The sequence below is a fragment of the Balaenoptera acutorostrata genome, chromosome 4 (assembly GCF_949987535.1).
Source record: "Balaenoptera acutorostrata chromosome 4, mBalAcu1.1, whole genome shotgun sequence".
Taxonomy (NCBI): domain Eukaryota; kingdom Metazoa; phylum Chordata; class Mammalia; order Artiodactyla; family Balaenopteridae; genus Balaenoptera; species Balaenoptera acutorostrata.
The window spans coordinates 95456510-95528598 of NC_080067.1; the positions used below are offsets into that span (position 1 = coordinate 95456510).

At 36.0% G+C, this 72089-nt stretch overlaps 1 protein-coding gene across 1 annotated transcript; it reads right to left on the reverse strand.

Moving 5' to 3' along the window:
• Positions 1–19037: 19037 nt before the first annotated feature.
• Positions 19038–53947, reverse strand: LOC103020725 (T-cell receptor-associated transmembrane adapter 1). Its single transcript, XM_007187130.1, has 6 exons — positions 53861–53947; positions 41721–41831; positions 33973–34009; positions 27482–27543; positions 24943–25031; positions 19038–19517 (listed from the first exon to the last, which is right to left on the reverse strand). The coding sequence occupies exons 1-6, from the start codon at positions 53865–53867 to the stop codon at positions 19263–19265; spliced, it is 561 nt and encodes a 186-aa protein (XP_007187192.1). The 5' UTR covers positions 53868–53947; the 3' UTR covers positions 19038–19262.
• Positions 53948–72089: the final 18142 nt, after the last annotated feature.

Here is a 72089-nt window from a genome sequence, read left to right on the forward strand (position 1 = left end):
TGGTTTCTTTAGTTCCAAGTATGGGATGTATGAGACAAAAAGAAAACCCAAGAAACTCACTTCTTTGTTGTTTCTTGGGACTCTTAAGTCCCTAGCTGGTCTGCTTCTTCTCTCAACCTCTCAAGTCTTCTTATGTTTGTCACATATATAATGCTCAGGGGTTTTAGTTGTATTCAGTGGGAGAAATAGGAAAATTATGTACATTCCATGTTTCTGGAAGCAGAAGTCAATTTTTTTCAATTAATGTATTTTCATCCAACAAATGCTCTCTTCTTGAGTTTGATAAATAAACGAATCTAAAAAACTCAGAAAGGAACATGGACACTCTCAAAATATATACCCAGAATCCAAACACTCTTCATCACTGCTACCATTTTGGCTCAAACCATCATCATCTCCCATATGAATTATTGCAATTATTTCATGATTGCTCTCCCCTTGACTGCCTACTATCTAAATTTGATACAGCAGCCAGAGAGACTCTGTTAAAACATAGTCTAATCACTGTGCCCCAAATCTTTCAAGGGCTCCCTGTCACCAAAGCCAAAATGCATACAGTGGCCTATAAGGTCCCATACATTCTCCCCTCCCACCTGCATTTACCTCTGTTGACTCCTTTCCTCCTATTTTCCCCTCACTCACCCTGATGCTGCCACAGTGGCCTGCATGCTATTCTGCTCGTATGTTGAACGTAGTCCCACCTCAGAACCATTGCAGTTACTGTTTAGTTCATGTGGAAAATTCTTGCCCCAGCTATCCTCATGGGTAGCTCTTTCACCTCCTGCAGATCATTGCTCAAACCTTCTTAGGCCTTTCTTGATTACCATATTTGAAACTGTAACTACCCATCACTCCCTCTGTCCACCATGTCCCTCTTCTTGCTTTATTTTCCCCACAATAATTTTCCTTCTAATAGATCATACAGTTTACTAATTTATTTTGTGTATTCTCTACCTCTCCCCATTAAAATATAAGCCCCACGAGGGACATGCTGTCTCGTCTGCTGTTTCACTGTGGTGTTGTCCACATCAAGAACAGTGCCTAGCATATACTAAGTGCTTGATAAATATCTGTTGAATGAATAAATGACCTATGCGTCCAAGTTTCAGTGAGACAGAAATATCTTCATGACACAGCAATAGCTCTAGTGGTCTGATGGATGGCAGCTCTGGTGATACAAACTGAATTCTAGTAAAGCTGCTTTTAGGAGCACTTAACACAGATCCTTGTTCTAGAGTTATGCCACTATATTTTTCAGATATTTTTTCTCCCTCTGCTTCTTACTGTCTTTCTTATTCTAGACCCACTACAAATTATGGTTTTTTTCAGTAATCTCCAGCCTAAAAAAATAACAATATTGAATCTGATTGGTCCAGTGAATTGTCATCACTCCTTGGCTTGAAAAAGATCCATATAACAGATCATATTATAGTCCAGTGACCAGGGACTACCCTTGGGTCAGCCATGGGTTGAGTGGTATAGTATGTGACCATCTCAGCTGGACACATTGCTTTGGGTAGTTCTCTCAAAAGCAGCAAGTGGGCAAGGCAGAGGCCCAGAGAGGAGAAGATCCTTTTCTGATGCGCTAAGCCATTCTGTAGACTTGCAAAAATTTGTACAGACTTAAAAATGAAATCCTTAGATTCTTTCCTTGACTGTTACATCTGTATACAAGCTACTCAGCCCACGCACACCTTAGAAAAATGGAAACAAGATCATGATTCAGCATTGATCAAAGGGATCCCTGACCTTTTCGACATTCTGCCCGGTAGAGAACTTCATTCCTTGAAGAACTTAAGAATCTATGCAACAAATAGCAAATAGTTTGATTTGACTCGACTTTTATTTTTGAAGTGAAATTGAATTTCAATACAAAACAAACAGAAAGGCTTTCCTCTTGGGTTTATGCATTGTCAGAAAAGTGACAAAACCCTTTGCTTTGCAGCATATCCTGGAGGGGCCCTACAAAACCCTTGAGAGTTATTGGGGGTGGGGTGCTGTGTCTGAGATCGTATGGCCCCGCTGCAGTGCTTTTCTGAGCTCTCTGAGCTCCCTTGGAAGCATACAAAAATAAAGTAGAAACGTCAGAACCAAGTGCCAAGAGGCACGACAAGTAGCGGACAGCAGTTTGGAGTCAGTGTGGATTTTGGATTTTTGGTAGGAATCCTTTTCTGGCCCTACTCAGGCAAAAACTGTTTCCAACACACACAGCATGATTAGGCTCACTGTATAATCTCTCACTTTTTATGTAACATGATAAATACATTATATACAACCTGCTCTGTGACAAGCAGCTTTCAAAACACAGCAAAAAGATGAGAAAAATAATATTAAGCATATTTTCTTCCCTAGGAAATTTCTGTCACATCCAACAGCTGTTTGTTATTATGCTATTCGGTGGGCTTCCCCCCCGCTGCCCCCCATATCTAGTGATGAAAGGAAAAAGCTATTATGAATAAATCGTGATAAAGTTACTAAAGCCCAAAGAACCACTGGAATGATTTAATATGAGTATAATTAGTTTTGGAAAAATGGGCCAGTTTCAAATTTAGCAGAGGCTTTGTTTTCACTTTTCTTCAGAATCATTTCCTTTTCCTTACTGAACACAAGATATTGATTATTAAGGAAACATTTATTTACTTTTCACTCAATACCAATTGACTTTGAAAGTAGAGTCAAAGAGTTTGACTTTTGTTGGTGACACCTAGGCAGGTGCTATTAAGCCAAATGCACATACAGATAGCTTAGCTTTTTCAGCTCTCCTACCTTACAGAACGTTCCTCTATAATTGAGTATGCTTTAATTCCCCTGATTAGAGTGTAACACTACCCAAATTGAAAGGAGGTAGATTAAATAGTAGCATGTCTGAGCTAGATGAATTATCTGCTGATGAGATTAGAATGACAAGTGATTACCATGCTTTTTTTCATCTTCATTTGCCCAATTATCTTTACTTGTTTAATTATCCTGGATAGAAAGTGAGGCCAATAAAATGTTCAAGACAGAAATTTGTATCACTTTTGTACAGCTTTATACTGATAAACAGCCAAATAAAATAATCAGGACACAGCAATGTCAACATTTAAAAAGTCAGTTTTATTATATTGCTTTGTTAATATTTAGCGCACTTACTGTCAGAGCCATCTGAGGCAAGGTCAATCTGAGCAATCATTAAACAAAAGCCTTGAAAGAAGTTGTGCTCCATATTTTTGCTGTTCCCCCGTTTCTCTGGCTGTAGTGCCGTGATTTATTTCTGCAAGAGAAACCCTGTTCATTTGGGTCGGTGTTTGAGTAGATCAGTCTCTGGAACAGGAAAAGTTACATTGCTTTTATTGTGTAAATCAAATTAATCCTGCACTTGTTAAGATTGTATGAAATTCAATCCTGAGTGTGTTTTTGGAGGCACCTCCACTGCCCTAGAGGGAATCTTTCATGTTGCCTGAACATGAGGTCCCTGTTACCATTTTTGCTGCTGCTGCACGTTGCTGTTGACCTGTTTCTCACAGGAGTCCTCCCCCAGTTCTGCCTCAGAAACCTTTAACACTGCTCCCAATATGTCTGTGATTCAAACCCTGCTTCCATGGACATTTCACAACCAACACCAAATGTGGGGTCCCAAGAGTAAGGCACATAAACCTGCCCTTTGAAGACACCCCCTAAACAACCATCATCTCCCCCATGCTTGCAAAAGCCCTCTATCTTGTTCTCCTTCTCTCTCTCTCCTCCCCTCCTTCCTCTCCCCCTCCCCTCTTTTTTGGTGTGCTCTCATGCCCCAGCACCAGCTTCTCTCTCCAACTTTATTCTCCTTCAAAAGTATTTTGGCTATTCTTAGCCCTCTACATTTCTATATAAATTTTAGAATCAGCCTTTAACTTTCATGAAAAAGCCTATTGGGATTTGGATGGAAATGCATTGAATCTATACATATATTTAGGAAGAAATGATATCTTTACAACTTTGACTCTTGTGATCCACAAACATGGTATTTCTCTCCATTTATTTAAACAAACTTTAATGTCTTCCATTTAAATTTTCATATCTCTGCTATATTTACATAAAGGCACCGTTTAATTATTTAATTAATTAATTTATAAGTGGTAACTATTTTAGGCTGTATTCTGTTACTGGTATGTAAAAATGCAATTGCTTTTGGTTTGATTTTTTTATGTCTGGCATTCTTATAAACTCTCTAATTCTAATATTTCTGTAACTTAGGAATTTTTTTAAAGTTTATAATATAATCTGTTACTATAGTTCTATTTTTTAATTTACCTTTTATTTTTTCTTATCATGCCAAAAAGAATCCCACAGAATCATGTTGAATAGGAGCAATAATAGTAGGCATCTTTATCTGACTCCTGATTTTCTAGACTAAATGTCCTGAGAGGTTTTTTTGTTTGTTTTTTAATGAATAAATGTTGTATTTTCTTCATATATTGAGACCTTTAATGTGGTAAAGTGTTGACTATCTTTTGTCAAGCTGTTTTTAATATATTGCAGGGTTTGTTTTGCTAATTTTTTATTTAGAATTTTTTGTATCTATATTCTTAAGTGGGGTGGACTTATACCATTGTTATCTGTTTCTGCTATCAAGATTATCATAACCTCATAAAATAGTTTAAGGACTATTTTCTCTTTTTGTGTTCTCTGGGTGAGAAGTCACACTCCCAACCTCCCAACCTTCTCCATGTTCACCCCATTTCTTGATTGTTTTGTGTGTATATTGATTTTTCTTTATACAAATAAAAGTAAATGCAAATATATGTATATTCTTATTCCTCCACCCCTGACTTTCTTATGCAAAAGACAGCATACATTATACACTGTTACAGACTGTGCTTTTAAAAAAATTTTAATCCATATCCTGAGAACTTTTCACATTAATGCACAGTATGTCTTCATTCTTCTTTATAGCTGCATAGTATTCCATTTAGTGACTTTACCAGAGTTCATTTAACAAGATTCCTGTTGCTTTGCTGTTGCAAATAATGCTGCAGTAAATGCTGTGTAAAAATATCATTTCAAATATATCCTAATGTATCCATAGAATGAATTCTTTAAAATGGGAATGCTGTGTCAGAGAGCAAACGGATTTGTAATTTTTATAAGTATTGCCAAATTGCCCTCCATTGTGCACTGTATTGTATTCTTTACCAGCAGAGTAGGAGAGTACCTGTGTTCAGTAGGAAGTCTAAACTATTGAGTCAACTTCTGTGACAGTTATAGAACATTTTAGTTTTTCTGTCTTTTCTTTAGTTCTGGTAATTTGTATTTTCCCAGGAATTTATGCATTTTGTCTAAATGTCTACCCATTTTTGCATACATACATTTGGTAATAATATATTCTAATTATCTTTCTTAATATTTTTCTGTATTTGTGGACATGAGCCCCTTTCCATTCCTAAGACTGTGTACTAATGGCTTCTGCCTGTTCTTAATCCATCTAACTAGGCAGGGTTTCTCAACTTTGACATTTTGAGTCAGATGATTCTTTGTTATTCGGGGCTGTCCTGTGCTTTGCAGGAGTTTCAGCATCTACCCACTACATGCCAGTAGCACTCCCCACCCCAGGTTGTATTTCCAATCACACTTTGTCGTCAGACACTGCCAAGAGTGTCCTCTGGGAAAGGTTGTGAGAGGGGAGAGCAAAATTGCTCTCAGTCGCAGACCACTGATCTATAAGTTTGAAAGTATTATGCCTTATCAAAGAATAAACTTTGGCTTAGTTAATTCTGTTTTTTTTCTTTTTCTAATTAATTGCTGCTCTTCCCTTTATTTCTCTATTTAGACTTATTGATGTTTATTTTTATTTCCAGCTTTTTACAGTTGATACTTAATGCTTCAGTTTTCACCTTATTTTTTTTCTAACATGAGCATTTAAGACTATGCATTTTCTTTTAAGTATCACTTAAAAACAACCCACAAGTAGGTGGAATTAGAGTTTAGTTTTACCTTTCGGTTTTAACTTTCATTATTCTTTTATCTATGGTCTATTTAAAAATGTTTTTATAATTTCCAAATTTATGATTTTTTTTTTACTTATTTTTTTAAAAATCAATTTCTATCTTAATTGTCAAAGAATGTGTCTGTGTAATTCTGCTTCTTTGATGTATATTGAGGCTTAGTTTATGGCTTAGAATGTGGTCAATAATTTTCATAAATGTTCCATGTGTTCCTGAAAAGAATGTCCAGTTACTGAATATAGTTTTCTATACAAGTCCACTGTCTCAGTTCTTCTCAAACATTTTCATATCATGTCTTACTAGGGTAAATGAATGAGGTTACTTGAGGTCAGATGAGACTGATTTGTGAGGCTCAAGACACCCACTGTCTGCACTCCCTAGGACAGAGGGAATCAAGTTCTGGGCCAACTTGTAACCCTTTCACAGTATAACAGTTTGCCAGAGTACAGCAGCTTATACGTTTTGCATTGGGTCAATATTAACTATATTTTCTGCATCTTCCAAATCCTTATTGATTTCTTTGTGTATTAATCCATAAATTACAGAGAAAGTTGTGTTTAAGTTGATGTGGCTCAGGGCAGGCCATGACAAAATACGCCAAAGCGGCATATTGATTATTTTAAAGTTATTTAAGAAACAGCCAGTGCCAGAAGGACTCTCTGACCCTCCTTTGTCCCCCTGAAAGCAGCAAATAAATCTCCCATATGAAAGGTAGCTTCCCTGCACCAGGAGGTAAAGAGACATCCTTATCACCCAAGATAGTGAATTAGGGCTGAGAAGGCTATGTAAACAAATTCTGCTTAGATTCTTCACTAATTAGTACTCAGACCTAAGCTTCTTTGTCCTGTCAGTTCTTCACAAATTTATTGTTTCTTTGTCTAAAAGGTATAAAAGCTTCCTGCTTTGGTCCCTTCTCTGAGTTTCAGGTTTTGGGGGACCCCATACATACAAAACTAAATTGGTTTTTCTTCTGTTAATCTGTCTTATTTTAATTTAATTATTATACCAGCCAGAAGAACCAGTAAGGGTAGAGGAAAAATTTCCTCCTCAACAAAGTCTCTTATTTTTATACTTTCTCCTTTTAGTTCTATAAATTTTGGCTTTAGATATGATATTAGGTACATACAAATTAGAATCACTACATATTCTTAGTAAATGTTAACTTTATGAATTGCAATGATCCTCTTTATTATTGCTTTCTGTTTTCATGTCTATTTTGCCTAACATCATTATAGCTATGTCAGCTTTCTTTTGTGACTTGCTTATTATATCTTTTTACATCTTTTTTATTTTTTGTATCCTTATGTTTTAGATATATTACTTGTAGGCTGCCTATAGGTGGATTATTCCTCCATTTTCAAATATTTGTGACATGTTATTCCTGATAAGTTAGTAGACAATCTCCTTGTTAAAATAAGAAAAATTGCAGTTATTGGCTTTAAGTTGTTCGATCATGATTGTCAGAGAACTGGAAAATGCCAGTGATTATTTCCTGTTATGACTTACTAGTACAACAAGTATTTATATTGTTTAAAAACACTGAGATGACAGTTACAATAATACTACCAGTTCGGGTAAGATAACTAATCAGAACTGCAAGTTTCTTTTGGTTGTTATCACAGGGCATGGCAACAATCTCTAAAGTCTTCAAAGTCTTACAAGAATCTTTTCTTCAAATGCTGCTTCCAAGGACAAATTTATATTAATAGAATAGCACAATTTGGTAATGGTTATGAATATTCACAAAATCTCCTTTTTGCTCAAGAGACAAGATTGATATTCTTGTGAATGTTCTCAATTTAATACCTTATCAAATCAGAACTTTTGAATTTGTTTTATGATGCAGAAAGCTCTCTAACTCTGTAACTTCAGGAGAGAGGGGACATCATTTCTTTTAGACTCCTCTTGTTAACTGTGAAGACTGGTATATTTTTTTAGGACGAGGCTTTGTAAACTTCATTACTTAGCATAAAAAGTAAAAAGCAGGCTTGCGACCTCATTTTTATTTGCAGAAATGGACTAAGAGATGAATGGGATTTTACTTATTAACAGTGAAAGAAGGTGTATATAGCATTAATCGTCCACATTCTGATTCTGCAAATGAAGTATGTGCTATTCCTCATTGAATGCAAAGAATGCAAGGATGGCAAAATTGACAAAAAGATGTCAACAGACCCAGGCAAAGGTATTCCATTTTTAAGGTAATCAAAGGTTTAAAAACTTATAGAGCAGGGGACACTGCGGCACTCCTGGCTAGAGGAACAAGGAAACTTGCTTGCCTAAGTGCTCTACAACAAGAGGCTGCACACCTGCCTCCTGGTTAGAATCTGATCTCACTTCTCTATTGCTTTCCTCTGACCTATATCAGGGTTGAACTCTGCAGGCCACTTGATTTACATCTTTGCTGGAATCTTGTCTTCCAGGGCCAGGTGGGCTGACTGAATTAGGTCAAACTGATAACAATTTGGTAAATAAAATTACAGCAAGTGTTATTGTCCCTAACAATTTGATAGCAAGATTTAGAGTGGCAACTAGTTGTTTAATATTTATTTAAAATATTTAAAATATTTTGCCAAATACTTTCTTTTCAGTGATCTCTTTTTTTTTAGAATCATACAATATGTACTCATTTGAGTGTGGATTCTTTCACTCAATTTTTATTTTTTATTACTGATTTTTTAAAATTTTATTTATTTGTTTGTTTATTTATTTATGGCTGTGTGGGATCTTCGTTTCTGTGCGAGGGCTTTCTCCAGTTGCGGCAAGCGGGGGCCGCTGTTCATCGCGGTGCGCGGGCCTCTCACTATCGCGGCCTCTCTTGTTGCGGAGCACAGGCTCCAGACGCGCAAGCTCAGTAATTGTGGCTCACGGGCCTAGTCGCTCCGCGGCATGTGGGATCTTCCCAGACCAGGGCTCGAACCCGCGTCCCCTTCATTGGCAGGCAGATTCTCAACCACTGCGCCACCAGGGAAGCCCTCAGTGATCTCTTAAGGCACAATTTTATTCTTTTGATTGTATTTCCTCTGAACTTGTAAATAATCAATAACGGTATGCAAATTTAGTTTTCAAAATCATATATAAAACAGTCTAAATTTTTAAAAAAACAGTCTAAATTTTAATGTAGAGGAAACAAGTTTATGCATATGTGAGGAATTTCAATCTGTATTTATCTTCCTGAAAACTGGCTTTTCTTTTATCTCTAAGATTATTCTGACTGGTATAGAACAGTTACTGTGCATGGATATATACCAATGGATCTCATTCTGCCAACCCCCCACACCTCAAACAACACTATTTTAGCACTCCTTATTTCCTGTTGGAGAAAAGTTAGCTCAAGAATGAAACCAAGGTATTTGTGGATGCATTACTTAGATGAGGCCCACCTGGAAGTAACAGAAACATCAAAATAACAATGGCTTAAATAAAACAGAAATTTCTCTCTTACATTAAAGAAGCTGGATATAGTTGGTCCAAGATTGGAATGATGTTGCATGTGTTAGGGGCTTAGGCTCTTCCTGTTGTTTCTCTGCCATCTTTATCCTGTGGCTTCCATCCTGTGATCTAACATGACTGCTCAAATTCAGCCATCACATCTTGTTTTTTTTTTTTTTTTTTTTTTTTTTTTTAAACTGGTTATGTTTTTCCTTTATAGCTACTTTATTTATTTATTTATTTATTTTTGGCTGTGTTGGGTCTTTGGTTCGTGCGAGGGCTTCCTCCAGTTGCGGCAAGCGGGGGCCGCTCTTCATCGCGGTGCGCGGGCCTTTCACTATCGCGGCCCCTCCCATTGCGGGGCACAGGCTCCAGACGCGCAGGCTCAGCAGCTGTGGCTCACGGGCCCAGCCGCTCCGCGGCATGTGGGATCTTCCCAGACCAGGGCTCGAACCCGTGTCCCCTGCATTAGCAGGCAGATTCTCAACCACTGCGCCACCAGGGAAGCCCTTGTTTTTTTTTTTAATTGAAGTATAGTTGATTTATAATATTGTGTTAGTTTCTGGTGTACAGTAAAGTGATTCAGTTTTTTTATATATATATATATATATATATATATATATATATATATATATATATACTTTTTTATATTCTTTTCCATTATGGTTTATTACAGGATGTTGAATATAGTTCACTGTACTATGTGGTAGGACCTTGTTGTTTCTCTATTTTATATATAGTAGTTTGTATCTGCTAATCCCAAATGCCTAATTATCCCTCCCCCACCTCATTTCCCCTTTGGTAACCATAAGTTTGTTTTCTACGTCTGTGATTATGTTTCTGTTTTGTAAATAAGTTTATTTGTATCATATTTTAGATTCCAGATATAAATGATATCATGCGGTGTATGTCTTTCTCTGTCTGATTTACTTCACTTAGTATGATAATCTCTAGGTCCATCTATGTTGCTGCAAATGGCATTATTTCATTCTTTTTATGGCTGAGTAGTATTCCATTGTCTATGTATACCACATTTTCTTTATCCATTCATCTGTTGATGAACACTTAAGTTGCTTCCATATCTTGGCAATTATAAATAATGCTGCTATGAACGTTGGGGTGCATGTACTTTTTCAAATTAGAGTTTTCTCCAGATATGTGCCCAGGAGTGGGATTGTTGAATCATATGTCAGCCATCACATCTTTATTCCAGCTAGAGAAAAAGACTACCAAAGTAGGCCACACCAAGATTCAGGGGGGAAAGTTGTTCCAGCAGCTATGCATCCAGTGTCAATTGCACTGAATAAAGTTCAGTGCAATTGCAAAGAACAAAGTTAAACAGGCAAGGAAGACTGTATTCAAGACAGTTGCAATAGAAGGGGGAGACAACTCAACTCCACTGAAACAAAGGACTGGAAAGATTTTAGGAGCTGGGGTGTGGGTCCACTTAGGTCACCTGTTTGCTAATTGGCCTTACCCAAAGGAAATCTAAATTTTCTCCTATCTCCATGATAGGAGGTAGTTTTACAACTTGGAGCAAGGTACCCACTAGAGTTAGGCTTCTACCCTCCCAAGAAGACTGAGAAATAAGGGCACTATCATCCTTGATGTTTACATTTCAAAGAAATGGTTCCCAGGACCTTGAGAAAGACATGCCTTGGGTCCTCAAACTGCCAAGAGGCTCCTAAGGAAATTTATATACATTTCAAAGGGGACAAAGAAGTAATTTGTAATTACAAGTATTTTAAATTGAATACTCTAGGAGAAGGGAAGTCGGGGACTTATAGTCAGGAAGAAATCTGTCTAAAATTTTTCAAGCTGGGGAAATATTAAGGCCTGCTTGGTCACCAGTTAAAAAATTAAGTTTCTATACTGAGAAAGAATAAATGGGAGAATAAAAATTGGAGAACTACTGACAGTTTGCTCCTGCTGGCTCAATAGTTTTCTCTCTCTGTTCTTTGAAGAAAGACTACAAAAACACAATAATGCTTAATTCAAAAATTAATCTTTCTATTGGTAGAATTTCAGCTACTACTATTGCTTGTGTGGTAAAGGCCAGTAGATAAGACTCTTATAGCCTGCTGAATTTCTTCCACCACCAGGGTTGTATACTTCCCGAGAGTCAGCGGTGTTATCTCTAAACTTGCTAGCTATACTTGTTATTGTAATTACATAAGATAATTATTATGTGTCCTAATGAAATATGGGTGTGGATAGAACTTTCTGTATGATAATTAAGTTCACTGTTTTGCCAAGAAAAAAATAAATGTGACTTGCTTAAAAATTGCTGCCAAATTAGATGTGGGTAAAGCTCCCATAAAAGTCTTGGAAGAAAAGGTCTAGAGGGATTCTGCACTTACATTTCATCACAAATGTTTTTAAGTTCTTATTTCACTTTAAAGAAACTAAAACTGGGACTATAGAAAGTGTTTTATGGGCAGTGAGATTTATACAAGATGGCATGGAACTCCTATCATAGGCTTTCTTAAGAAATGGTCTTGCCCTACATCAAAAGTTTAATAAAAAATATGTATACATTTTAAGTTAAAATGCTAATGGTACCTTTTTATTACTCAACACTTGGACCAATTTTTAAAATTAATCTACCAACTACTATATCAATCAATTTAGATGAAAATAAAACCAAACCAAATATCTACTAACTCTCAAGGTTGGTGACGGATACTGACTTGTTAAGAGAGTTCTTTATTATATCAAAGGCAGCCAAAGACAGTACTCATTGAAACTCTTATTCCATTCTTTCCATTTTGATTAAAATAAAATTTTCTCTGATTCTAAATGAGATAACGTTCAACTGTGTTCAAAATTAGACAAAATTGAGCACAAAACAATGTTTTAGCTTTAACTTTGGAATTTTTTTTGCAAGTTTGTTTTGGATTTTGTCTTTTATGGGAGTGAACATGACTTAGCATCCAAAGTCACCAAAGCGATGATCTCTATTTCTTTCCCCTAAAATTGGGATACAAGACTGATAAAGAAATGCTAAGGTATTTAAAGGCAAGTGGCATTAATAAAATACTAGCCTGTAAAAAACACTTTAATATGAACATTTTGTGGTAGAAGTCTTGGTGTTCATTGAAAGCTACAGACTGTCATTTAAGTGGACTTATATTTAGATTTATCCTAAACTAGAGAGGTTCTTAGTATTGTGAAAACTACCATAAATTTCATTATTTTTCAACATTTTTAAGAAATACTTTTTTTCAGTTTGTTTTAGTTAGCCTCTTTTGATTTTAAATACTAGAAATAGAGAGAGATCATTATGATTAAATAGGTAGGGTGTAAGGACAATCCAAAACTAGGGCCCAAGGTGCTTTTAACCAACCAAGGTATCAGCTTCTCAACAGATCCAGCTCTGGACTTGAACTGCTTGTTCAAATCCTGAATCTATAGTTTATTTGTGCAATATTGGGCAAGTTAATCTTTATCAATCTTGGTTTTCTCATCTGTAAGATTATGATTATAATAGCATCCATCTTTTAGGGTGTTACATAATTAAATTAGGTATGCAGGTAAGTACTTAGACCAGTGTCTTGCACTTAGTAAGTTCTTAATAAATAAGAGTTGTTATACTGATTTTCTAATTAATCTGACCACTTATAGAGTCTTGAATTCCATTCTCTACCAACTATCTCCTTGTGTTTACTCTTAGTTTCTGTCCCCTTGCAATTGTGCCTTGTTTCCCAAGGCCCCTATTCTGTTTAATAGCAACCTTTTGGCTCAGCCCCCACTGATAACTGTCCAATCTATAGATTGGTTTAGAGGATGCACTGTCTTGCCATGACATCTTAGGTGGTAGAAGCTATGAGTAGGTAGGGCAGCTTCTTCAGAAGAGGTTAAAGGAACAGCAAGCATCATTACTAGAGCATCTGTCAAATTTGTATTCTTGTTATCTTCTCTAAATTTTGTTTAGTGTCTTAATATAAATTATCAATTCTGTTTATCAAGTGAAGGCAAAACCTCAGAGAGATTTAAGCATATTTCAAAACTAATCATCCTGCCTTTACTCTGCTAGAAATAAGTCCTTTAATACCAAAGGAAAATGAGTTATTGTTCCTATTCTTGAGATTTAAGTTGAACTTTTTGGGACCTTAAGATATTTTCAGTGAAAATCTTAAGACTTTGGAATTCATCTGTTTTTCTAGTCAAAAATGTTCCCTATATTTTCTTCTGTACATTTTCTTTTTCAGTTGAAATGTGAAAATTTATAATGATACTCCTCCTGGGACATAATATCTCAGAACTGTCACAGGTGAAATATATATATATTTTTAATGATTGCATGATGATCAGTAATTCATAGCTTATTAATTAACATTTCAAAGAGTCCTGATTAGGTTATAGAATTACACAAAATTACACTAAAAATATATTGTAAAATTACACTAAAGTGATATGAGGTGCTGGGGGTTCTGCTTCTGGTCAAGATAGAATAACATCTTGGATTTATCCTCTCACTTGAATATATTCCCTCCTACTTTAAACAACTAAAATCCAGACAAAGTATATGAGACAATGATACTCAAGACTTTGAACATGAGGCAATGAAGAAAAATGATCCCTGAAAGATGGGAAATAAATGAGGTGAACCCTACTATTGCCCTATCTTATTGCCTGGAGAAAGTTTTCAGGCCCTAGAGCAGGTAGAGGGAGTGTAAATATTGACCACTGATCTCCTGAACTGAGGAGATGAAGCTGCAGGTCAAGAAGGCAGAGTACTGAATAGGAAAAAGCTGCATATAGAGAGGACTCTGGAGATGTGTAAAGAGTCTGCATTGAGGATTCAGCTGACTACTGATCAGTGCATGCATGTGAGAAAACTACCAAAGCTTGGGGAAAGACCTAGAAAAAAAGAGTAGAGAAAACAGTGCCTATGGCGCCCAAAAGGCTGGGAATAGTACTTGTTTTCAACAGCTGGAGTGAAAAACCTCATAATTCATGAGGGTCAGAATAGCTTTTTACCTAAGTTAAATTTAGCCTATTAGTGAGGCAAGACCCTACTCTGGTCCTGCTTAACAAAGTTTAAAAAGCAAGACTCTAAAGAATCAAATTGTGTCCAAGTAACCTGACCATTTCCAGAACAAAACTCAAGAATAACATAGGATTACAAAAATATCTATCACCAAACAAAGTAAAATTCACAGTATTTTCTGCCTAATGAAAAATTACCAAGAGTTTTTAAAAGTAGGAAAATACAACCCATAATGAGAACAATCAATCAGTTGAAACTATGAATGACAGATGATAGAATTAGATTAAAAACATTAAAACAGTTGTTATAACTGTATACAATATGTTCAAGAAGTTAGAAGATTAAACATGTTTGCTAGAGACATGAAAGATGCAAGAAGAAAATACCCAAACTGAATTTATAGAGATAAAAACTAAATTGTCTGAGATTAAAAATATCTCTCAGGGGTTATTGACAGATAGACATTTTAGAATTAGTGACCTTGAAGACACAGCAAGAGAAATTATCCAAAATAAAACACAGAAAAAAAATAAAGACTGAAATAAACATAAGTAAAATGTGGGATAATTTGCAAGTAGTTGAAGAACCTGGAAATGGGGAATGGGGTAAAAAATATATTTAAAGAAATATTGCATATTGTTTAAAACCAGTGATAAAAAAAATCTTAAAATAATCAGAGAAAAATAAGAACACACAGAGGGACAAAGACAAGTATGACACCAGATTTTTCTTCAGAAACAATGCAACTAAGAAGTCCATAGAACAGTATCTTTAAATCACTGAAAGAAACATATAGTCAACTCAACCTTGAAATTTTTTACCCAGAGATATTTTTTACCTAAAGATATTTTGAGAATATCTTTCAAAAATGAAGGCAGATAAAGACTTTCTCAAATACATAAATGCTGAGGGAATTCATCACCAGCAGGCTTGAAAAATAAATGTTAAAGGAAGTCCTTTAAGCTGAAGGATAATGATACTAGATGGAAGGCTGGATCTATACAAAGCATTGAGGGGTTTTAGAAATGTTAACTACAGGGATAAACATGAAGATATTTTTTATTATTTAAGCCTTTTAAAAAGATAATTGGCCTTTTAAAGTAAAAAATAATAACAATGCGTAAAATGTATAAAACCCAGAGCACAAAGGTCAGAGGAGGGAAGTAAAAGTTCACTGTTTTAAGATTTAAAGACGTATTATATCATTTGAATGTAGACTGTAATGAATTAGAGATGTTTATTAATAACTAAGAAATTACTAAAATAACACAACATAGATTTGTAACTAATCATCCAACAATGAAGATAAAATGGAATCATAAAAAAATACTGATGTAATCTAGAAGAAGTCATAAAAAGAGGAAAAAATAAAGAACAGATGGGACAAATAAAAAACAGACATCAAGAGTGTTGCTTTTAACCCAACTATATCAATAATTGCATTAAATGAAAATAGGTTAAACACCCCAATTAAATGAGAGATTTTCAGACTGGATTTTCTTAACAAGTAAAACAAACTATATGTTGCCTACAAAAAATGCATTTTAAATATAAAGATGTAACTAGGTTGAAAAAGGATGTAAAAAGATATTTCATGCTAACATTAATCAAAAGCTAGAATAACAATATTAATATTAGACAAAGTAGATTTCAGAGAAAACAATACTACCAAGGATAAAGAGGGTCATTTCATAGTGATGAAGATTAAATTCATCAAAAAAATAGTGCGTTTGAACATGTGTGCCCTTAATAATAGAGCTTCAAAAAACATGAAGCAACAACTGACAGATGGTATGGAGAAATAGGCAAATGTACAATTATAGTCAGAGATTTCAACATTCCCCTCTCAATAATTGATAGAACAAGTAGGCAAAATCAGTGAGGGTATAGAAGACTTGAAAAGCTCTATCAACCAAATTGGCCTAATTGACATTTATAGAACACTTTACCAACAACAATAGAATATACATCTTTTTTTTCAAGTGTACACCATCATCCATCAAGATAGACTATATTCTGACAATAAAGAAAGGCTCAATAAATATAAAAAGATTCAAGTCACATGTTCTATGACCACAATAGAATTAAATTAGAAGTCAACAGAAAGAGATCTGGAAAATCCTCAAATATTTGGAAACTATACAATACATTTATAAATAACCTATGGGTCAAAGAAGAAATCAAAAGGGAAATTGAAAGTGTTTGAAATGAATGAATATGAAAGCACATATCAAAATTTGTGGGATGCAGCTAAAGCAAAACAATATTTTTAAAAAGGGAAATTTATGAGACTAAATCCCTATTTTAGACAAGAAAAGTTTTATATTAATGACCTCAGTTTCCACCTTAAAATGCTAAAAAAAAGAACAAATGAAACACAAAATAGTCAGAAGAAAGGATATAATATAGATCAGAGGGTAAATCAATAAAACAGAAAATGTAAAAACAATAGAAAAATTATGTGAACAATAACTTGTTCTTCAGGAAATCCATAAAATTGATAAATCTCTAGATGGGGAAAAAAGAAGAAAATTATCAGTATCAAAGAGAAGTGAAGTCACTACAAATTCTACAGATATTAAAAGAATAATATGAGAATATTTTGAACAACTTTATGCCAATAAATTTAACAACTTAGATTAGAGGGACAAATCCCTCAAAAGACACAAATTTACAAAGTTCACTCAACAAGAAATAGGTAACTTGAAGAGCCTTATATCTATTAAAGAATTTAAGTTTGTAGCTAAAAACCTTCCTGACTAATGGGCATCAGATATATCTGGTACATAAAACTTTAAAATATTTTGGAATTCAAATGATATAAACCAGAGGCAAAAAATTCAAATATTTCCAGGTGCCAGGTAAATAACATAAGTGAATGATGTGGAATAATTACAAGAAAAAACAACTGCCAAAAATACAATCTAACTTTATTTTTACTGAACCATGGTATATATAGAAATGCAACAACATAAACATATATGATAGCAAAGATTTTATTTTTAATTAAATATAAAAACTTAAAGTCAGTATGTAATTATTAATTATTAACTTTATTTCTTGTGGGTTTTTCTTGGCTCTTCTCTGGAATCAGAAACCTGATTCCTTTTCTTCTGCCCTTAAATATTAGTATTTTTTGTGTTCCCTATGGCACTGTGGACAACTTAAAATATTTTACTTTGACATCAGCATTTAATTTTCTGCAGATTCATAATGGAAAATAATTATTGACATAAGTAGGCACTTCCAAATATGGATAGAATTCTTGCACAAAATGTGCTCTTCCTCTCTTTACTTGGGTGGCTTCTTCTCATTGTTCAGTTCTCAGAATTAAAATTTCTTCTTCAGAGATGCCCTCTCTCCATTATCTCTTTCTTCTGTTTTCTTAATAGTATTTTTCTTACTAGTAGCTACACTTTTCTTTGTTAACCTGATACTCATCTTTTCTCCTAGCCTGTAGTTCAATGGGTGCAGAGTCTCAGTTTCCCTCATCATTGTATAACTTAGTACATAAACTGCCTCGGGAGTTCCACAAACAATTGAAGAAAGAGTGACTAAGCTCTCGTCAGAGTGTAGGACTGATAGCTGTCACGTACAATTTTCTTGGTCAGTGATGATTTGAGACCGAATTAAATGCCTACTCCAAACGGAGAGAGATAGAAAGTTTTCTTTTTAATTATTTTTTTGGAGGGCAATTTAAGAGCACTTATCAGAGTTTAAATAGGACACACACTTTGACCGAACTCTTGGCCTTTCAGAAATATATTCTGTAGAGACTTACAGAATGCATACCTTTTAAAGCAGCAATTCTTTCCCTAGACATTTAGCCTCAAGGAGAAGTCAGACAAGTACCAAATATGTGCTGAGATGCATTCTCATTACGATGTTATTTGTAAAAGCAAAAAAACAGAGATTGGAAATGAGCTAAATGTACTTCAAAATTATTTAAATAAGTTTTGGTATAATCATCAATGAAATGCTATGCAGGCATTAAAATTATAACTGTAGTTAGTTACAGTTAAAAATAACAGTGGGGGAAAAAATAACAGTGGAAATAAATCTACAGTATATTATTGTTAAGTGAAAAAAGTTTAAATAATATGTATAAAATAATCATTCCCCTTTTTTCTTTTTTGGTTAAAAAAACAACTAATGGTCATATATGTGGGTATATATATGGTCATGCCCAGAAAAACATCTAGGAGAATATATAGAAAGTTGATCACAGTAATTATCTCTGGCTAGTGGAATATCTAAATTCTTTTTGATACTGTTTATTGTTACAAGGAATATGCATTAATTTTATAATAATTTTTAGAACTAATAAAGATATTTCCATTTGTGAAAAATATTTCTTAAGAAGATTATCTCTCTTCTCTTAGAAATAAATTTTAATGTCTCCCATGCCTTTCAGTCAGAAATTTCTTCCAATTATGGGGTGTTTCACATTGATGAGAAATGAGAACTGTTTAAAAAAAAAAAACATTGACTTTTATTTCTCTTACAACATGATCCAGAACATATTTATGCTTAAAACCTTTTTTTTTTTTTTTTTGGTTTATTTCGCTGAGTATTAATAATTGTTTTGAAGTTATGATTTTGTTATCAGGATCAATTTGCAAACTTGATTTCATTTACATTTGACTACATCAGTATTTTTTAAGTGAATTCAAATAACTAATTTAAATAACTGATTTGTATGGTATTCCATTTGCTGGGTATAACATAAGCTCTGTATAAAAGGTGAGCCACCATCCCACCAACAGATGATCAGCTAATCACCCTGACATATCATGCTGTGTCATATGGGGTCTTCATTTCTTTAACAACCACTTCCAGTAAGAGCTGGATCACTGAGCTACATAATAGTCCAGCTAGTTTACAGTTTCTTTCCGTGCACGGATCAATCCAAACAGCCTGATGGGATCATCATGAATGTTTTCCTCTATTGCCTGGCTTTCTGGTGGGAAACTGTCCATCAAAGTGGTCTTAGAACGGTTGATATCCGTTGCATGTACCTGCCCATCCTCATCCTTGTCTGACGAATAAGTTTTCTGTTTCTTGGGCTTTCTGCGCTTCCCCTCACAGCTGTGATCTAGTGAGGCATAGAACATCTTTGCTTCAGTTTCCTAGAAAGAAAGGTAGGTTAATTCTTCATTGTTAGCCATTCTTTAACTTGGATGACCTCTGGGTATTTCTAAGGCCTATAAAAAACACACAGCTTGTTTTCTGGGCTTCAGCTACCTTATTTGCCAAATTTGTCAATTAGGATGATAAGACTTTGGAGTGGAAAACGCTTAAGTGAACTTTTTGTGTGTGTATAGTTGTATTTCTTTTTTATACTCAAAATATACATGAACCTTTTAGATGGATTTTTACCTGCCTCTCCCCCTGCCGTCACCTCAGGGAGTGCTTGCCCTATGTTTCGCCTATCAAGTAACAATACTGATTTGTTAAACTGGGAACAAAGCATGATAGGAGGGAATTTAACCAATCAAAAATCTGCTTTACATATATTTAATACTTGGTCATTTGATGGTACCCGCAAAACTCCCAAATTTTTCTACATTTTTGAGACTCAGAAGTATAATGTTAGGGACTTCCCTGGTGGCGCAGTGGTTAAGAATCCTCCTGCCAATGCAGGGGACACGGGTTCGATCCCCGGTCCAGAAAGATCCCACATGCCGCAGAGCAACCAAGCCCGTGTGCCACAACTACTGAGCCTGTGCTCTAGAGCCCACACGCCACAGCTACTGAGCCCATGTGCCACAACTACTGAAGCCCGCATGCCTACAGCCCGTGCTCCGCAACAAGAGAAGCCACCGCAATGAGAAGCCCGTGCACTGCAACAAAGAGAAACCCCCACTCGCCGCAACTGGGGAAAGCCCACATACAGCAACAAAGACCCAACGCGGCAATAAATAAATAAATAAATAAAAATTAAAATCGTGTTTAAAAAAAAGAACTATATGTGTTTGCTACATTATAAGAAAATAGTATAAGGTTAACAGTGTCCATTTAGATGACTGGCATTTGGCAAGAATTGCATTTCCCATTTTCCCATTTTTTCCTTTTTTTCCTGTTTTTTTACTTCCTTCTTGCCTACCTGTCCCCAGATCCTGTTTGAGTTCATTTAGGTTGGTCTTGGAGATATTCATTTGCACAAGAAAGCCTGGTAGTCCTCTGTGGCCTAGAGCTGCGTCAGTACTAGAATAAGAAGGGCAGGAGACTAGAGAAACTTGGGGAAAGCAATAGGCCTGAAGACAAGACCTTGAATTTGGTGTTTGAAAGTTTAGGATTGAATTCCAGCTCTGTAATATACTGGTCATGGGAGCTTGGGCAGTTTTTGTTTGTTTGTTTTTAACTATTTTGAGCCTCTGGCTATAAAATGAGAGTACCTATCTTACAACATTATTAGCAAATAGAGATAATATACAGTTGAACAGTTGACCCTTGAACAACCTGGGGGTTAGGGATGCCAACCCCTTGAACAGGTAAAAATTCACATATAATTTTGCAGTCAGCCCTCCATTTCCGCAGTTCCGCGTCCACAAATTCAACTAACCCCTCACCGTGTAGCGCTGTAGTATGCATCTGGTGAAAGCAATCAGCATTTAAGCAGCCCTGCGCAGTTCAGACCTGGTTTTTCAAGGTTATCAGAGCTGTAGGCTAAATTATCAGAGTTGTAGGCTAAAACTTTAGGACAGCTATTGAATAAACCAAAATATTCTGTGTGAAGGATTTACCATTCAGAGTAAGCCAAAGGTATATCAACTTGTGGAGTCTAGGGTAAAAAAGCAACATTTGGATTAACAAAACCCCTATGTGTGGATAAGCTTCTCCCTGTAGGCACTTGTTTTCATGCTAAAAGTTAAATGTCTTAAATCTTCTTCACCAGGCAGGGGGATGGCTCTATTTACAACCTCTCTTGTATGTTTGTCTGACTTTTTATTTGTAAAATAATCATTTCTGGAAAATTGTATAGAAGATGGGTAACTTGTATCCTTGCTTGAGTCTCTACACTCTGCTAGTTAGCCCATATACTGTCTTCAAGTTATCTTCCTAAGGCATAACTTCAATATTTTACCATTCTGTCTCAAAAATTTTAGCCTAGAATCTGAATTTTATAGCATGGCATTCAAGGTTTTCTATGCTTATACTTCCACACTTTCTATTTTGATTCCCAGTACTCCCCTGCATAAACTCTCTATTTCAAGCAAACTGGACATTTCTGCTTCCTGAATACACCTCAAGCTTTTCAGACCTGCTTTGCCTTTGACTAGATAGATAGAGAAGATGTCAGTGAAGTTAGAAAAATAGCCAAAAGGCACTCAGTAATACAAAGGGGTGGATATCTTTTTCGACTGTCCAGCACTTTGTTCTATTCTCTTTCTTTGATAAATTCTCCACTATCCTTTAGGAAATTTCCCTCTTCTATCTGGTCCTGGAGAGCCTATCAATCACAATGCTGTACTCCAAGCTCAGCACAGGATTAAGCATGCGACCCAGGCTGGAAAAAATTACACTACCCATCCTCCTGCCAACAGAAGTTGGCCCAAGGGTGGGCATGTGACTTCAGTAGAGCCAATTGCATGGCATCTTTGGGACTGAGGTACAGATGCAGAAATAGAAAAGATATCTTTTTCTGGATTTGGGAGGAAGAAAATCTGAGTCTCCAGTGGCTTTCCCAGCCTCAATGGAACAGTCTGTTGGTAATAGAAGAGAATGAAGTCAGTAACAGAGAAGCAGGGAGAAGAAATGGAAAGAGCCCTCATATTCAATCATTTCAAAAACAAAAGACACCCTTTCATCTCCCAGTTACATGAGCCAGTGATTTCCCTTTTATGCTAAACTGGTTTGAATTGGGTTTTTGCGCTTATAACTGAAAGCAAATAATGTATGTCTGGTCAACAACTGGTCCACTTTATCAAGTCCTGCAGAGTTCAAAGAATGAGAGTCCTGAGAAAGGACCACAGTGTGTACGTGTAATAGTCATTTGTGACTTCCAGAGTGTTGTTTTATTTGAATAGATGGGTGGAAAATATAGACAGGGAAAAAAGAATTTGTATCTATGAAAAGAAATGGAAACCATGGAGGAAAGTAAGAACCAGTTTAGGAATTAGAGAGAAAAACAGGTTGAAGTAGAGCTTTGTTGTTTTATTTGTTTTTAAATATTGCAGAGATTTGTATATATTGGTAGGTCACTAGTAATTCATTTAAAGAAAGAAATGGAGACAAATTAAATAATTGAAGGTGCAAGATCTTGAAGGAAATAGGAGAAATACTCAAGAGCACAAGTAGGAGTATTGGCTTTGGAAAGAGGAGAGGTTGCTTCTGACATAGGAGGGAAAGGAGGGATAGGTGAGAGGTTTTAACATGAGGATAAGAGAAGAGAAACAAGTTCACACTTGCATCCTTCAAATTTTTTTTAAGACATGGGAACTCTCATGAACTCATTTTATCGTTAGGTTTCCTGATCATCTCTTCCTAGTTAATAGTAGACTTAGATACCGAAATTACAACTTCTGAACGGTACACATCATTTTCAAAGGGCAAGAAACTTATTCCCTCTTCCAACAAACACTTTATCCATCAGGCTTTATTGCATTATATTATAGATTCTTTACGCTTTTGTAATTGACCCAAGTAACTATGTATCATAGCAGCTAACTGGGTAGTGTTTTTGATGATAATGATCATACTAATAAAATGGAATTGAGCAAATATGAAGAGATGACTTCTGGGTGGGATAAATTGGGAGATTGGGATTGACATATACATGCTACTTTATGTAAAATAGATAACTAATAAGAACCTACTGTACAGCACAGGGAACTCTACGCAATACTCTGTAATGACCTATCTGGGAATAGAATCTGAAAAAGAGTGGATATATGTATATGTATAACTGATTTACTTTGCTGAACATCTGAAACTAACACAACATTGTAAATCAACTATACTCCAATAAGAATTAATTTAAAAAACCAAAGAGATTACTTCCAATTTGTGAAATTAAATTTGTGAGAAGGGTGAAATAGAATGAAGACTAATCTCCTTAGAAGTGTCTTTAAATATATAATTTATAAAATAGCAGACTTTTGAAGATATTTTAAGGCTTTGCACAATTTCCACTTGAGTAAAAACCAGATGCAGCACAAATAAAGCTGGCCTGTTTAATTTATATGTTTTAAACTGCAACTTCTACTCAGAATTCTCAGTTCTTTTATAATTAAGGTGTTGTGAATCTCTGCATTTCAGGTGGTGTAGTTATATTTTAACCTTCTTTAGAGGTTTTCTCTTTATTATCATGAATATTACCATGAATTTTGCAGATCATATTATAACATGCAGTTTTTCATATCTTTTATCTAAAAAATACATTTAAAATTAATTGAACATCACATGACAGATTTGCCCATGAGAGGACGACTTTACATTTTGCTTAAACCTCACCACATCTTGGTTTCTTAATAAAAATTTCAAGAATTTGATTTTTTAGGGGATTCATATAAAGAAAAAGAGAAATTCTATCTTAATGGGAAGTTTCCAAGTTCTGACCCATCTTTGGGAGGAGAGTATTTTCTATTAGGCAGGACTAAGTTTGGATTCTGTCTCCCCACTCAGTTTCTGAGTCTCTAGGTTAAGTTTTTCATCTTTTGCAAGCCTCTGTCAGATGGGAATAATCGTGCTGTCTCCCTTATAGGAATCTAGAAAGATATGCCTATAAAGCACATAATACAAGCCTGACATGTAACAACTGCATAGGAAATGCTGGCCCTATGACTGTTTCTAGGGAATAGCACAAGAGCACATAATAAAAGGGACGAGATCGGGAATAAGAAAGAACCATTATAACTGAAATTTATAACATTTCAGCCTCACGTATGCTAAGAATCGTGAATGGCAGTGCTATGTCTGAGGATGTTGAACTGATTGTGGTAGTAAAAAGATAACTACCCATTTCTTCTTGGGTTTTTCTGTTTCTACTTAGGCTTTAGTCTTGCCTATCTCCACACAAGCCACGTGTAAATCTCTTGTCATAAGACCATAGCTATAGGACTTGTATTAAATTTACACTCATTTTTTAAAAAATAAAACAGAAGTATGGTCTTTTATAATTAGTTAATTTATCTTTTCACTAAAGGTCTCTTTCTCCCCATCTGCCATAAATTCCCGACATCTAGGTCTTCTGAGAATTCTGCATGTGTCAACTTTTATATTTATTTCTATGATACATGTCATTTTTTTCGCTCTGAAAGAAAAAGCTTAACTAATTCTTTAGGAAGAGAATCCACTTTTCCCTTGAAATCTACTGCCTTTGTAGTTGTACGTAATTTTGCCTCTTTAAGTGTAGCTCTGAGTACTATTTATCTGCCTTTGAGCTTTTCATTAGAGCTCAGGCTCCAGAGTTTGACACCGATTCAGAATGCAAAATTTCTAACAGGCTGCTTCTGATGTTTATCAGAATGTGCTGTTTTTATGCTCTTGAAACATGCAGCTGTGCTATGACCTAGGTTGAACTTGGCCCTTGATACGGAAAACAAGACTGACCTGTGAAGGTGGGGCGTCTCCTTGCAGTTTGTTCACAGATCTCTCTGGCCGGGCTTTCATTTGTTCATAGCAGTTTTCATCCACTGGTTCTTGGGAGTGGAAAAGAGATTTACAACGGAAAACTAAAAAATGCTGGCATGAATAAAACTACACGACCCAAACAACATTTAGCTATAAATGTGAAACCTTCAGGGATCATTTGACTAGGCTTTTTTTGTGAAGATACAAAGAGGGAAGGAAGCACAAACTGCTCTGCAGATCAGACTGTGGAGAAGTCTCTTGCCCTACAGCATTAACAATTAGACAAAAGAAGGTCACTTGGGATAAGAACAAGATCATATTAATTTCTTTATACCATTGTAGGACATGACAATCTCAACTTAAACTACCATTTAGATGGTATTGAGATCCCACGAGTTAAAGGATTGTCTGTGTTCCCTTCAAGCGTGATTACAAATGGTGCAGATGGCATAAAGCACAGAGCACATATATTGATGATTACGATTTGGTAATTTTTTCCATAAGTAAGACGTTTTACTAAGAGGCCTTCTTAACCTTACATACCATTTTTGAAAAAAGAGGGTTTAGATTATGTTTGTCGTCACATAAATCAGTGACAGGACAGTTCAGCCAGACTGTTTTGAGGGTCTGGGGTGTATACTGCTGGTACTAAGTACTTGGGGGTTTTTGTACCATGTCCACCAGCCAGCAGACCTGCACTTATTTCATCCTGTGGGGATGCTTACGGAATCATCCGTACCTTTCTTTCCCCAGATACTCCTATTTAAAAGGGAGAAGGGGGCTTCCCTGGTGGCGCAGTGGTTGAGAATCTGCCTGCTAATGCAGGGGACACGGGTTCGAGCCCTGGTTTGGGAAGATCCCACATGCCACGGAGCGACTGGGCCCGTGAGCCACAACTACTGAGCCTGCGCGTCTGGAGCCTGTGCCCCGCAATGGGAGGGGCTGCGATAGTGAAAGGCCCGCGCACCGCGATGAAGAGCGGTCCCCGCACCGCGATGAAGAGTGGCCCCCGCTCGCCGCAACTAGAGAAAGCCCTCGCACGAACCGAAGACCCAACACAGCCAAAAATGAATAAATAAATAAAGTAGCTATAAAACTATTAAAAAAAAATAAATAAATAAATAAATAAAAGGGAGAAGAAGGAGAGTTAATGACTTGTAGGATGGCGAGTAACCTGGCAGAGATGTGGATTGCACCAGTTTGACCCCATAGATAAAAATATATGTTTACTATAATACAAGGTACTTCAAAATCATTCAACCCTTTCTGAAAAGCAATGCAGAGAACTGGCCCATAGGGTGATGTTTCTCAAAGCATGGATCATGGAAAACATGCATTAGAATCACCTGGAAGCCTTGTTAAATAGCAGGTTCCTGAGCTCTATCATGGAACTACTAAATCAGAACCTGTAGGAGTGACACCTGTGCACATTAGACATGGCGACTGCAGATATGGTGGGCTTTGAGCCACCAGAATACATAAGAAATTAAGTCCTCAGATATTACAGGTGAGTACCAAAATTCTGCAAGGGGAAATGGGAGGGAAAATTATTTTTAATAGTCTATTTCTGAAAAATAGTTTCTGATTCCTCAGAGTGCAGAGTTTAGAGGACACTTTACAGTGGGGGGAAAGACAAAAATTAAATAAATTCTTGACTCTTGTGTGTAACTTTAGGAGATTCCATACTGTTTTGATATATAGAGATTCAGATAAATTTAGCCCATTACTGGAAACCTCTGTGTTCGAGACTCAGAGATCAACAGGAATTAACCCCCAAGTCTCCTATCATGAATTAAGTGAACTTCTTACAGGGCAAGGATAGCGTTAAATCCTAGTGTTACTCTCAACAGCTTCTCTCATCAGAGCGCTGGAATTAGATCACAGCTGTTTGTTTTGAGGCATTTAGGGGAATTTTATTTTTGGGGTGGCTGGGATATTTCAAGTTATAAGGGATGCTGGGAATTGAAGAGTACTTGTTACAAAAGAACAAAAAAATGTATAACCCACTCAGTGATTGTTTGGCGCTTCTCTTTCCCTGCTTGTCATCAGTGTAAACCTAGGTTCTCTACTTTAAAAGAACCAGTTAAAACAAGGGAAACCAGAGACCGTGTTCTTTGTTCCAAATTATTCACTGTAGATTTGCTTTTATATACAGAGCATAAAGCACTGTTTTCCTGGGTCATTTACTGTTCTAGAAATAGCTTTATTTCATAGAATTCTGTGTGTGTCAAAATTCATGGTAATAGAGTCTTCCGGTATTCTCATTACTACTAGAGTAAAATAAAGAGAATATAGAAAAACAGGATGTTGATTTACACTGAATGTTGCAATATGATTTATGATATGCAGCTTTGGAAATATATGCTAAATGATATGCTAAAAATACTGAATTTATGGTTACCATTGGAACATTTAAATGTGACTGTGACAAAAAAATAAGCCACCTCAAATTCTTTGTGGAATTAAGTGGGGTAATTGATTTATAAATAAATTTAATTTCTGGAAAAATAAAACTTACCTGGGACCACATTATCTAAGTTACCATAAATTGGTGTGTCTTCAAGATCATACTCATTTTCCCTATAATAAGGAAATAATTTGCCTTGTTAGAATCTACTTTACACATAGTTCAAAACTAATTTCTCAGCTAAATTCAATATTGGGTAAATTATTGCGTGCTCTTATTCAGCCTTGACCACCCAAGGTAGATAGGCAAGTAAGTGAGTAAATGCAAGTGTATATGCATATGTGTGTATGAATTTGAAAAGATGGGTTTGGGCCCTCTTTTGGGGAACAATAATAGCAAATACTTATTTAGCACTTGTTGTGTGTCAGATACTACTTGAAGTGCATTATATATATATTCATTCATTTAATTCTCACGACAATTCGACCAGATAGGCACTACAGCATTCCCACTTTATGGATAAGGAATCTGAGGCACAGCTTGGTTATATAATTTGCTGAAGGTCACAAGACTAGTAAATGGCAGAGCTGGGATTAGAACCTAGATTGTCTGTGCTCTAATCTATACATTGTACTTCCTGTTTATTTGTCAAGAATAGCACTCTGAACATACCTCTAGCACTCTGTTTACTAACTAAATATTGACAGTGATGATTAAAAAATAAAAGGCCAGAGAAATATCGTAGACTCAGCTTGGCAGATGCAATAAAATGATTGATCACCTATTACATCCAAATACTGTGCTGTTTTACATGCATTACATCAAAAACCAAGGGAAATTCTGCAGAAATATTATTATTTTCCACTTTACAGATAAGTCTGAGATTCAGGTAGATTAAAGTATTTTACCTAACCTTATGTGTAATATCAGCAATAAATAACACTTGTGAAAGCTTTTCTTTATGCCAGTGCTCATTCAACCCTCAAGACAACCCTATGAGAAGCATTTTTTAAAAATCCCCATTGTGCACATAAGGAATTTGCAAGCTAGAGAGGTAAATTGTCAAAAGACACATAGACAGTAACTGTCAGTGCTAGGATTGTAATGCAAGTCTGGTCCTAAAGCTCTGAATACTATTTGCTCTTGATGTTTGATTAACTTTCCTTACAGCCTCATCTGAATAATCCTATTAGGATTACAGTAGACAACCTACCATTGTCACCAGACAGTGACAATGGCCCTGGTGACCAGCTTTCACAATAGCAGGTTGGGGACAGAAGAACATTTCAGGCAGTGAGAGTGGCATTTCATAAAACAGCAGCAAATGTTTTAACATTGAGATTACATATCACTGAGAGCTGGAGGGAATTGCATCAAAAGGAAAAAGAACTCTTATCTCAAGGCAGAACACCTATACTACTCCCATGCTTCTGAAAGAAGACAGTATATGTAAATAGTAAGTAGGTATCATTAAGAAAAAAAAAAAACAGATCAAATGATATCTGTATGAAATGATTTGAAAATCCAGATGCTGGCATGTATTTCACTTATCTGATAACAAAGAAACTCATCCATAACCTTTCTTTCCATTGGTAATTCACTACAGCTTAATATTGGGATATGGAATAGTCCCTGCTCATGGTTTTTCTCTGGCTATACAGAGAATACAATAGCAAAAGGTGAAGAATTTTTAATGACAATTCATCCATTTTTTCCTAGCCCACACAGATAGCAGATACAACCTGCAAATGATAAATCATGTCCAAAAAATGAACATCATTTCATTCTCTATGAATGAAAATAAGACGTGATTTATGATGCAGTGCCCTGTGTCTACAGGCAGGTCTCAAATGATTAATCATCACAAATAAACTATTATAAAGAAGCAGTTGCCTAACCAACAAATTAAAAAAGTATGTCTTTACTTGGCAGTGCCAAATAGCTCCAGCCTAATGCAAATATCTAATAAACTTCAAGCACAAATGTTTGGCAGTGTTTTATGTTGAAGATTGATTACTATTTAAAATAAATTAATAAATATGCCCAGAGGCTAGTGCACCTCTGAGTTTTGGGCCAGATCAGATTCTCCATTGTTCTCAACATGTCTGAAATGATCTTCTAACTAATCAGCACATTTACTGACATTCCAAGATTTAAAATAATATTAATTGCATCTTTTACTAGGGTTCAAATTTTCTACTTTCACATAAATTTTCTCTAGTCTCTATTTTTAAAGTTTGTATTTATATTTTATTATTATTTTATTGTGAAGTCCTTTAAAGAAAATGCCTCAAATACTTTATTATCTAAGTAGATTAAATAAGTAAATTCAATTTTTAAAAAATCATTACTTCTGTGTGGGTGATTTTGGACATACATTCTCTGAATTTCAATTTCCTTATTTATAAACAAGGATATTAAATTATTTAATCCCTATTGTTCTTTTCAGCTCCCAAATTCAATGACATAAATGTAGGGTTCCAATATCCAAATAAAAATGAAAGATTTCTGTAAAACTAAATAAAACTATTTTAAGGGGCTGGGAAATTGTAAGATTGATAAAAAAGAGTAAGCTTAGGGTCTATCAGAAGTTGTTTTTGCTAAGTGTTAACCTGATTTGCTTAGTAGACATTTCTTTGAATAGGCAGATATATGTTTGGGCTTCACCAGTGTATAAATGTTACTGAAAGCCATGAGAGAGGATGAAATGACTAATGGAATGAGTGTAGATAGAGAAGAGGTTCACTAGACCGAGCCCTGGGCACTCTGTTGTCGAAGGTTCAGGAACCAGCAAAGGAGAAGAAGCTGCTACTAATTGAGGAGAAAAACCAAAAAGGGGGTGGCCCAGAGTCTGGAGAAGCAAGTGTCTCAAGAAGTAGAGTGTCAATGTGTCAAATGCTACAGATGGACCACGTATAATGAGACTAAGATTTGCCATGTAGATTTCATTGGTGATCTTGACAAAAGCTGAGTCAGTGGATTATTGAGGACAGAAGATCGAATAGAATAGGTTCAAGAAAGAAGAGAAGAGGAAGAGAAGTCAGCAAATATGGACAGAATGTAGATGGCACTTCCAAGTTTTGCTATAAAGGGTGCAGAGCAATGGAGAGGTAACTATAGGCAATCTAATATCAAGGGAACTTTTCTTTTTTTAAAAAAGATGTCAGACAGTACTGTCTGTTTATATACTGATGGGAATGAGACAAAAAGGAAAGAAAAAGCAATAATGAAGGAGGAGAAAAAAGGGAAAGTTGCTGCAACAAGGTGTTCCTGAGTATATGCTCACTAAATTTTTACTTTCTCTGGCAGGGACTGTGCCAAGGGTGTAGGTTTCTTGAATTTGGGGTGAGTGGATATCAAAGATAGACCCTTGGTCCAAGAGAAAAGTGTAAACCCCAGCAATTTTTGTATAACTAGGGTTAGTATGGCTAGGGTTAGCTAAGAACCAGTAGTATTTCCTATGAGGGGGGAAGTTAATGGATTCTCAGGCAATGATATCTAACATTAAATTTTTATTCTCTTGATCAGTGTTCAAATGTCCTTCTAATGATGTCTACTTTTTTGTAAAGTCAGTTAAACACAGGAGCTTATATTGCCAGTGCTTTGGAGCCCTTGAAAAGAAGAGTCTTTTGTCAAAGTTTGGGGGAAAGGAGACTGGAAAGATCTGCCAGCATGAAGAACTCTAAACAAGATGGGGAAAGAAAACTAGAGCAGTGACACAGAGCTAGGGGTACCCAAGAGGCAGCCAAGAATATGGTTTTTGGAACCTATAAGCACATTCTGGGGGATTCCCAAAAATACTTAGGTTAGGGACTGGACTTCTTGCCTTCGCACAGGATTGGAGCTTGGATTATGGTTACTTGTACATTAAAACAAATAAACAGAAGGCTGGAAAACATGGAGGTACTTTGGTTCCAAGTGTGGCAGTGGTCACAGTGAGGGCCTCATCTGCATATCTACCTGGAAGTCTGAGGCACCAGGGAAGGCTACCCAAGAGTTCTATTGTCATCAGGATACTCAACACTGGGAACAGGTGGAGAGGACAGCTGAGACTAAAGGTCTGTTCCAGGGCACCAGGTCAGTATATTTAGCAAAGAGGGGAAGTGAAGGGGGGTGGTTCTCAGCCTGCCAAACTAGAAATCCAAGAAATCATCTTAAGGTAGAAGAATAGCTGCGATGAGATATGTTTTGTGATAAAAGCACCTTTCAGTGCCACCCAGGAGAAGACCATGCAAAAGTCTCTGGGGATTTGTCCTAAGTCCTTGAGAGAGACTCTGAACACCGAAGAGCTATAATAAGCTTAGTGTAAATCTAAACTGCTTTCCTAAATTAAGAGGTAAATATAATTCAAATGGGTGGGAATTTTCTTAGACCTTAATTTTCACCTAATAAAACATTCAGCCTTTTTTTTTTTGTTTTTTTAATCCGTCAGCTACCCTTGTTAAGTACAGTATTATATTATAATCCATACTTTTCAGATGGTAAAATTCCACTTCAGCAATGCTCATTTTCCCAAGATTACAAAGCTGGTGATTGCAAGAGTGATTAACATCCAGAACTGTTTGTATCTCAAACCGATGATATTCTCACTGCATTATCCTCGTAACACAGATCAAAAGACAAGAATTGTGTAGAATTACGTTTAAAGGACAAATAAAGTGGCCCAGGGGTAAATACCAGGAAGTGTATATTTAACTTTCTATTAGATAGAGACGCTTTGCTGTCCTTAAAGTGACCATGTTCCTGACTTACTGATGCAGGAAGGCAGGGATTTGGGGAAGCAGGAAGATAAGACCAGAGAAGCAAATTTCTTTCCCCTCCAGCATAGTTTCCCACCTAAACCAATGCTGAGTAGGAGCAGCGGGACAATGCAGCAGGAAACCCAGTGTGAGGGAAGCTTGCCTCCCTTCTACCCAGCCTCGAACCATCTAAGGACTGAGGAAGCATCCACAATTCTAGCCCTACCTAAGAAAGCTAGCCCTTATTTCCGCTTGCTGTTTTAATGTTTATTTCTTAATAGCTGGAGATAGTTCATTTTTTTTTTCTGAAGCCTCCATGCTCTCCTATAAAGGTGACTTTGGCTCCCAAACTACATAATCAGAGAAATAGCCAAGCTGTGAAGTACATACATAAACTTGTGAATTAATATGCCAGCCTCTTTTGAATAGATACAATCTGCATTGTATATTCAAATTTTGCCTAAATGGAGATTTATTACAATAGATAACAGATTATTAAATCCTCGAGGGAAGGATCGCATCTTTTCATCTTTGTATCTCTATTGTCTAAACAAATGCTTATTTGTTGAATGAATATTTATTGAAGGAACAGATGTTATAAAAGAACAAGCCTCCTTTCTGAATTTTCCCTGCAGCTAAGAGCCTGCTTGCTTTGAGATGGGTGTTTTACCAATTTTTCTTTCTGACGCTTCCCATCCTAACCCAAAAACCACCAACCCAGTCTTTGGTAGAACGATAGTATCACAAGACTTTCTATCACCCTGCATCTTAACTGCCTTTCAAATGACAAGTATCAAATCAATCGTCAGATTAACTTCTACATTGTTATGTAGGATTCTTTTTGTCATATTTTTTGTTGTAACCAAATCAGCAAATCACTCTTGAAATGAACTAATGACTTAAATGATCTCATGTTATAGAATCCAATGTTAAAAACAGTCATAAAATATAGATTGTCTTTTTTGTGTGGGTCTGCCTGTAGCCCAGATCTGAATCTTCCAGAGACATTTCCACACGGAGAAGATTTTTTTTTTTAAAAAGGACATTTTAGAGGCCAATAAAAAGCTTGCAGTCTTACCCTGTACAGTGAAAAAGCTCTGTGTTTTTGAAAGACCTTTTCAGCCTTTCAGTTTACCATTTCGCAAAGGTCTTGAAGAATCCTCTAGGGAATTTTCTATATTTAGATTTTTTTTAATCCTAAAATAGAAATTTGCAATCTAATGACACATTTGGGTCAGAATATATTGTCCAAGAAAATGAAACTTCTTTACTATGCTTTATATTATAAACCTTCGTTAAAAAAAGTTTTATACTACACAAATTTATCTGCAACATGCTTAATAAGTATAAGCAATTAAGTTATGTTATATCTATAACTGCATATTATTTTAGAGTTATTTATTGGCAATACCCTTAAAAATAGCACAGCACAAATCATCCTTGTATATGTATGTGTGCATATATATCTTAAATTGTATTAATATTGCCAGATTTCTTTCTACCTTAAATTCTTAAGGGCCACACAATTCTGTATTTAATTAGACTACATTTTTACAACCTGAACTGAATCCTAATCTAGGATATCTTCTTCCAAAATTAATGAGGATTCTGTAGACACCAGGTTAGAGTTTCATTTTGTCCTTCATCCAGCTCTCTCACTGACTCAGGATGAGTAAGTAACTAGGGCAGATAATAATATTATAACTATTATTCTTTAGGTGGAAGTAAAAGTAATTAAAACTCACTTTTCATTTTATTTTAACCCAAGTGAAACATTCCTGAGCCAAACCTATAAGCAATGTAACATTAGTTACTTCTCCTTATTCCTTGGGAATCATAATCTATGACTCATTTTCTACATACCTGGGAAAGTAGTCATCGGAGTACGTGTATATTTTATCTGAAAGATATTCAAAATAGACAAATTAAAAGAAATTTTGACGTACATGTCTTAAACCTTCTAGAGCATGCTGAGGGGAGCTTAGCCTCAATGTCAGTTAACATCTTTAATCAAGCCACTTGACCACCACTGTTTGAGCTAGGGATAAGGATATTCTCTGATTTGGGCCAATCAGGTTCTCTCTTGGTAATCTGGAATGAAAACACAGTGCCGCTTGGCAGTAATGCAGAGCCCAGCTGTGTGGCCATTTCATGCAGGGAAACACCAAGCGGAGTACATTGGAAACCTGTCCCTGCCTTTTCTGTGGTTCCAGTCTGTTGTGGGGCCTGGCTATACTCTCTGCCTTCAGGTTCCACGAAACACCTCTGCTTCCTTCTGACAGATTTCCCTCTTTGCCCTTGCTGGTTTGGATAGGCTTTTCTTCCTTATCAAGAAAAAAAAAAAGTCCCTAGAAGACACTTCTATTTATTTACTTATTTATCTAATCTTGGAGTGCCCATTATCATTTCTTGGTATGTGACAACAACATCATAAAAATGATGTTCAGGAAGTTCCTCTGGTCATGATTACATTTCACCCACATGGTAAAAATAGAGAGGTAAGGAGAGATAAGGGTTCTAGAGAGAAGAAATCCAGAAAAGGTTGGCAACACAGTCTCTAAAAGTAATCAAAACAGTAGAATGGCTTTTAAGGGAAGCAGTATGCTGGTCTGCAAAAACCAGACTGACCAGAGATTTGATGTAAGATTGTAAAATCATGGAAAAAATATGGGTCAAATCTCCAACTATCCACTGTTGAACCTTGGAGGTGGTGGTTCAAAGGCAAATGAAAGGAATTATTTGTACTTCAAATTAAATATGTGTATTCAAAATTGGAAATAAATAGTTTCAAGAAATTTTTAGAGAGGCAATAGTTAGAGGAAATTAAGAGAAATTCAGAGTTCAGTTTTAATAATTAAGATCAAAATTATGAAGAAGTGTGTATTACTGGTTTATCAATAAATTTTCTTTGAACTGAATAGTTGTATATAATATGATATTTATTATATTTTGATTGCATATTATTAAGCCTGGCATTAAATAAAAACCAAAATCTTGCAAAAGCTATCATATGAAAGTAAAGCCCAGTATTATCTAAGTCTCTGACAGTGACCCAGAGACAATAGCAATCAAATGGTGATCTTTCCGTTTTAACATTTGGAAAACACTGTGTGTTGGTAAGAAACTAACAAAAATGTTTCCCAATAATTGAGCAAGTCACCAAACAACTACAAAGACTATTTTTAGTTAGATTTATGGGCGACAAAGTTGTTATTCTCCAGAGAGGTCATTAACTCTTAGAGAAACATTATTAAATAATGTTTCAAACAAATTATTAAAATCACCACATTGGAGGGCGAAATGGATATGCCATGTGTCAATGTGTTTGGAAGAATTCTGTGAAGGACCAAATGCGGGAAGTTTTTGCAAAGCACAAACATCAAGCAGCTGTGGGACCAAAAGTGATGAATCCCATTTGGGATCTGTCAGAAATATGTTTCTTCTAGCCCACAGTAAATGTCTTACCATGGACTGCATCTAAAAGATGCAGCTGTTTTCAACAACCTTCAAACTAGTTTTGTGAATATGAATGCAACATGGATGTTGGGAGAAGCCTAGAGAACTCTACTGTTGCATGGTAGCCACAAGTTAATGGAAACCCAGCAAAAGCAGAAAGCTTGAGAAATGTAAAAAATATCAATACTCATCGGAATAAAAATTAGTTAATATAGATTAGAAAATTATTAACTGGAAAATATAAAGTATGTATTGATTTCTTTTTATATGAAGTACATGTTTCTACTCAGGTCATTAATTATTATTCAAATTTGTCTGGAATTAAAGTGCATACACAAGAATTTAGTCCACCTGTAGCCTGAGGTATCATGGAACAAATTCAGGGTTGGGAATCAGAAGACACTGGATTTGGGTACCAGCTCTTCAATGCATTTCATTGCAAATGAACATGAAAATCATTGTAAAACTCTGATTCTTAGTTTATCAATAAAGTAGTGTTAATAATGCCTATATTATGGAGTAGATGTGGAAGATAAATGAAATAATTTACGTAAAAACATTTTAGAAAATGACAAAGTTGGGTATTAATATTATATTTTCTAAATCCATATCCTGCAGCAAGCCACGTTTAATTGTGCTGATTTGAATTGCGAAGATTCTTCATTAAATGGATTAGCTGAAAAGTAGTTGATATAATTTAAATGCTATTTGAAAGATAAAAGAATTATAAGTAAAGCTTGATTTGAAATGAAATAATCAAATCTCACCTTTAGCAAGAAGATTTTCACCAATTGAGTAGTAAATTCAAAGAAAAGATAAAAACAAACAAAAAATAGTGACAGTACTTAAATAGAATAAAAAAAACTAGGTATGGAGTAAAAATGTTTCTCCAAACAGACCAATAGTTCTTAAAGATAATGTGGATTTTCCAGTTGGAGGTGCTTAGAGTATGAATGACGGTGCCTGGAAAATACACTGCTGTAATATGTAAAAGGATAGTTCTATAGAAGGAAAAGGAAAATGTAGTTCGATGTATTAGCAGCAGAGAAAAGCAAATAAATAAATAAATACATAAAAGATTTAGACCAAAAAGCTTTGTGTGAAAAAGGAAAGAGAAACAACTATATAAAGGCTACAATATAATAATGCGATGCTTAGGTGGAAGGCAAGGGAACTAAAACAATGTGAAGAAGGAGAAAATAAGTCATGGGTAAAGGATATTGTACATCAAAACCAACTGTATTGAAGAAGCACCCTGAAAGGGAACCTTAAAAGTTCAAAGTCACCACATCACACTACTCTTAAAATTTAAACATATAATCTGGAGTGGGACTTGCGTGGTTTTAGTTTTACAATACTTACCATAAGAAGTGTGATAGAATATGATCTCTTTCAATAGAGGCATACAGTCAAAGGTTTAGAGGTTACGGCAAAGGAGAAAGGTCAGCAAGCTCAGGCTCCCGAAAAGAGCTTGCTCTGTCATCAGGCCTTATAGGTTTATTTAAAAGTAAATGGCATGATTTAAAACCTACTTAAACATTTCAGTTATATTTAATAAAATCAAACACAGTTTTTATTTTATTATAAAGCAGTTATGTTTGCAAGACTCTGTGTGAGAAAAGCTAGGTGAGTTTTCATAATCCTCTCTTGTGATTCAGATAAAAACACTGTGGTCAGGTTCATGGTTGAAAGGGTGTGAGCTAACATTTTCTTTTATGTTTTCCCCTTTATAGTGTTCACCCTTCCATGTGCGATACATAACAACAAGAAACAAGAACACATGGTTTAAACTCCATTATACAAATTTTATGATGCATTTTTAATGTGAAATATGTACCATAATTTTCTAGCAAAGAGGAGATACACTGATAGGACTTTGATGTATGAGCGAACCCTGCAGTTCTTTATCCTTCTCAAAACAGAGAAGAAAGATTAGATAAAGAATATTTTGGGGACTTAAAGGAAGAAAAAGTGAATGCCTTCCTATCAGAAAAAGAAATAACTATAATCCTACTAAAGAACAGATTCGGACAAAGAATCACATAAAAATGAAAGATTTATTTGGGGGAAAGGGAGGACTCCATTTCAAAGCTTCTACCTAGCCCTGCTACAGAAAACATCAAGGAGAGGCTTATCTTGTCTATCTGATTGAATGTGTAGATACTGCATTGCTGCTGGGATAGAGATTTTCTTTTATAAGCTATTTAATACACCTGCAAAACTTACTCACTGACTGTTTGCCAAGGTGGAGTCATATCTTGCAAGTTTCTTAGCCACAAAGAATAGCACAAAGATGTAGAAATAAAAAGTTACATAAGGCCAGATGCAGGGGCATTGTGTACACAGACCAAGGGGCAGAAAAGCTGGCTAATACGATGCAATCTCTTCTAGTCTGTCTGTCCAGGAGAAACAAAGCAGTGAGGAGTCTTCAGGAGGACTGAAAAGGAGTCAAACAGTTTGCAGAGCTAATCCCAAATCCACTTGGAATCTCTGGGTGAGAAAGAAAGACAGTGCTGTTTGCTCATATGAGGTAGAAAGGATGGGTCATTAGTAATACTTGAGTGGTTGGGAATGGGCTGCAGAGAGAAAAAGGGGAGATGGGATAAGAACAAAGGGCCTTATTTGGAAACAACAAACACTGTTCCAAGGCTAATCTTAAATTTGCACATCTATAAAGTGCAAGACTCAGGGTAATGTGCTCCGCCTAAGGAGCAAAGATCGAGTAAAGTCTCAGTCTTTTTTTGTTTTTTTCTGGATCCATGAGCTCGGGGGTGAGCCTACCCATGACCCAACCCAAGTCCCGGTGGTGGAAGTGGGTGGTACCATAATTCCTAGCAGATTGCAGGTCTAGGGGATTGGAGGTGGGGTGGGGTGTGGGGGAAAGAGGGTGCCCTGAAAGGATGGGAAGGTGCACATGAGGGTATGAGATAACACTCCATCCCTATACTTGACCCAGTGCTGAAACTTGTGACTCCCCTGCTGGAGACTTCGTCCTGCCTGGAGTAGTCAGACAGAGTCTGTTGGACCTGGCTCAGACCTGGGTAAGGGCGTAGTGTCTTTGGCTGGTGGGAGTGACGGTGCAGTGCAGCAGTGAGGGGCCTGAGCATCAGGGGGCTGCGGTGGAGACTGGAGCACCCTGGCTTGTCTCCACTCCCCTCTCTCTAGGTGTCCTTTTCTCCCCCTCCCACTGGTGTCTCTGTCTTTTTCACCATCCTTAGAAAGGGAGAGGAGGGCTCTGCAGCAGGGCAATCCACCGGGCTCATATGCATCTGTAGGGCTTAAGATCACCATGAAGGAGTCGGTGAGGGTACAGAAGAGGGATGTGTTGGAGAAGTCTTTAGCTCTTTACTGCTCAGATAAATTAATTTGAGACAGACTAATATTTAGAACCAACTCCATGGAAGCCTACAGAAAACTCTCTAAAATGAACCTGTATGTGACTTGAACACAACCGTTATCACTAAAACTCAGGTTATTGTACAGACATGTTAAATAATAAAGAGACGGGGGCAGGAAATGGGATGAGAGCTGGAGAGGGCTTAGAGAGTTTAGGCACGGTGGGAGGGGTGAAGAAGCCAGAGAAACTAATGTTCACTGAAATAACAGACATTAAAATTAAATGAAGCCACAGTAAACCTCTAACAAACATTTGTGGAAGGAGCGAAAGAAGGAAGCACCAGGACCACCAGGAACGGTGACGTGGGCTGTACCCTGTCCAGGACCCACCTACTAAATCCTCAGCACTGTGCTAAGGTATCTACATACTTCTCACAAGAACTCTATGGTCTAGATAGTATTTTCCACATTTTGTAGATAAGGAATCTGAAAGTCAGAGAAGTTACATTCCTCAGACAAGTTCTCCAAGGTAGATATTGAAAACAGAGTTCTAATACAGGTCAGCTTGACTTCAAAAGCCATGATTTTAAAAACAATTGAGGGAACTGAAATTGATTTTTAAAAGTACATCAATAAATGTAATTCACAATTTCCTGTTTTTTTGAAGCGTTCTTTCCCACTCTGTTGATTTTAGGCAATAGAGTCAGGTATAGCATGCCTGGGTTTGTACAATTAGAAAGAAGAAAAAAAAAATCTGTCTTTGTAAAAAAAAAAAAAAAGGAAAGAAAAGCCTGCTTTTTTTTAGTTAGGCAACTGTCTTTTAACAGTGGTCAACTAATCATCACAAGCAAATATCTCCCCCAAAAGTTTGTATGGTAGCAAAACGGTATGAATATGGGTAAACATATTCCAATACACAAACAACCAAAAATGAGAATTGGAAAACCTATTCACCTTGTATTGTAATAGACTGGACAGCCAAATAGTTCTGGGCAGAAGTAATAGGTCAGTAAAATTAGACCAGCCCTGATCTTGATCACATTGATAAAAAGTGATTCTAAACATACATATTCACCACAATTCAATGCAATCATAGGGCTGAAAAAAAGGACTATTTAGGTTGAAAGTAAATAGGTCAAATTTGCTAAATAAAATTTAAGTTAAACAGTTGGGTTTACATTAAACACATAAAACCACTTGTTCCCTGGCCCCATACAAATCTCCAGAGGATTTCGGCCGGAATCAAGGAAGAGTGAAGTACTCGCTCAGATAATTATTCTTGTCCTGGTTCCCACCTCAAATTATTTCATCTCTTACAGCTCTCAATTCACCTTTTACTAATTCAGGTGACAATATTATCTGCATTCATAAAATATTTTAATAAAAAAATTGAAAGGTAGTCATCTTAAGCTATTATACAAAGAAAAGTGCTACCCTTAGCTCTCTTCTTCCTATAAAGGAAGGAAACTTTTTAGAAGATGTCTGATGGGTCATCTTGCACTGACATATAAAGTTTGTTAGTCTGAAACACATTTGAAAATAAAAAATAACTACTGAAATCATTGCTAATGAAAATGTGTTGCTTACCTGGAATTTCATCTTCGGCATAGAAATGATATAATAGAGAGCCTAAAAGAGTGTTGGGTTTCTGGCTGAGGACATTTGGTCAACAGTATAAAAGTAGCATGTGCTGGTGGAAACGATTTTAAACAGATAATTAGAAAAACTGCGCATTTATCCTTGATTGTGGTATTGAATAGATGTGAGACCTCAGCCGTGTCACTTCATTTGCTAGTGTCTCTCATCTTTTTTTTTTTCAAATCTGTATGACAATAATGCCTTCTTCATACCTTACATTAGCGTTATCAACACTTAAGACACTCTTAAGCGGATCAAGGACTCTCTCTGGAATCTGACCGTTGTTCTAATTTAGCTTCACGTACTTTTTCTTGGACACATGTACCTAACTTAGTTTTGCTAACTTTGCTTTATTTATTTTCATCTGTTTAAAGAAAATGTATTTACCTTTTCTTTTCTATTTGTTTACCACTTAAATGTCCTGCCCCCAAGAGTTTTTTGGTTCTAGAATATTAAGAGCACTCCAAGAAATAGCTGAACTTTCATTCCTCCATTCATCCATCATTGTATTCAGCATGCATACCTATGTTGAGTGCCTACAGTGTGCAAATATTGTGCCACTTGATGGGCACCACGCTAATTCAATCATGGCACGAGAGGGTGAAAGCCACGTGGTTAAAACTTCTGCCCAGCTTAATGGAAAGAAAAGCTGTCGGTGGCAGATCCTAGACCTTGGGAGCGTTTGATAAAAAGCCCGTGGTTCAGTCTATTGCTTTTCCAGTTCCCTTCTGATCCCAACCAAGCCTGCTGCACTCTAGAGGCCCTGACTGATGCTGAGAAGTTTGAATAGACTTGAGTGGAACCTTAAAGACCTAGTCTTCACTCATCTCATCACACACCAGAGAGAACCTTTACAGATGCTCCAGAATAGGCTACAATTTCATGAGTTGTTCAACTGGAGGAGGAAGACGGAAAAATACATTTTCCCAGGATAATCCCTTCCTACTATACCCTCTAGTAGAGATAAAGCTAAAATTGGGAGTCTGTTTACATTTCTAACATGATTACATGTTTAAATTAAGAGAACCCTCAGCGTGAAAAAAATGTACCAAATAGATTTTCTACAGATAAAAATATCTTATTGAATAACATTTCATAAAATCGTCTTATTCTGTAGGTTTTCCAGTGACTCAATCCCCACTCAAGCAGGTTTTATACAGCTATTTCTGAAAATGTCTTACCTTGTCGCTGCTTTTCCACATAGTGGGAAATGTTGAAGATAAGCGATATAGTCAGAGCTAAACCCAAGAAGGCTAGAATTGCCCAGACATAAAACTGGCATTCAGAGTTTTCTGTGAACAGAAGCAAACACACGCTTAATATATTAGCTGCTTACTCATTTGTTTTGAACTAGGTATTCCCACAAATAAAACCACTGTGTTTATTCACAACAAAGGACAAATCTCTGTCAAGAAATTAGTTAGCATTGACAGCCAAAGGCTTTTTACAGATTTCAAAATGGGGTATTCAAATTCCCACCTAGGTAAAAGGAAGCAAGTGTCCCACATTCTTAGTAAAGATGAAATGGAAGACATTTTTAGTCTAGCTACTAAGATTTGACAAATAGTGACAGGTTATAAAAACTTTGGTTCAAAATTAAGAACTTCCAAATTATGCAGAGTCATAATAGGCTATACTTTTCCCCTTTCTTTAATCCTTTGTCTATAGTCATATTGAATACATGCTTTCATTATTATGGAGAATCACTTATCAACTTCTATTAATCCCAGTACTGTAGGACACTGTGTGTTGGGGTAAAACAATAATACTGGAATAATAGTAACCCAGTTTTGTCAAGACTGGCCATAAGGAGTTTTCTCATACTATTTAGAGCTCCATGAGCAGATAATGGAGGGTTGATTCTGCTCTTCCCCTCTGCGAAGGCCTCTTTTTTCATTCCTGAGCTGTAAAGGGGGTTTTGTGGGATATTGCCTTCCAGTTGCCCTTGATTATCTATGGCAATCTTTACACATATATGAGTGACTACTAAGATAATTAGCCTAATTACAAATATATTTGTAAATATATTATAAAATATGAGATATAGTTACATACATATATAAAATTCGGCTAATTATCTTAGTAGTCATGTACCCATGTGAATACCGACCACAGAAAAATAACTTGTGATTGTATAATAATACTATATATTATGTATTCAGTCAGTATGTCTTCTGTGCCAGGAACTATGCCCTGTATTAGGGAATCAAAGGTAAAGAAAACAGAATCTTTGCCTTCAAGGAACACTGTTTAGTTGGGGTAGTGAATGTGTGAGAACATAATTAGAAATGCAATGTGAAAATAGCTACAATAGAGATTATGTTCCTTCATAGTCCCAACTCTCTCTCTGTGACTGCCTAGAACATTTTAAGCCCTTTCAAAGAAATCCAAATACGTTAAACACAATAAGCAGAAGAGGCAAAATCTTAATAGGAAGGAAATTAGTTTTAGTTCCCTAGCCTGTCTTTAAACCATCAAATAAAGACTCCCTAAATCCAGATCTTCTTTGTGTTGCTCTATTTTACTTATTTTCTGAATCTCAGATTTGACATTTGAGTTGTTAATTTTCTTTGAATTATTGACATTGCAGTGGTTGTTGAACAGCCCTCTATGTATTTGAGTTGCTTTATTTATTTGTTGGCATCATTTATTTTTAAATGAGCATAGTTAGGCATAGTGGTGATTAAATATATAAAATATATATTTATTTATGATATAGATGTACATATACATATATGCATATAATTTGCATATCACTTATTCATCTATACATTGCTTTTGTTTGAACTAGTTTGTGTCTCTTTTAACACCAGAAGCTCTGTCTACTAATGTCTGCTACCTCCTTGATTTTGTACCACATAGTTAGATGTTCAAAATACTATATGCTCCACAGAGAATAGGACCATTTCTGCCTTCTACTCTGCTGTGCCAGACATATACTACAGGATTTATAAAAATGTTTCAAGAATTAATAAATGGGAAAAGTTAACTGATAATGGCAGTGAAATGAGTGGTTTTATTTTCTTTAAGGGAATTTTTATATTCCATGAAGTATAAGAAAACTGAGAAGACTTGAGCAGTCTTTTATCTTCTGCAATAGAGCTACCAATTAATTTGGTTAAAGACACTAACATTTGGAGGCGCCTAATTTATTCATCATGAACATAATCCCATAAATACTTATAGAATTCTATAATATAATAAACTATTTTAAATATATTAAACATTCTAGTTATATGATACTGCATATATTTTTAGATTTGATTTTTATGTCTAATTGTTTATTTAAAAAACAAGTGCCTGCTGAGTATAAATTTTAAAAATTCCAACCACCAAATATAGAATAACATTTAAGGTCCTCTATTAAAACATAAATGGTACACTAATATTACACTTATTAGCCTTTTAAAAAAAACTTACCACTGTGTTTGGGGAATTTTTACCATGTTAGTATGTTATTTTTAGTGGTTGCATAGAATTTCATAGTGTTACTGTAATATAATTTATATACCCAATTCTCTAAGACGGACATTCTGATTTTTAAAACATTTTTCTTACAAACAATAACGCAAGAAACTCCATTGGATAGACATTTTCCATGTATGTGGACTTATCTGGAGAAAGGTTCCTGAGAGTAAAATTGCTGGGTTAAAGCAAATTTTTAAGGCAAACTTTCAGAGCTCGATTGTTCCCCACCTCCTGTTGATAATAACCCCTTTCAGGTGGTTGATTTAACTATCATGGTGAACAATCAGGCCAGCAAGCTGTCTCACTTGCCAGATGGGTCTCAGTTTCCCTCTTTGCTGTCACAATATAGGGTTATTAATTTCAGATTTCTGTTATTAAAGTAATGATTAAATAAATGATTCTATTATGAAAGAGTTTTCTTCTTTTCTTTTCCTTGTGTATGTCCCTTAAGGACCCACAGTCTAGATACAGTTCTAAGTCCATTCACATTTTAAAGCAATTTGAGTGCAGACACTATATTTTCTATTGTGGTATGTTACAACTATCATTTTAGGTTATTCACTCAGCCAAATGTAGACTCTCATCACTCACCCTCTACAGTCAGTGTTTGGTGACACTGAAATAAATGAACTTTAATTGCTACAAAGAGGCCAGACTTATTATACACATCATGCATGTTCAAAGTGAAAAACAATTAGTAAACTCAGATAAGCAAAACAAAAAGAATCAACTCTAATCCTACTATCAAGAGACAATCACCATGAACACCTTGGTTAATACACTTCCAAACTTATTATTATTTTCTGTGTAGAAGTTGTTATGGTCAGAGGCATAGGATTTAGTTATACTGACTATACTGTTATTTACATTTCCCCTGATAATTTTATAGCATGCGTCTTTTCCTATAAGCAAAATATTCTTCCATTTCTTTTAGCTGCCGTCTATTCCACTGTATGGATTTTCCATAATTTATTTAATCAATCCCTTATTGTCAGACATTTAAGTTGCTTCTAATTTTTAGTTATATAAGACATCTTGTGATGACTAGCTTTAGCTAAAACTATACACCCAACCTTAATTTTTTTTAAGGTAAAAATTCCTGAAGGTGAATTGCTGGATCAAAGGACATGCACATCTCAAAGAATTTTGGTGTCTTGAAGGCCAATATTTTTTTTTTTTTTAAGGCCAATATTTTAAAACACAATACTAAGCAGACCCTGCTCAGGTCAATTTGGCCTCTGTTCCTATTAGTTCAATTGGCCCTGACTTTATGTTTATGGCTCTTTCCATCAATCCTTGCTCCATCAAACACCACTCTTAACCCAGCTACTGTCTTTACACACACGATCCCCATACACTCTTCTCTTCCATGGTTTCTGGAGAAAGTTGTCCCTTTGTTTTTTCTTTGGAGCCTGTGACATAGGTCCTTCAGGAGAAGGTACCTACTCCTATCTCTGCCCTAAACATAGAGGATGTAACACTTTTCTTTCCTTACCATGAGTAATTTCCACAAAATGTTACTTTAAGTTTCCTGCCTGTCTTTTAGGGCTTACCTACTATATCCACCCAATAATATATCATGCTCCAATCATTCTGAAGCACTTGCAATTTTCAGTAGATACCATACTTACCATTTCATGCCTTTATGTCTGTATATTTGCCCCTTTTCCTGAAATACTTTCCCCCTTGGCCATCTGACAAACTTCTAGTCGTCCTTCAAAAGTACCTTCTTTCTGAAGCACTCACTCAGTAGACTGCGAGCTACCCAAAGGGCAGAAAGAATGATTTATTGATCTTTATCTTCATTCTTTAATTTCCTCATTGTACCTATTGTTATGGGTATTCATTAAGACATATAATGAAATTTGTAGAATAGCATTTCTCACTAATAGATGCTCAATAAATGGTAGCTATTGTTATTATTATTATCTTACTACTAGTAAGACTCCCACTATTATTTCTGCAACCTATTCAGCAGAAAGTAGGTGCTCACTAAACATGTGCCAACTAAGTAAATGAAGAGTGGATGAAGAAGGATAAATGTAATAACCAGGGCCAACAGAAAGGTTCTGATCAAGTATGACATCTAGACACATCCACAACCCAGGAAAAGACCAAGTGAAGATTCTGCTACATTTGTCTCTAGTACTATTGAGAAAGGACCTATCTATCTCCCAGCGGCTGGAAAACAGACCCCTGTGAGAAGAGTACTCGCTGTAGCTTTGGTGAAACTACTCATCAACCACAGCCTAATTCTCTCTGCCCAGAATCTATATTGCCAAAAAAAATCTAATGATTATTATTTGTTTCCTAGGAAATGATACAAAGAAGTTGGAGCTAACAGCTAGCTATCTGATTAGATTTATAGGGGTGGTAACAACTATAAAGGTAAAATTTTATTTTCTTGTTTAGAAAAACCAGTCTTTGAGAAGTTTGATTAGTGTCATTAAAATCTCCAGAGAAAGAAATTTAGAAAATACCACTAGCTGAGCTAAGCTGTGAACTCTATTGCAACTCTAGGACATATATGCTTGCATAAAACTGAGATGCTTGCATAAAACGTAAGAGTCAGGGTGAGTAGAAACAATCTCTTCACAGACCACATTATAACTTTGAGAAGCATGAAATGGGGATGTGCTTCCATTCTCTTTTCTTCAAAATTTACCTTAAAGACCTAATATGTTTGTTTTTACGTATTAAATGCACACTCTCCTACGATGAGAACAGAAAAATGGATGTTTTCCTATATGCTGACAACATGGTTCTACCTGCAAAAACCAAGAGTAACCTCATGAAATTGTTGTTTTGTCTAGCCATTGTCAGAGAGAGAATGACTGAAGATTAACTACTGCACTTAAAACTCAAATTATTGTTTCTGGCAGGTGTTCTTTATTATTTCTTTTCATTTTCAGCCTAGAAATTATATACCATAATATAAAGTAGTATAGTATAACTTATCTAAGAACACAACACATTAACCAAAAAGCTGCACTGCTTAAAATTAAGAATTTGATGGATATTTCGATAATTTCCCTTTAGCCAAATTGGGTGACTTGTAACCTTGCTTTAGAAATAGTCCAGTCTAGAATTATTGTATCAAATCCCCATGACATATTTTAGGAATTTGTTCATTCATTTATACACATGCTTAAAGGGTGCAAAACTGATTTTGGAAGGAGATTTTTGACCCTCCCTGTAGGTTTTCCCTGGATCAACCTCTGAATGGTGGCTTCGATGATTTCTATACTGGGACATGTGCCAGCTATGTTCCCAAGATTTCTTAGGAGAATATCAAACTTGCTTCCATCTCAGCTGATGACCTGCCTAAAATAGCAACAGAGAACTAAACTTCAGGTTGTAGTCAGAAAATAAAAATTAACTCTCTGTTGCTCTTTTTGTTCTCTTCCATTTCTATGTTTTCTGTCTTTGTTATCACAGCAAAATAAAACTCCTTTCAAGAAAAAGAACCAACTGTACAAAACTTGCTGTTGAATTTATTAATTATAGAGATGTTATGGACTAGAAGATATTGTTTAATACATCACTTGGTATCAGGTATAAGAAGCTGAGGATCTCCTCAAGAACAGGTACATTTTTACTCTTATAATCCATGTGAATATTGTCACTGGTCATCTGTCTGGCCTTGTGTATCATCTGACACACACTCTATCTTAACTAAATCTCTAGGAATTATATGCTACTCATATTTGTGAACTAATCGTACACCTTGCTCCTTATTTTCTCTTTGTGTTGATTTATTTGGTTGTCCTTTATACTGTTCTGTGTACTTCTAATACCACTCTTTCTGGGGGAAGGGTAAGAGAGCAAATAAATACATAGAAAATTATAACAAATCTCTAGAATTTATTACCCTTGGGAGAACTAATAAAATCAATCTCCTTCGTACTTAGTTTTTTTCCATTTCTCACAGCATCTGGTATTTAGTATATACTATGGTTTGGGTAAATAAAATATAGCACAGTATAAAAAGGTGTACTTCAGGGCTTCCCTGGTGGTCCAGTGGTTAAGAATCCACCTTCCAATGCAGGGGATGCCAGTTCAATCCCTGGTCAAGGAACTAAGATCCCACATGCTGTGGGACAACTAAGCCTGTGCGCCACAACTACTGAGCCTGCGCACTCTAGAGCCCTCGCACCACAACTAGAGAGAAGCCCACGTGCTACAATGAAAGATCTCTCGTGCCACAGTGAAGATCCCGCATGCCACAACTAAGACCTGACACAGCCAAATAAATATTAAAAAATAAAAAGTTGTACTTCAAGGCAGTAAGCAGAAAGCCCTAATTTCATTTTAAAAATTACACTAATTCTAGGGCTTCCCTGGTGGCGCAGTGGTTGAGAATCTGCCTGCTAATGCAGGGGACACGGGTTCGAGCCCTGGTCTGGGAAGATCCCACATGCCACGGAGCAGCTGGGCCCGTGAGCCACAACTACTGAGCCTGCGCGTCTGGAGCCTGTGCCCCGCAATGGGAGGGGCCGCGATAGTGAAAGGCCCGCGCACCGCGATGAAGAGCGGTCCCCGCACCGCGATGAAGAGTGGCCCCCACTTGCCGCAACTAGAGAAAGCCCTCGCACGAACCGAAGACCCAGCACAGCCAAAAATAAATAAATAAATAAATAAATAAAATAAAAGTAGCTATAAAAATTACACTAATTCTAGCTAGAAATTATCCTATCATTTGCAAAAATTATATTTAAATTAGAAATTTTCCTTTCTCCTTTTTAATTAAAGGGTGCACTGAAAAGTTGTATTAATCCATTAATTGCTACAAGAAGATAATTTTTCTCTCAGCTACAAAGAAATAACCAAACCAATATCACAAGACTACGCTTACACTAAAGGCTTTAGGAAAGTCCTAATAATTTTCATGAAATATGACAGCAACTCCAAGGTAAGAACATGGACCACACTGCACATTCCTTTAGGGCTGGGTTTTGTCTTTGCTGTAACAGTAAATTTGTTTTACATAATCAATTGGAGGCCTTTTAAAACACAGGCTAAATTCTAACGTGGGGGGTTGGTTTAGCATGATCTCCAGTTTTCCTCTCTTTTTAGGAGTCTCTGAGTCCTTTCTAACCCTTCTGCTTTCCAAGATATTTTTCTTTTGTAATGTGATCTGAGTTACAAATAGGAAGATTTTCATTTAGAAGCTTTGTATTTCATCACATTCTTGGTATCTTTCATAATTTGTTGATTGACAACAAGAAATGACCCCATTTTGATAAACGAAACAAAACACACATAGATAAGACGATATTGAATAGCTAAATGAAGGAGACTTTCAACTTGAATGGTAGATTTGTGTAAATGTTCACATACACACACTCACACACATACTTTGTACCTCCCCTTACCCAGTTACTTTCCATATGTAGTATGGAAAGTACTCTAGCCCCATGTGGGTATCCATTCAATACAGACAGTCCCTCTTATAATGCTGCGTGTGCAAAGTACCTAAAACTTCTTGCCCGACAAATGCAATCTTTAGTATCATTATTCATTAATTGCAATTACTTTCATTTACACAGCTTTTATCAATTTAAAAAGAACTCCTACACAATTTTAATTTAACTATTTATACTGTTAAAAAGCCAAAAGCATCGGGGAGTTGTTAGTGAGGCAATGACAGCTAGGAAAACCACGATTTAAGTTTCTAAACAGCTTTCAACTACCAGGGGCTAATAGTAGTAGATTTAATTATAAGACCTCTGACTCATTTAAAGCCAAAAGTTCTTGGCAGGCGCTGTCTTTGGAATTCACAATTACATATACTCTGGAAGGAAACCCAGCTAAGCAAATGTAATGTCTTTCTGCTGGCAGGTTTGATTCATACAGGAGCCTTTACTTAAACAATTAACAATAGAAAAGCAATACATATAATGCCTTAATTGTTTCTCCTTCAGAGGATCTGTAACTGAGACAAGTGTGTGAGTTTATAGTATATAGGATATGGCTTCCCTTGATGGTTTCTCTTTCTTGGCTTGTGAACTCTCTCAGAGCAGTGACCATCTCTTCTTTGCAGTCCATGAAGGTGTATATGTATTTTAGGCACCCTAGAAAGTTCAACATGAAAGTTCTGGTATTACAATCCCCATGGATCCTACTCATAAAATGAATGTTTCCTACTGTGGTGATCGTTTGGTGTCAAACTAGGCACATTCTTCATGACTCTTTGATGTGGCATGTTGTCACTGTCTACACAGCCTCTGCCACCACTATCCATCCCCATCATCCCATCAGTAAAAGGCATTAGAGTCGTGGACTAATCACTGAAGAGATTCTCAAATCTAGTCCCAGGCTTTCAAGTAAATAAGATACTGTTTTTAATGCAAAATTTGAAAACTGCCAAATTTAAATGAGTGTCTATTATGAATAGAAGGTTATTTGAGAAGTGAATGATATATGTCAGGGAGGGGCCATGATGGGGAGAGGGACAATGGCAATATGAAGCTTGGAACGTCTGTTTTCAAACAACAGACGTTTGGGAAACGTTAGGGAAAGAGGAGCGTAGTCACTTACTAGCTGTGTGACTTTCTGCAAAACACTGACCCTCACACTAAGCCAGCTCTAAAACTGGAGTTCAGATCCCCATCTGTGTGACATTAAGGTCCCCTCTTTCTAGTACATCACGATTCCTCTTAACCAATATTTGCTGAATTTAATGGAGGAAAGTGGACATACAGGAGTGAGATGGAGGGTAGATTTTAAGACAGTATGTTATGATTCCTCCAGTACTAGACTCTGTCTCTTTCATAATTAAACTTGGAATTGTTAAACTTGGGAAATGCTATTGGGATTGAAGTGCTGCCAAAATCCCTGCTGTAGACAAACCTCTCTTTATCTGTATGTAGCTGCTCCATTTTGTGTATGTACTTATTGTTTCCTATTGGAGAAGCACCTTGGTAAGAGCCTCTGAAGATGGCATGGGTGTGTGCCAACTTTCATCCAACAAAATACTATAACTACTACGTTTCTTTAATGTTTTAAGAAGGCCTGTTAATTTTTTCTCTCTTCTTTTTAATTCAGGAATGCTGAATAAATTAAATGAAAAAAAAAACAATGCCTGGAAAAGAGTTCAGTATTTATTTACGTATTATTAACTAGCAGTTTGTGGATATTTATTTCGTACAGCTGTGACCTTTAAGTGGCAATCATTCCTGGGTCAAGTTTTCTTGAAATCGCCTGTCAAATGTTACCTAAATTAAATGATGAAACACTCTCTTTGACCTATTTTTCACTTAAAGAACATCTGAGTTTAAAAGATGATTCATAAATCAGTCCTATCTAGTCTCTAAAAGACAGGCTTTCATTGTTCTCAAAAGGTGATTGAGGCTCACGGGAAGAGAAAAGTGAGAAAAGACAATGAAAATCCTTTTTTTTGAAAAACAGCAATGTGTAACTAAATTGTGAATCATTGTTTAAACTAAATTAATGGTAGCCCAAAGGAGTTGTTTTTGCCTTTGATTTAGCTAATATTGATTTTATGTGAATGCAGAAACACAGTAGAAAGTATGACGCTGGCAAATTTATTGATGCAGTGACTACAAGGCATATAGGTAGGAGAAAAGGAAAGACTTGGGTTTTTCTTTTCATACATTGTTTTACTCAACTAGGAATAATCTCACTTTTCCATTGTGTTCACACTTATTTTCTTTTTTACTTCACCTATCTAACGTAAAAAATACTATAATCTGAGTCTCTCCTTTCACATTAAGGATTTTTAGTTTTTGGTTTTGTTTCTTGGCTTTTAAGATCTATGAGGCTTTAATGGCAAATACTGTGTACATTTTCTCTCTTCTGTGGAACCGTAGGTCTTAACTGACAATGGAGGAGCTCCTGTATAACACCTGGAGGGATCTAAACATAAGCTATGAAATACTGTGAAGGAAATCTTATCATCCCTTCCAAATTTAAAATTAATTAATGAGAAATAGTTGAACATCATATTCACTGCCTTTGGCCTTCCCACCCTTGCCAAGTTCCCCATGACTGTCAGCTCATAAAGCAATTGTTCATAGTATTGCTAAGTCCATTTCTTGCAGGGCACTAGCTAAACTGGAACAATTGTTTTTGTTCTTTGCTAATATATGTACCTGGAAAAGATAAATAGAATGGTGAAAACCATACATCAGTTTATGTTCCCTGTGTGATTAATCCAATCAATCAGTTATAAAATCCATCGAACAAAACACTGGGAAACAAATTCACAGAAATTAAAATATCTATTATCTTTATAAATGGCTTATACATATTGATATTAAAAATACTATTAGCACAATTATAAGCAAAAATGTAATTAGACAATTCACAAATGACAGAATTATAAACATTTTAAAAACCCATGCAAAAATTTTCATCCTCATTATAATCAAAGTAAAACATATTAAACAATTGGTTAGCATGTTGTGCTTATCAAATTAGTATAGATTTTTAAAAATGAGACCAGCTTGTTAAGGAGAAACACTCTAGGATGAGAGTGAATTGGCACCAGCCTTGGAAAAGCAATTTGGCAATAATGAGACTTAAAATGTTCCTAACTTCTTATTCATTAATTCCATGTCTAGAAATCTTTCCTAAGAAAATAACCCTTAATATAGAAAAAGCTATAGAGTTGTTCATCTTTCTGTCATTTAAAATATAAAAAGACTGTATACAACATTAATGTCTACCAATAAACAACTAAGTAAACTAAAACACAAAAGATGTCACTTTGTGCATTCATGTAAAACAACTAAGCAGAAGTTATCAAAAAGATGGAGATGGTTATAATGTTAGTGAAAAAAGCTGAACATATGATTTTATTTACATTATTATTTCAGTTATGAAAAGCAAACCATGAAGATATATAGAAGCAAAAGTTGGAAGGAAATACAACATAATATCTTATTTTCCTAAGGTGATGAAAACTATGTAAATTTTTTTTCATATATATTTCACAGTTCTCCCACTTTATATAATAAGCATGTCTTCTCTTATTACAAAAAGTTGCTTATTAAGGAAGTTAAAAGTACATAAAAGAATAAAGGAGGAATGATAGATGATAGTCAATGTGGAGCAGACATTTGGCTAATCAATGTGGATTCAACTCTGATAGTCCATTCCACAGGTGATGGGATTTTCACTGGTCTTTGCAAATTGTCATCTCTCTGAAAGTTGATGATTGACTTGATTTCTGGGAAGATAATATAGCGTCTAAAATCCAAGGAATTAGAATGTTGTTACTCTTAACCAGCTTTATTTTTTTTAACTTTATATTTTATATTGGAGTATAGTTGATTAACAATGTTGTGTTAGTTTCAGGTGTACAACAAGGTGATTCAGGTATATATGTCTCTATTCTTTTTCAAAATCTTTTCCTGATTAGATTGTTACATAATATTGAGCAGAGTTCCCTGTGCTATACAGTAGGTCCTTGTTGGTTATCCATTTAAAATATAGCAGTGTGTACATGTCAATCCCAGAATGTTGTTACTCCTAACCTGCTTTAGAACTAAACTAAACTAAAGAGGAATATGCATGGTCAACGAAAGTTCCTTTAAAAATAACAAGTACTTTAAATGGCGTGATTATCAAGGAACCCTTACTGAATAGCTACAACTAGCTTTATATTATAAAACACTGTCCAACTTTTTAAGAGAAAGTAGTCAATTTATGCTCATTAATATATTTCAAAATAGTTCTAATTGTGGTAAAAGTTATCTCACACTTTAAAGATAATTCTGTAAACTAATGTACTTTCCAAACCTGAAGTGTCTTTTTGCTAGAGGCTTGGAAATTTTATGTAAATTCTTAGGCATAGGAATTGAACAAAAGAATTTAAAATGCCACTTACCTGGCATGCTTCTTTTCTCAGAAAAATCCTTATGTAGCCATAGGCAAATGTATGGATTAAAAATGCTCCCACAAACTTTTTTTTCTAAGTAATGTTGCTCTGTTATGTTAGAAGCAGTGTGGCACTAAACCTTGTCTTATCTGTTCCTCAGTTTTTTCTCTCTTCTGTTTCTTAAAATCTTTTGTGTGTACTTTGTTCAGTTACAAACAGGAAACGTGGTGATGGAGGCTTCTAGAGTTTTGATCTGAAACCAGTAAGCTGTTAAATTTTTTGTGAAACGTGAGAAGAAAAACCCCACAAGCCTCTGTACTCTATTTGAATTTTTATCAGTACCTAAATCTAATTTTAAAAAATATAATAAAGTCAAGGTATAAATTAGACTAGGAGGGATTTCCCATGTCTCTGGAGAGAATCTGGGGATCTCCTCCCAAGTGAGGTCACATGAAAACAAAATAAAATATACTTAACTGAGGAGGAAACAGTAAGAAGCCCCCAGGCATGCTCAGCTGTTGATTGTGTTTTCTTTGAGGCATGTCAGAGGAAAGAGAATTAACATTTTTTGAACACTTACTGTCTATCAGGTACCTTCTGTACATTATTCCACGAGCAGATTGGGTGCCTGCCTTTTTCCCCACCAATCCTTGCCCCAGCCAATTTGAGTCCCTCTGTCTAATCTAGGGTCACACGGTGACAAGCTCCAGCTCTCTCCCACCCCCGAGTCTCAATATCAGAAGTTCTTAAATGTTAGTGTGCATAAGTATGTTATTTGGCATTAGTTTAACATGCATATTCCTGAGCCCTACTGAATTAGAATATCTGGAGTGGAAATCTGCATTTTCACAATTACTCTTGCTTATTTTAATATAGGTGTTCTGGACAATTCTCTGAGAAACTCACATATATATATATATATATATATATATATATATATATATATGTCAATAGTAGCATTTTATTTCTAGCCTCAGTCAGATAAAAAATTGTCTTGGTCATATCTATGTATACAGTTTGTATGTATTTCTGTGTATGTATATCTGTTACATACTATGTGCTTATGAATATTTGCTTATGTAACTTCACCAATTTTCTTTAATTATAGAAGAATGACAAGTCTGAATCCAGTTTATTACAAAAAGAGATGTACTCAAAACTTTAAGAACTCAAACTCTAAAGGAAACTTAAAAATGAGACTTTTGATGCACAGACTCAGAGCAAAGATACTAGGTGGCTTGCTCTAGCTGATTTCTCTAAGAGTCCTGAGGGCAGGGAGAGCACTGATCTTGTCCATCATTAACACTCCAGTGTCTAGAATAATGCCTGGCACATTGTGAGTCTCAGTAAATATTCTCACAATGATTGAATAAATAAAAGAATGTTAGTTTTCTGCTTTCTCCCTGCTCCATCATAGAAAGCAACTCCCTAGTAAATAAAATACAGTGCTTCTCTATTCCTTGGACAGAGTTAACTAAACACTAACAGATTTTTCCACTTTGATCACTTTCCCCCAAAATAGTTCTTGTGAATCATTGAATCAGAATCTATAAAACTGAAAGAGACCATGGGATTCCCTAGTCTAATCTTTTACAAAAGCAATTTCAAAATATGTTTCCTAGAACACGTTTTGTTCTAGGTCTTTAAGAAACTCTTGGGAAAAAATACTCCTTCAGCAAATATATTTGGAGAAGTTGTATATTATTTTCACCTCTATGGATGCATATTAGTATACTAAAGGCTTAGATAAGTCCTACAAAAAAGGAAACCTGAAAAACTTTCTTACCAGAGCTTTTTCTAAACCTGTTTGTTCAGAGAACTTTCTGTTCAGCTTCCATCCATTAGCAGTGTGGCAGGTTGTATGAAGCAGGCCTGGATAGCCACAGACCAACAGCTCAAGGGAACAGAAATCTCAGGTTCATTTAGAGACCAGAACACAACAGAGGATCAAAAGGATCCGTCCAAGAGTTAGACAGAACTCAAGAATGGAGACTGTCGAAGAGCTGACTCCCAGGCTTCCAGGGAGGTTTGGATACTTTACACATCAGTTCAAGAGGAGAGGGACCAGCTGTGTGGTAGCCATGAGGGGTTACCCTTTGGCCCTAAAACAGGATGACTGGCAAGAAGGGTAGAAGCCCCAGGCTCAAAAGGGAACTGCATAGATTACCCAAGCAGGACCTTAGCACAGGGGCAAAGTAGATTCCCATTTTTATCAACTGGGGCATGCAGAGGACATGGGAGAGAGAAAGAGTCTCAAGACTGGAAACTGAGGTGCAGGCATCTCCTTGTTAGAATGAGAACAGTGCAGAGGATGGGAAAGGAAGGTATGAGGATGCCCTCACCTTAGCTGATCCATAAAGCACAATTCTAGAAACAATAAGGGTGTTCAGTAGCTGGTTTTGGATGCAGAGAAGGTCAGACTCAGCAGTAATGACTCAGGTAAAAATGTAGGAATTCTGTTGTTTAGCTCAAGAACTGTAACTCTCAGGACAGCCCAACAGGGAGAGAGACAAACAAAGCCCACTAGTGGGACAATGCCTGAGGATGGCTAAGGTTTGCCTGTCTCAAGTCTGCAGCCTCACACACACAAGTCTGCAGAGATCTGGGGAAGACAAGAGCAGAGGAGACAGGCAGGGACCAAGGAAGGGTATAACCCCCCACTTTGGGTCAATAAGGCAGTCCGTGGTACATGTTGAGTAATTACCTAATGGCTTAGAAGGGTTAATGTACATGATTGCACATAATGTGCATTATTGGCATCTCTAAAATAGTCAAACTTAGGCTGATAAATCCGAACCTCTTCACAATTTCTAATTATTATAATGTTCTTGAAAAGTGATCTGCATTACAATGTTCCCCATGCCATAGATTTATACACTCAGGAGATAGAACAAAATTGTCCAAGGTCACAGAGAAAGTTCATGTCTGTGCATTAGATAGCTCCACAGATGTTTGAAATTTGCCAGGGGAAAAAGTGATAGCTTTTCATTAAATATAGATGGCTGAGCACATGAAGACGTTATCAGAATATAAAAACACCTATGGATATATGTTCGTTATGGAATATATTAGTGAGTGCATTCAGAGATTTGAATGAAGCCTTCATGAGTCTTGTTCAAATAATAAATAAACATGAGGCTTCTGTAGTGCTTTTTCATGAGAGCGGTCATCGTAATGAAGTTTAGAAGATAGCTAGACTAAACAGAAACGTCCTGAGAAGACTGAAGCAATTAGAAATGTTGTAGGAAATTTGGGGGAAAGGTATCTGGTTTTGATGGGCATCTGTCAAGAAATGAGGATTTTAAGGCCAACAAAATTGACGTTTTGTTGCCAAAAGAAACTAGAAAACATATCAAAATGGCAGCTACCATTCAGAGCTTCCACACTTAGAAAAATGGGTCACAGAGTATAAAAAGAGGCCCAGTTTCCAACCTCTTTTTTATGGTTATCTATTAGCTTTATAGTTAATCTTTATCACCATAGTGTATTTATTTATATCTGTATATACACACAGATATATTATACAGACACACACACATATTTTTTAAGTCCAAGGATTCCAAAGTAGTAAGAGTAGGTATTAGCAGGGGATTACCCGGGACTTTGACATTACATTTTATGTATTTATCTATTGTTTAAACTTATTTACAGTAACTTGTAGAACTTTTATAGTTGGAATAAAAGATGCTTCCTTATTTTAAAGGCTCTTGAAAAATACCTTTATTGTATAGAAACAGAATTTATCTCTCTGGGTGATTTTTTTCTTTATTCTGGTAAATCATTCTTTGGTAAGACTGAAGCTAGTACAAAGTAAGCAAACAACTTTATGAAAGACAAGAGGAAAGGGGCCCCTGTGCTTCTAATTATGCTGTTTTAAAATGTGAAATTATTCAGGATTAATTATAGTGTTACAATTGCATCTAATCAGACTATATTGATGATTCATATTTTCATCGAGTTTACACTATAAGATCCTCCAGAAAACGTAATTATTCAGACAGAAAAGACAAAAATTAAAAGCAATAGAACACTGCATGGATTTGGCATAAGATTCTCAGATCTTTTTATTATGTTTATTATAGCCATATAGAACCAGAATTATTAGAAAATCAAACACTGAAATAAAAGAGTGGATAAGAAAAATTCAGAAATAAGAGAGAAATAGCTAATAGCAGATATAGTCTACTTTCCTACGTGTAAAATGCTTAAGCATCCAAATTTTCTGGAAGAAAACAATTTGCTCCATTACACAGATTTCTATGTGATGCCCTAGAGGGAGTGTTATTAGCAAAGTTAAAGCATTCTGAGAAATTTTGTTCTTATTTGAAACACAACTGGCTCAAACAAAGTAAAACCAGTTATTTATCGTAAGACTTCTCATAGTTTTAGTGAGCTAATATGCAATTTCTCTTCTCCAGAGGAGGATTTATTATGCAGCATTTCCAAAAATTATCACATAAAAGAAGCATTCCCTTATATTTTTCAAAGCATTTTGTAGAACTACTGTTCTGAGGTATGTATTTTAGCAACTTTTTCTTCTTGTTGAACAGGCTCTTACCTTCTGGCCTTCTCCCACATTTGGGGCCTGGCTTACTTGAGGGGCACCACAGAGAATATCAACTTTACCACCTTTATAAGAATTTCCATCTTGAGATGTTTTGCTTGAGATTATAAAGGAATTAGCCCTTAAAATTCAAATGCCCCAGGACAGGTAACAAAATTAGCATCCTTAGAATATCTTATACAGTGATACTGGTTCTAGTGGATCCTCCTTCAGGTGAGACATATGTTAGATTAAATTTTGAACAAAATAAGATATTTGGGGCTAGGACCTTTCTAGGAGAAGGTAAACTCTAGTTGGAGGACCCTAGGATGAGGAACATAGAGTAGAAGTAGAAGCAGGAACACCAAGAAGTGATGCACAGTCAGGATCCTGGCTAGAAACAGGTGCACCTGTCAAAAGGAGGAGTTGAGTGAGTTGCAGGCAGGGCTAATGGAAAGAACAGGAGATGGTGAAGCACTTGCCAGTTAACAACAGAGGGAGCCCAAGACAACTCCTAGGCTTAAAGGTATTAGATAAGTATCAGTTACTGGAACCCAGTGAGATATATAGCTGTAAGAAAGGACTGCCTGGCAGGAACTATGGCTTTCAGTTAAAACCCCCCCTCACCCCCCCAAAAAACCAGCCATTTCCAGTTATGACCAGGCAAAGAGGGATTTGTGGGAAAACATCCCAATTTTGTTCTCTGCCCTCCAATCTCAATCTCCCATTCATTTTCCTCATTGGTCAAAGCCAGTCAAGTCAAAGGGAAAGGCAGCCCTCAGGATACAGTCTGTAGAAGTCAGCCTCACATGATCTAAGAACGGTGAAGAACAGAGAATGGGTCTGGAGAGATAAATATGTGAGTAAGGGGTGCTGAGAATGAACTTAATTTTAAATAGATACTATCTGTCCTGCCAGACATGGACTTTATAATTTTGTAAGTAGACTTATTCTCCAGAGCACAGAAGAGTAAATAAGAGCAATCAATTTTGAAATTTTTAACTAGATTCATCAAGACAATTTCATTGACCCTATAATAATACCTGAGATGTCCTAAATGATAAATTGGTTCTGCCACAGACAAACTAAGGATAAAATTTATCCAGAGATTGTATTAAAATGATGGAAGGAGTATATAATAAAGGAAACTATGTGTGAAAAGTTCCCAGAGTTTAAGAAAAATAAAAAATTTTAAAGTGAAAAGACTCAAAGGTGGCCAGAGGGGAGAGAGAACAGTAAAGCCAATGTGGCAAGGGGTTCACATTTGAGAAATTTAAATGAAAAGTATATGAGACTAGCCTGTATTATTCTTGCAGTTGTTCTGTGAAGTCTGAAATAATGCCAAATGTAAAAAGGAATAAATATATGTAAATTACTTAGAACAGTATCTGCTATATGTGAAATAGTAAGTACAGATGTTGATGTTGTCAGTATAACCTGATAACAAAATAAGATAAAGACACTGCAAGAAAAGAAAATGACAGAAAAGTTATTCCTCATAAACATACATGGGAAAATTCTTAACAAAATTTTAGCAAGACTAATCCAGCAACATATTAAAAGGATAATATATCATGACTGAGTGGGATTTACACCAGGAACAAAAGATGGTTTAACCGTAGAAAATCAATCAATATAAATCATCAGGTTAATGACTAAAAAACCTCAAAAAACAAAAACAACCATGTGATCATTTCAGTAGAGGCAGAAAAACTATTTGACAAAATCTCAACATGCATTCCTGTCTAAAAAAATAAAACTCTCAGGAAACTAAAAATAGAAGGGAACTTCCTCAACATAATTAAGAGTACTTAAAAAAAGCCTACAACTTACATCATCCTTAATCATTAGGATGTCATCCTTGTCAATTACTGAAGGTTTTCCATCTAATATAGACATAAGGCAAGGATATATACTCTCACCACTTTAATTCAACATTGTACTAGAAGTTCTAGCCCAAGCAATAAGCAAAAGAAATCAAATGCATCTGGACTGGAAAGCAAGAAGTAAAGGAAGAGGTCTCACAGATGACATGATTCTATGGAAGCTACAAAAAACAATCAGCTAGGATTAATTAGCAAGTGTAGCAGGGTTTCATAATATAAGATTAATATATAAAATTTTATATTAGCAACAAAAAATCAGAAATTAATATTAAAATAGGAACAGAAATGAGATCAGTAGGTTGGGGGGCTAGAGGTTGGAAGAGAGATTGACTGCAAAAGGACAAAAGGGAACTCTCTTGGGAAAAATTAAAAGCAGTCTATTTTTACTCTGTGTAAAATTATACTTTGGTAAGACTAACTTTAAAAATTTGGAGATAGGAAAGAGAAAAAAAAAGAATCTATGTGTCCATGTTGATAAGTAAATAAACAAAGAAATGGATGAATAAATAAAAAGGGAAATTGTTTCTTGGAATAGAGTGGAAGGAATAATGGAGTTAGAACATCCACCATCTATCAACTTAATAACGGATTCAGAAAAAATAGTCAGTAGGTGCTAAGCTAGTAAGTAAGTGATCAATGAGCAAAGTGATACCTATTTTAAAATTACAAACTTTGACCAAAAAGTCTACAAATTATTTATTAATTTAAAAGGAAAATATTAATCTCTTGGTAGAGAAACCTAGCAGGTATAATCTTAACTAAGTATCAATGTTAATGTTATCAATAATGAAACAACTAAAGTCATGTATCTCCTGATATGGTACACCAAGATAGACTTGAGAACTGGCTGCAACTTTGAAGGTGTTCTCCACACACATACCTCAATTGGCAACATCTGAAGAAGTCTTAGATAATTAAGGTGTCTGCCCAAATCACTGGCTGACCACTAAACCATGCAGACAGAGGGGTCCCCAAAAAAGAAATACTTAAAAAAATGACCAGATACATTGTCAGCTTCAGAAGAAGATATTCTGTGGTTTAAGTCCAGGCAAGTTACTAAAACAAAGAAACAAACAATAGAAAACCACAAAACATTGAGCCCTAGAAAAATAAAACAGAATGCACAGGTGCTACAATTTTATCTAAAATTCACACAATCATTACAAAACATGCTAAGAAACAGAAGAGTGTGACCCATATTCAGGGAAAACAAAGCAGTCAGTAAAAATTGACTCTTGAAAACCCAGATGAAATAACCAAATGGAAATTCTAAATTTGAAAAGTATAGTAAATGAAATAAAAAATTCACTAGGGAGACTCAACAGCAGATTTGAAATAGCAAAAGTCAGTGAATTAGAAGATAGATCAATAGTAATTGTCTAATCCAAAGGACAAAAATAAAAGAGATTAAAAAAAAGAAATAGTCTCAAAGATCTGTAGAACAATTTCAAGAATCTATCTATTGGGAATCATGAAAGGAGGGGCGATATGGAAGCAGAAAATTATTTTAAAATATAATGGCTATAAACGTCCCATTTTAGTGAAAAACATTTATTTCCAGACCCAATGAACACCAAGAAGCTCAATGAATACCAGGCTGATACACAAACAAAAGAAAACACAACTAGACACATTATATTCAAATTCTTGAAATCCAAAGAAAAGAGAAAATCTTGAATGCAGCAAGAGAAACACAACTCGTATAAAAGGGGACTACAATGTGATTAATAGTTAACTTCTCCTAAGAAACAATAGAGGCCACAGGAAGGAGAAATGGCATAATCAAAGTGCTGAAAGAAAGAAAGAAAAAAAGGCAACCTAGAATTCTGTAGCCTAGCATAATTAGCCTTAAAAAAAAAAGCAGAATAAAGATATTTCTAGATAAACAAAAATTGATAGAATTCACTTCTAGGAGACCTGACAAAACAATGGAAGTCCTTCAGGCTGAAGAAAATGACACCAGACAATAATTCAGATCCACAGGAAAAAATGGAGGTCACCAGAAATATGTGAGTAAATAAAAACTATATGCATGTATGTATATTTTTTTTCTTTTCCTTCCTTAATTTCTTTAAAATTAGAAGATTGTTTAAATTCATAATTCTAACAGTATTATTAGATTTACAATATATATGAAGGTTTTATACATATGTCAACAACACAGAAGAATAAGGAGAAATGACATAGGGCTTTACTAGTATGCTATATTTTAATGAAATTATGTCAGTGCTAACTTGAATTGTGAAAGTTAAAAATGAATATTTTAAACCCTAGAGCAACTAAAAACAACACAAAATCTCAAAGAATACAGCTAAAATAATCAATGGGGGAATTAAAATGGTATCAGAAAAGTTTTTGTTTAACACAAAAGACAGTAATGGAGCAATAGAAGAACAAAAAAAATGAGATATGAAGAAAACAAGCAAAATAGTGGATATAAATCCAACTATATCAATAATTACATTAAATATGAGTGAGCTGAACACTCCACTCAAAGGCAGAGGTAAAGGGATTAAAAAAAAACCCCAAACACCAAGATCTTACTCCCTGTTTACAAAAGAAATATGTAAAATTCAAAGATACAAATAGGTGAGGGTAAAATGATGGGGAAAAAATGCATGCATACAGTAATGATAACAGAGTTAGAGGGGCTACATTAATATGAGGTGAAATAGACCTCAAGACAAAGAATATTACTAGAGATGATTTTGTTGGTAACATTTCATAATGATAAAAGGGTCAATACATCAGAAAGATATAATTACAATGTATATGCTCATAACAACAGAGCCCCAAAAATAAATGAAGCAAAAACTGACAGAATTTAAGGAGAAATAGAAAATACAATAGCCAGAGTTGGGGACTTAGCAACTCCTGTCTCCGTAATTGATAGAAATGGAGAGAAAATTAGTAAGGACATAGAAGCCTTGAACATTGTAAAAAGGATCCAACTGACATTTTATTTTATATCTTTAAGTTTTATTTATTTAAATTAATTTTTATTGGAGTATAGTTGCTTTACAATGCCATGTTAGCTTCTACTACACAGCAAAATGAATCAGCCATACATATACATATATCCCCTCCCTTTTGGATTTCCCTCCCATTTAGGATACCACAGTGCATTAAGTAAAGTTCCCTGTGCTATACAGTATGTTCCCCTCAGTTGTCTATTTTATACATAGTATCAATGATTGACATTTAAGGAGTATTTGCCACATAGCAATGGCAAAATACACATTATTTATAAGCACAGATGGAACAACCTTCAGGATAAACTCTATGCTAGTCCATAAAGCAAGTCTCAAAAAAATTAAAAGGATTGAAATAATACAAAGTACTTTTCATTATTATAGAATTAAATTAGAAATCAATAGAAAGATATTTGGGAAATCCCCAAAGTTTTGAAAAATAATGACAGACTTCTAAGTAACTGATGGTCAAAGAAGAACTCATAAGAAAAATTGCAAAATACTATAAACTAAATGAAAATAAAGGCACAACATATCAAAATTTATAGGCTGTAGCTAAAGCAAAGCTTAGGAGGAAATATTGATCATAAAATGCTTACATAATTAAAGAAGAAATGTCTAAATCAATAATCTTATCTTCTACTTTGACAAGCAAGAGGGAAGAAATCAAACTTAAAGTAGAAAGAAGAAAATAAAGATCAGAGCAGAAATCAATGGACTAGCAACAGAAAAATAATAAAGAATATCAATGGAACCAAAAACTGGTTCTTTGTAAAGATTAATAAAATTGATAAGCATAACTATAGATCCTACAGGAACTAAAAGAATTGTAAGGAAACATGAACGACTTTAAGCCTATAAATTTAACACTTAGATGAAATGGATAAATTCCTAGAAAGACACAAAGTACCAAAAACTGACTTGAGAACTAATAGAAAATCTGGTTAGACTTATGCAAAATAAGTAAATTAAATTAGTAATTAAAAATGAGGGGGGCTTCCCTGGTGGCGCAGTGGTTAAGAATCTGCCTGTCAATGCAGGGGACACGGGTTCGAGCCCTGGTCTGGGAAGATCCCACATGCCGCAGAGCAACTAGGCCCGTGAGCCACAATTACTGAGCCTGCGCGTCTGGAGCCTGTGCTCCGCAACAAGAGAGGCCGCGACAGTGAGAGGCCCGCGCACCGCGATGAAGAGTGGCCCCCGCTTGCCGCAACTGGAGAGGGCCCTCGTGCAGAAACGAAGACCCAAAACAGCCAAAAATAAAACAAATAAATAAATAAATAAATAAAGTGTAAAAATTAAAAAAAAATTTTTTTTTTTTTTTAAAATGAGGGACGAGAGAATGCAGGGAAGGAGAGTTTACTTTATGAAATTCTATAGTATTTGAATCTTTTACAATGAGAATGGAATTCTGAATTATCTGTGTGATAATAGAAATGTCTGTTTCAGGACTTCCCTGGTGGTCCAGTGGTTGAGACTTCATCTTCCAATGCAGGGGGTGCAGGTTCAATCCCTGGTCAGGGAGCTAAGATCCCACATGCCTCCGGGCCAGAAAACCAAAACATAAAAACAGAAGCAATATTGTAACAAATTCAATAAAGACTTTAAAAATGGTTCACATCAAAAAAAAATCTTAAAAAAAAAAGTCTGTTTCTGCCAGTTGTAGTTATTTAGAGTTCAGCTTAACAATTAAACTCATAGGACACATTAGAATTCACCCAGCACCAGTTGTTATTTAGTTTTAAGAACGCAAACAGGAAATAGCACACACAACAACAAAGCTGTGGTCTTGGACCTCACAGGTATAGCTTGCAACGTGCCTGCCATGCTGTTTATAGAACACACATGGTCATAGAAATGAAAACATGCAGCTCTCATAGCTCAGGGAATCATCAGCTCCGGGGACCCTTAAGCTTTTAGTCCGTGTCACGTTGTTCTCTCAGGTGTATGCGATTAGCCCCAAGTCTCTGCAGCTGCATCTCATAAATACCAGTTATTCATCACTCAGTTTCAGTGATGAGGTTTGTTTTGGTCCTTTAGTCCTTGGCCAGATCCTCTTTTAGTATAGAACTGCTCTAGTTCTGTTCCTAAAAATTCTTTCAGTTAATATTACAAGGAAGAATGAACATGGAGCAAATCCTCAGACTTTCCTAAGACTAAATAAAAGGTCGAAGAAACAGCTGTTAACTCCTTTTAAAAGTCTGGACAGACATCCCTCAAAGATTAATAACAGGTATGTGTTAAGATTACAGGTAATTTTTTCTTTCTTAGTTAAACTTTCACCTGTTTCTGTAATTTTACCATGAGTACTAATTAATTAATTCAGAAAAATAAAGTTGTTTTCCAAAATTTATAAACAAAATCAAGTGTTTGCCCAATTGGGAAAATGAATAGTTGGTACAGATGGCAAAAATTCTCACACTTGCCAATGTTGGAGTGACAAAGAATTTCAGTGGCATGTGGCAGCCTTAAAAATTACATTTTAACTTTAATAACTCTAATTTAAAAAACAAAAATTACTTCGAGCTTCCAAACAAACTTCAAGACTAAAATAGAGAAAGGAACATGTTTTGAGTATATCTAATTTCTATTTTTGTAGCAGGTTGGGTTCTCGGGAAGGAGACTCTGAGATAGACATTAGCTTGTAGGTTTACTAGGAGTGCAATTGGGATCAGGTGAACCTGTGGAGGACAAGAGGGTAAAGCAGAACTGGGCAGAGGGAAGGGTCAAGCTGCAATGCAGTCTCAACAGACGCTTCAGCAAGCCCCAGCTCTGGAAATAGGATGACCTTTCAGAGCTGTTCTGAGTGTGGCAGGGCCGGGAGAGGTAAATGAAGGGAAAGAGGAGGGGTGGGGCCCTTGCAGGCCCATGTTGATAAAGACAGCCTTGAAGGGGGTACATCCTTGGTAAGGTGACTCTTCACTTGCAGGGATACCTAAAGGGAGCTGATAGCTTGAGGCCTATTTTCCTTCCGGCAACCCTACCAGCAGCTGGGCAATCCGTCCTTTATTCCTGAAGGGGAATCTGGGCAGTACATTACAATGTTCACCACAATTAGCAAATGACAAATGAATTATGCTAAACTTGTCTGGTAATACAGTCTGTGTAGCAGACACTATTAGTTGCCTAGGCAAGATCCAGCTTCTCCTTGTGTCTAATTTGTTTGAAGCATGACGTGCCCAAGCCAGGTGAAATAACATGAATGTCTAAACCAATTATGAGAATCCTGTTCTGGGCTTCCCAGAGCCTCCACCTACCCTCCCACCCTCTGCAGCAGTTATATGTGGTCAAGGAGCCTGATGATAATAAGATAATGAGACTCAAGGAAATATCTGCTATAGGAATTCTGAAAAATATTTTGTTTTCTTTGTTAAAGAGGAACAGATGTAAAAAAAATTTTTTTAAATAAAATTAAATTAAAAAAGAGGAACAGATGAAGCTGATATCCTCTTACCTCTTCCTAATTCCCTCTTCCTTTTCTTGTACACAGCTGTGGTACTTACAGCTGCAGAAGTTATTTTGCAACTGAGAGGAAAAGAAAGGTCGAGAGAATTTTTAAGAGTTTGTTTTGACTTCGTGAGCCACTGAATAGAGCCACAAACCTACCTCTTGGTTTCTTGCTCTTTAAGGAAAATAACCCCTAATTATTTAAGCAGCTAAAATTGGATATTCTGCCAATGACAGAAAGCATATTGCAAACTGACCCTAGTTATAAGATAGAATGATGATTCTATTGAAAATATATAGTCGATAGATGTAATGTGTGTATGCGTGTGTGTTTATCAAATTGTGATATGTTTTCAATATGTTTGAAAACACCGAATACTGTATCATCCTGCTGGGATTTCACACTGCATATTAGCATGAATGATATTAATTATTTACATTAAGATGTTCTACCAAAGATAAACCTACTTCAACAAAGTTATGCTTCTTAAACATATTTGACCAAAAAGTACCTTTTGAAACTTCACCTACTAATATGGAATGGCTTGGGAAACATTATTTAGTATGTGTTCTGACCTATGGTTCATTAACTTGTTCCCTATTTCTATGATTATTTTCTGCTGCAGTGGTCCTAGGAGCATCCAGTTGAAGCGGAATTAAGTAAAAGCAATAAAATGTGGTTACATTTTTTCTTAAGCTTATGACTTGATTACTCAAGCAAGCAAGCTAGCTCTGAAAAATTGACATGCTGAACTGTGTTTTAGGATGTGGTTAAAGCCCCAAAGAGAAACATGTGTAGCAGCACATTTACAGGTCACAACTAATCTGCAAACTTTGTTTGCTGGTCACAATTAGCATCCTGTGTCTCTCCAATTGTTATTTTTATCTGCCTGCAATCAGCCCCCTTTCACTGCTGTGGCGGCTTGCTCATTGATAGTGCAGAAGCAGAGACACGAAGTGGAGGCATGCAGCTTCCTATGCTGGAGAAGGAGTTCGCCCTCTATTTTGAGACAGGAAGTAATGATTGTGGCCACTTTAACAAAAGTCCGGAGTTGAGTTTGCTCATGTAACTTCACAACCCGGCATATATATATATATATATATATATATATATATATATATATATATATATATATATATATATTACACACATACATATGTGTATGTATATCTCATGATCTACAGAAGGGCTTTGGTACACTCCCTCCAAAGCCATTCTAGTGTGAATGACTGGATACTGGCCTTGCTTCTCTCTTTGACCTGCTTCAGAAATGGTCCATTTTCCCTTGTAGTTATTTATTCAGGCATTCTTCTGAAGGATGACTCAGAGTGTCTCACAGACAGGTCAAACTAAAACTTTCTGAAACTGAACTTTTGATTCCTTCTCCATCTTCCACGTTTTGATAACAGCACTATCATCACCCAGAAACCTAATTCAACTCAGAAACCTAGAACTCATCCTTGCTGCCTTGACATGTCTCTCGCTCTCACATCCAATCCATTTTCACGTCCTGATTTGAGACTATTAATTAATGCACACCATCTCTTTGTTGCCCCCTGGAGGCCAGGCATCTCCATCTCTTGCCCAGACTACTGCAAAGTGCCTCCCTACTTCTACACTGATGGCTTTTAGGATCTATTCCCTACACAGCATCTAGAATAATATTTTAAAAACTAAATTAGACCAAGTCACTCCCTTGCTTAGTGGGAGCTTTCAATGGCTTTACATTGCACTACGAATAAAATTCCAACTTCTTACTATGCCCTCAGCCCCATGGTCTGGATCCTACAGTTTTCCAATTTCAACATGTAACACTATTTTGCTCTATAGTCTAGAGCACGGCAAACTATAGCCCATGGGCCAAATCCACCCATAACCTGTTTTTGCAAATAAAGTTTTACTGGAACACAGCTACTCTCACATCCACGGCTACTTTTGAGCTGTAAGGCAGAGTTGACTTTTGACAGAGAGCATATGGCCTGAAAAGCCTAAAATATTTACTGTCAGACCCTTTAGAGAAAAAATGTGGCAGCTCTTCCTCTAGAGCCCCCCTTGATCAAGATAAACTTTTCATTACCTCCACTCTTTGTACTCATACTCCCCTCTGCTTGGAGAGGGTAAAATGTTTCTTTACAAAGCTTCTTCCATCTTCTCCTCAATGACTCACCTCAAACTTAAATATTCAGAACAGCCTTCCTTTATAACTCTAACTAAAGTAGGGCACCCATCTCCCCAGGCACACTCTACGCTATCATATCCTGTTTCCTGCATTACACATTAGAAGAGAAATTATTTTGCTTGTTTTTGTTTAGGGTCTACTTTGCTCCCCAAGACCCTAAGCTCCAGGAAGTCAGGCCCTGTGTCTGTCTTCCTCAGCGTGGCTTCCCCACTACCTAGAAAGTGACTGCACAAGGTAAGTGCTCAGCAAATATTTGTTGATTTTTAAAAAGTAACTACTATAGCTAACGTTCCTAAATGGCATTCGGTCATTTAATTTCACACCTAATATGAATTTCCCACAAAGAATACAGTGTTTTTCCTCTCCCTTCAAATGCATGAGAGGATAACAACAAACCCTGTGACTGCAGCTCCTAGAGGTCATCTAGTTGCTCTTTGTATTTATTCATGCATTTATTCATTCAACAAATATAGATTGATACCATCTCTGGGACGTGTGGGGCAAGACACGATTCTGTAGACTTGTCCGTTGGGCAGAAGCATGACTATCGTTATCTTAATATGACTAAGAAGTTTTGAAAATCAAAGGGACACCTTCTGAGATTTCCCCAATGCACTACCTTGCTCATCCAGAACCAGGGCCTCAAAGACTCAGCAAGAATTTTTCTGTTAACACCAGGACAAGAACAGTCAGCCCTGATCTTAAAAGCCCCAGTAGAAACTGCTCTGTAGAACTCAGCACGGTTAGATGTGGCTAAAGCATTCTGTAAGTGGGTGTAAAGTAACTGGTGTTTCTTCTAGTGGTTGTGAGTCTGGTGAGCTATGGAGAGGGGGAGCAGGTTGGGATGGAGGACTTTTTTGGAGCTCACTGATATTGGGCTCAGATCTGGCTCTGCATAGGAGGGCTTTGGACAATGCTGTCACTGGGTATTTGTGGAGTTATCCTAGCTGACAGCTAAGAGTAGGGTGGAGAAAAGAGCAAAAGTATAATTTTCCTACCTTGCATCTATGACAATTGTTCCATCTACTACTGCAAATCATTTAATTGCTTCTCTTCGGCCATGGCCACATCTTGCAGGGTCTTACCTTATTTATCTTTGCAACTCTCAAAGTGTCCAACTCAGAGACTTTCACATAGAATTCTCTTAAATATTTGCTAAATTAAATAGCAAGTACACTTTGAGAGAAGGGATTTTCCCTATGATTTCATCTGCAATGAATGCACCAAAAGCACTTGCAAGGTTTTTTTTTTTTTTTTTTTTTTTTTTTTTTTTTTTACTACAGTAAGGTTGGTGTTCTATGCTACTAAACCCACAGCTGGCTAATATAATCAGTTTCTGAATCTTTCTGTCAACTGTACATACAGATAAATGTGCAATGGCAGTGTTAAAAGATACTAAGGCTTTCTGGTGTTACAAGATAAAACTGCCTGGCAATTGTCATCTTGTTTGGAAATGGCAAATGATGCATTTCAGAATGATTAGCAAGCTGTGATCTCATTAACCTTCCGTTGAAGTCAGTTTTACTATGAGCTGCAAGATGGATTGATTTCCTGTGGGAAACCACCACTCTGCTCCTAACCCTCCCCTTCCCACCACTAAGTCTTAACTGGCATCATTTTATCATTTTCAAGGAACCTCTGCAGAGTTACTAAATAATAATAATAAAGTGATTATTTTTAAGCATCTACATTTCTAGACAAAAAGGGGAGAAGAAAGAGCATATAAGTGTTATATATACAGTTGCTATTTGTTTAGTCTTATTGAAGTACTTTGCATACATTGGTACAAACCCTTTCAATTTTAGCCTGTTCTCACTGTGGGGAGAATTACGTTTTTAAAAAAGACTCTTTTGCCTATTTTCATTTTCATACTTGAGAGCCTCCCCTTGTTAAATTATTCCAGTAAATATTCATATATATTTTTCCTATGTGCCACTATCCTTCTTATATCAGGGAGACTTTGTATTAGAAATATCAAAACAAATTGCTAGCAATCCATGTTTATACAAAAAGCTCAATATTGCCCTGTTGTTAACAAAAGCAAAACTGTTTGGGTGGAAGAGATCACAGCATAGGGATATCACTTTGCTCAGAAATCCAGGTCCTCATGTGATACCAAAAAGCTGCCAGATTAAAGTCCTTAAAACCATCCAGACAAAATAAAAGGCTAATCAATCATTTTGAGAATTGTGGCCAAGGATAAATATTGGAATTTCACAGCTCTTTCAGGAACTTCCATGTATTTGAACAACACTGAATTAATTATGACCGAAAGAAAAATGAAAAAATAATTTTAGTCAGGTAAGGAAATACATTTAATGTTTTATAATAAAAGAATAGTACTATTAGCTCAATGTAAAATGAACTACCCTGTGGTTGAGAAGAAATCAACACTGTTTCCCCCTTACAGGTGAAACACACAAACTCATTGTCCAGCAAAACCTGATGAGGCAAAGATCCAATTTATTTACTGAGTCTACTGGTATTTTAAAAATCTGGATTTGTAGGAAAGGGTAAATATAGAAGTTGTTTTTAAAGGACTACAAGCTATATTATGCAACTTCTTAAGGCAGAGACTATTTCTTATGCATTTTTGTGATTCTCCATGATGCCTAAACCAGTTACACAAATGTAGGAGGTGCTCAGTGTTCATTTACCAACAGAATGGAATTAGTGCTAAATCAAACGGGTAAACCTAGACAGCCCTAAACTATAGAATGACTTATCCACACTGTACTTAAATATTGTGGAAAACTTCATTTTGTCATGTATTTAAAAATTTTTTCTCTCTTCTGAAATTCAAATGCATATAAATGGATAAATTAGTAGCAGTTCTTAATGAACAATAAGCAGATTTTATAGAAGACTAGTTTTTATTTTTATAAATTTATTTATTTATTTATTTTTGGCTGCGTTGCATCTTCATTGCTGTGTGCGGGCTTTCTCTAGTTGCGGCGAGCTGGGGCTACTCTTTATTATGGTTCACGGGCTTCTCATTGCTGTGGCTTCTTTTTGTTGCGGAGCACAGGCTCTAGGTGCGTGGGCTTCAGTAGTTGTGGCATGCAAGCTCAGTAGTTGTGGCACGTGGGCTCTGGAGCGCAGGCTCAGTAGTTGTGGCACACGGGCTTAGTTGCTTCGCGGCATGTAGGATCTTTCTGGACCAGCGCTCGAACCTGTGTCCCCTGCATTGGCAGGCGGATTCTTAACCAC

Excerpts from the sequence above, each read along its gene's own strand:
- LOC103020725 (XM_007187130.1), bottom strand. Across the intron at positions 27,544-33,972 it reads TCCGATGACTACTTTCCCAG|GGAAAATGAGTATGATCTTG; the intron begins GTATGTAGAAAA and ends TCCTTATTATAG. Across the intron at positions 25,032-27,481 it reads CTTAGATAATGTGGTCCCAG|AACCAGTGGATGAAAACTGC; the intron begins GTAAGTTTTATT and ends TCCACTCCCAAG.